The sequence below is a fragment of the Apus apus genome, chromosome 2 (genome assembly GCF_020740795.1).
Source record: "Apus apus isolate bApuApu2 chromosome 2, bApuApu2.pri.cur, whole genome shotgun sequence".
In the NCBI taxonomy this organism is placed as follows: Eukaryota; Metazoa; Chordata; class Aves; order Apodiformes; family Apodidae; genus Apus; species Apus apus.
In genome coordinates this window covers 124,637,304-124,709,392 of record NC_067283.1, presented here as the reverse complement: position 1 = coordinate 124,709,392, position 72,089 = coordinate 124,637,304, and the positions used below count along the sequence as shown (strand labels likewise).

The window sequence follows — 72,089 nt, the reverse complement described above, 5'->3', positions numbered from 1 at the left end:
CTCTTTTATGTTGAGATATAGGAATTAGTTATGTAGAGAATTCGATGATATATACTTAAGAATGTAGTTAACCTCTCTAGTATTTAGTATAAGGAAAAATAATAAGATTTGGCTAGTTTTTTTATTTTTGTGCCTGATCTGAATTTGATGTATTGTTGTATGCAGGAACTGATTCAACCACTATTGAAGCTAGTGGAAGCATTGTTTTCTTTCTCCATAACAGATGCTCTCAATGTGATGCATTGATACAAAATACCTTCTCTTCTGTTCATGAGCAAAGTCAAGAAAATTACCATCTGTAGAAACAAAATTCTTGAAACATATTAAAAAATTAAAATTAATTTAAAGTGTCCTTTCCAAGTCAATTAACATGCACAGTCTTCAAAAGATTATTAGTTTAAAACATTCAGATGGCTCAGAAGACATGATTCTGTTTGCGGGGTGTAATTTTTGGTGATGTGGTATTGAGAGTCGCTGTCTACAGAGTGTAATGATCTGTGACCACAGACAAACTGACCTCAGGATCATCAGCCAACCACAAACACAGCACTGGGATTTAAATGTGGCTTCCAAAACCACAAACCTCCACCCACTGAGCTAAAAGAGCAACTCTACCAGATCAGCTAATAGAGAGGACTGATGAACAAACACACGAGGAGGTGCATAATGTTTTTACTGCAGCACACATGTACTTCAGTGATCACATCATTAGTAGGTACCAGAAGGTTAGGCAAAATAAAAGCTTCTTACACACACAGACAGAGGCTATACAGAGGAAGATCTATATTTGACAGCAGCCTTGGGACACACTTGGTCCCTTTTTAAATAGACTAGCATTCTCCCTGGCTAACATCCCCTTTGGGGCCTCTTCTCAGCCCTGCATCATTCATAATGATTCAGTGTTTTCTTTCTTCACAACTAGAGGTGGAGTGCTGTGATCGAGCCAAATAAACAGGAAAGTGCTGGACATACTGGAGAAAATTAAAGGTTCAAAAGGCAAAGCAGCAAAGTTGCTAAACCCATGACCCTTATCTGTGGGGAAAAAAAAACAATAAAAGGAAAAAAGAACAAAACCTAAAGAGGAAGAAAGGGTATAATTTTCATAAACCAAGAGATGTCCCTCAGCATTATAATTTCCAAAAACTAATTCCTTCCTTGCCATGTTTCCATAAGAGAGTGCTAAAACTGCAGAAAACAAAATGCTTCATCTGGCTAGCCATCATCAGGAGCCTTTGTCACACTTCTCAGTTCACTTGTGCCACTAATCACAATAAACTTGACAGGGGACAATATTTACAAATGAAATTACTTGAAAAACAAGTCACTGGTAGAAACTGAAAGGTTGAAAGACTCACACCAGCTAAATGGGGCTTTGCAAACTGGCATTCAAGTACTTAGATGTTTCATTATATGAAACCCATATAGGATTTAAGATTTTCTGTCATAATTCCTTGCATTTGCAGACAATATATTGAAAAAAAAAAAAAAAAAAGGCAAATGAGACCATCATACTGCAGCAATGTGACTAGCTGGAAATAACTGGGTTAAAAAACACTGGAAGTAAAAACTATAAAAAAATGCACTCACATTCTCCCTGGATCTTTACATTGAAATCTCTAATCCCAAAGGATTTTAAGCAGTCACTTCGTCTTGTTCAATTAGCTCAATGATGGGTTAAGAGGGGTCTGTGTTCCTCAGAGACCTTTTTTTTCTAGAATGCTTTCAAGTAATTTTGATGAAAACCTCATTAAATTAACAACTAAAAACCAGATCTTCAATGGTTATAAAATATAAGAACTATCTATTGATCCTGTCAGTTTGGATCAGGACGAAATAGAGTTAGCTCAGGTGGGGCTACTTGGAAAATACAAAACCAACTCTAATGTTTGTTTTCATCTCCCATCCCAGTCTCTTGACTGCCTGTTAAACTGTATGTGACCATTAAAATTTCAATGGTTACTTAAGCCTCTAAATTCCAGAAAAACTTTGCTTCAGGTCAACACTGGCAGGCTCAAAACTTCCAGTTTAGCTCCTTCCGAGCCTCTGTTTCCATTACTGATGTTGCCATGGCACCAAAACCTTTTTATTAGGTATGTACATATCTGCCTGTAATCTGACAGCGGTAAACTGCAGAGTTCCTTTCTCATAGCTCAACTCCTTTGGGGCTCATAAAATGTGCATTCCTCCACTTTTCTCAAAATACAGTTTGATTTGGTAGATGATTATGCTTATCAACACCTCCTCATGTCCCCTCTTCCCACACATTCACAAGCTAGCTGAAAGACTAGTTCCTGTTTTACTTGACAGGCCAGTCATTAAAGCTCTGGGTGCTTTTAACATTTTTGATCCCTCCTTCACTAGGACTTTTTTCCTACTTCCAGAAGGCAAAATAAACTGCCAGGCTGTAATATATTCCAGGATGGTCTCTGTGTCACTTTCCCTTGTAGTTCACACTGAATATTTGACTTCATATTGAAGGAGAAAAGACATGAGAAATTGAGAAGCGTTGTCCAATGAGTTAAGAGACTCTCTGGAAAGGGCAAACTGGGACCCTTTACTTACTCAAATAAATTATTCCTGTAAAGTGGAGCAGCTTTATTAAAGCTATAGTAGAGCCTCACACCAGGTCATTGCATTACCACAGCATCTTAGAGCTGCTGTTCTAAGCTTCCTTCTGGCAAGGAAGGGGACTAGACTTTCAAGCCAGTCATCATACACGAAACAACGACACCTAGAAGTTACATAGATATCTATTACTAAAACCATATCCTGATCTGGTGTTTTGAAAAAGACTGATCTGTTTGTATTTTCCCTTCAGATTGAATATCAACCAGAAAAGTCTTGAGAGTTCATAATTTCGCCTCCACTTTATATTTAGCAGTCAAGTTATTTATTCCAATAATAATATTTTTTTCTGGCTATTTTTGCTGATTTGTATCTTTTTAAAAATAGTCAATATATTAATTTGTTTTCGATTTTGTTTTTTGAATAAAACACTAAATCAATGACTGAAAAATATGTACTACGTATGGTAATATAGTTAATGTGTGTATACTGTAATGAAATAGTCCCCCAAAACATTGGATACAGGAGAAAAGCAGGATTATTTTATGAAGAAATTTATAAGTTTCCCTACTGAAATATTTTGCTTCTGAGTTAGCGGAGGAAATAACAATGAAAACATTCCTTTGGAAGTTTGGAATGATACCTGAGAAGCTCCAGGAATTTGCTATCAAACCATTCAGTATCATCTGGAAAAAACTGGTAACATAAATCTGACATCAAAGGTATCTGTCACTCAGGGATGGTCATTGTCTATTCCTAAGACAATTGCCTCCCAAGAAGCAATTAATTGCACTAAATTCTCCTTTTCGACCTGGTAAGCCATAAAAACATGATGATACAGCTCTTCATGAATGCCTCTATAATGAGGTGCAGTTAGCTGAGCTCCATGGGAGGTTTGATTCCACTGATGGTTTCCTGTCTCTACATGAAGGACAGAGTTTTTTCAGTTGACAGAGGGAATTTCCCCCCCCCCCCCCTTTAATGAACAGTGTATTTATGAAGTTGTTCTGCCAGCTCCAGGGGAGTGTAGCAGCTACAGATCAATTGCACGATCTCAAACAGAAGTGCTGGAATATTATTAAAAGAGGCTGTCTTTTATTCAGCACTACCAATGGAGTCATATGGTGGAACTGCTGGGCCTTTTCCATCTCTTGACTGCCTGGAGTTCCCTCCAGTCTTGTGGTGAAGGGACAAGGCAATTGCCAAGGAGCTAATGATCTTGGAGACGAGGGGAGGAGCCATCAAAAAAAAAGAAAAAGGAAATGTTCAATTAACACTCATTTAGCTTTCATAATAATGCTCAGACATAATTATGCTGTCTGGTGTTAGAGGCATATGTCTCATTAACAGCACTATACATATTTATGTATATTTTGGCAAGGAAGACTGAATCCTAGAATTTTTCATAACGACAACTTTGCTATTGTTAACTTCACCCTACATTCTTGTGATTGCACTTCATTCCAACATTTTCAGACTCTTTTTCCTACAAATAACTCTGTTGGAAATACAAGACTGTTTTGAAACCTACTGTTATTTTCCTTTGAAAATAAACATCTTTTGCATTTCTCAGTAGGAGACTTGCTTTGAGCTTACTCATGGTTTTCAAACTTCAGAGCATTTCAGGTCCAAGCTTTCCCTGTTCCTGCAGCTGATACACAAAAAACTGAGCCCTTTAAGAGTTATACCAAAAATATGGAGCTTCAGACTCCTACTGTAGCCCTTATGGTACAGCATATATTCTCTATAAATCCAGATGTGCTGAGATGCAGCCATCTCTTGATGGAGCTGAGCAGATGTTTAAGTGTCCCTGGGATGCTCGTGCTGTGATTTCCTACTTCTGTCTCTTGTGAAGGGCACAAAATACTGATGTCCCAGATAGGAATATCCTTGCTTTTATTTTGTCCCAAAGATCATATAAATAAAATGACAAATGGGATGTGATCAGTAAGGATTCAGTTTACCCCAATTTCTAAAGATAGTTTGAACCCTGAATAAGCACTTCTGTTCCTGAATGTTTTCTGATGGCCCTCTTCCCTCAGCATTTCTCAATGGATACATCAGACAGTTTCTCACTCAGTATACTCCCCATGCACTCCCTCAACTGATTGAAACTCCTTCATACAGCTAAGACCTTATTTTGCTCAGCTGTTTTAGGGGGTCTTCAGCAAGTGGGAGTATGAGTTCCATAGGCCAAGGGCCTGAAGTATGCCAGCATCAATTCCTAAATTTTGTGAGAAGAGAGGAGAGAATCAACCAGGAAGTCCCTGACCATGCTAGCACATAGGCAGGTATAACAGCAGGCAGCAGCAAACCTCACAGTCCTCATGCTTATTGCTGACCTCAGTTTCCTCTCATGTTGCAGAAGGTAGATAGAGCCAAGACCCTGCTTCTTCAAGAAGGCCACACTGTCCTCCTGAGAAGACCACAAGTTTGTGTCTTCCATACCACATGGCCCCTGGCAGGTGATAGCCCACATGCCAGTTTAGCAGTGTCACAACTGTAGACAAGGGAAGCAACAGTTCCTATGTGGTGACAGGTTGCATCTGTTCTCTCTTCTGCAAGGTAGACATGGATCAGCTGACTGATGCAGACACAAATTATGCTGTCTGCAGCATGTCACAGATATTGATATGCAGCAGTTGTTCCTGTCATTTTTCATCCCAGTAAAAGTAGAATTATAGAATGGTTTAGTTTGGAAGGGGCCTTAAAGATGATCTAGTTCCAACCCTCCTGCCATGGGCTGGGACACCTTTCCCTAGACCAAGTTGCTCAAAGCCCTTTCCAAACTGGCCTTGAAGCCTTCTAGAGAGGGGGTCTGCACAATTTCCCCAAGCAACCTGTGCCAGTGTCTCACCACCCTCATCCTATCACTACAAGCCCTTGTAAAAAGCCCCTCCCCAGCTTTCCTGTAGGCCTCTTCAGCTACTGGAAGGCCACAATAAGGTCTCTGCAGAGCTTTCTCTTCTCCAGGCTGAACAATCCCAGCTCTCTCAGCCTGTGTTCATTACAGAGGTGCTCCAGCCCTCTGATCATCTTGATGGCCAGAGTGCTGTAGAAACAGAAGCTGAAAATAGTCCACCTTTTAACAAAATTATCTCCTACTAAGGATCTTAGAAAAGGCAATTTACATTAAAAGAAATTCAGTGTCATCCGGAATTTCAAACAGAATGACTATTTACACATGCTGAATCTAAGATTACAAAATGGGAATATTAGACTATTTCAAGGACATTTTTATGCTAATAAAGATACAACTAAAATGTAAATCTGATATTTGTAACTTTCAATGGAGTGAAACATTTTTTTTTAAATAAAAGATGTTTTTAAAATGGTAATTGTATTTCAACCAGTCAAAACACTTTCTTCTGATTTTGACTTCATATATTAGAAATAATTTCTTTACTAAAAGAGTGGTTGGACAGTGGAACAGGCTGCCCAGGGAGCTGGTGGAGTCACCATCTCTGGAAGTATTTAAAAGAAATGTAGATATACTGCTTAGCAACATGGTTTAAGCACTGAATGGGTAAATTAGGCCATGGTAGGGGGATTTAGGCTGTGGTTGGACTTGATGATCTTCAAAGTCCCTTCCATCCAGGATGATTCTATGATTCTATATATGACAATAAACTTCTTTTTCAATAAAACACCATAAGAAAAAACTTACTTTGGAATTACCAAAATGCCTTTTATTTTCCAAAAGAAAGAAAAAAGTAGACTAAAAAGCTCCAAAGGAAATATTTTTCAAGATTGCCAGATTTATGGATGAAAATTTTGCAAAAACAAACTCTAACTAGTTTTCTTTTATACCGTATGAAACCTACTATGCTCACTACACTCACTATGCCTGTTGTAAGGATCACCTGCACTTTCACAGAGGGCAATCAAATTGTTGTTACAAGGTATTGACAGGGAAGCTCAAGCTGGACTCCTAAAGCTGCTATCATTCCTCTTTACTCTCCCGTGTTCTGGGTTCCTTTTGTGAAAAATGGCATACTTACAGAATAGGTATTAGGTTTTGTACAGCCTGCTGTTTTATAGAATTTTGTAATATCTATTATAAATTAATAAATAATGAGAGGAAAAGTAAATTGATTAAATCTGAAAATTGCACAAGTAGAATGATGTAACTGGAAGAAACTCAGTCATTAACACTCCAGGAGCAGAGTCAAATTAGATGCATTGCAAAATCTCAGTGCTTTGTACTGTTAGTCCAATGCAAATTTCATACAATTAAGTGGCAATAAAAAACATATATATGTTGGTTAATGCAGCTTCTGAAAGATGATCCTTATATTGTCTGACTTGATGTGATGACAGCTGTAGTGCTGTATTCCATGGATTTGCACATAATTGTCTAGAACATTTTGTTTTGAGGAAGGAGTGGGTGGTGAAATTACCTTTGTTTATTCATATTGATTTTCCCATCATCTTCAAGATACTCACATCTCATTAAGTAGATAGAGAAAAAGGAGGCTCATTACATGCAGAAACCTCAGTTTACACACTTATTTTTTCTTCACGTTTTCAACTCATATGTCTGTGAGATAGTCTCTTCGCTAAAGGTGCAGCAATAGAGCTCCCACAGGTGGACTCATGTTAGTAACAGAGCATGACACCAAGCCAGAGCACACAAAATCAGGTGGCATAGCCTTTCAAAGTTAAGCCATTTAATAAATAGCTCTTTTGCTTAAAAGCAGCATATACATAAATGATATTAGCATAAGCCACACAGACCTCAATGACAGTTGTTTAGAATGTGTCTGTATTGCCTAGTCAAACATTACAGCTCTCACTTTCTCATCCCCATTAGCTCTCAAAAATATTTGAATCTGTTTGCTGTGTTTTGTTTGATTTTTAATTAGCTGATTTAATTCAGATTACAGTGGTCTGTAAGGACTAACTCTCACCTTTCTAAATATAACTTTTTCAGTCTCTACAAAATGTTTCATGTCCCTTTCCCTTTTCTCCACAGAAAAGCAGACAGTGGCAGGAAGGTTATTTGTGGCAGATCATGGGTAGATGTCACTTAATTATTGACAACAAAGCTGTCATCTTCTTCATTCTGCTTGACAAAAGTACATGAACACGACGTGTTTTATTTTAGCACAATATTGAATACAAGACAGAACTTGTTCCTGTTTGTCATTCTCAGTTTCTGAAGGCTGGCCATAAGGGGTCTTTTTGTTCCACCAAGGCGAGAGACAAAGCCCCTTTAGTCATATTTCCAGCCCTTGAATCTTGACTGAGATGATGAATATCCTCGGCCATCAAAGACAGATGTTGGCTCTGAATTCTACAACAGGGCAGCAAAATTATGAGTAAGCAGAGATAAATATCTAGGTCCTCTAGTGTTGCACTTCTACAGGTATGAAGTCAGGAGCCTCTGTGTTGAAAGGAATGGAGTAAACCTCAGTGGTACAAAACTGGTGTACAATGGTTAGGAAACCAGCTGGCCAACCTAACATATGTGCAACTGATATGAAAACCTGAAATGAAAATGCTAAAATTTCTTTTGGCAGGAGCTGGTTTTAGGGAAAGGAAGTAAGCCAGCTGCTCAGGAAAGAGGCAAGATGTCTTAAAGATGAAATTAGGTAGCAATGAATGTTGTCGAACATGCATATTGGAGGAAGGAGGAGCCATGTCTTCCTCTTGCATGTGGTAAAAATTTCAGTCTAATGTTGGCTCTGTATTTACAGTTTTTTTCTTTACTTGCCTACAATCAGAACATCTATCATACAGTAGATGTTAGAACTGGAGAAGACCCATTAGATAATTGTCTCCCAGCCAAGGCAGGGCCTGTATCAACAGGGAACCAGGAGACCCACGTGGTTAAACAAGGAACTGCTGGGCAAACACAAGTGGAAGAAGAGAATCTATGGATCATGGAAGGAGATGCTGGCCACTTGGAGGAATACAGGACTGTTTTCAGAGGATCTAGGGAGGCAATTAGGAAAGCTAAGGCCTCCTTGGAACTAAACCTTGCTAGTGAGGTCAAAGGCAATAGAAAGGGCTTCTTCAAATACATTGCAGATAGAACTAACTCTAGAGGCAATGTAGGCCCACTGCTGAATGAGGTGGGTGCCCTGGTGACAGAGCATGTAAAGAAGGCAGAGGTACTGTAAGCCTTCTTTGCCTCTGTCTTTACTGCTGCAGACTCTCCCCAGAAGCCCCAGATCCCTAAAAACCCAGAAGAAGTCAGGATGAAAGAGGAGTTTATTGTGGTAGATGAGGATTGGGCTAGGGATCAGTTAAGCAACCTGGACATCCATAAATCAATGGGTCCAGATGGAATACACCAGCGGGCACTGAGGGAACTGGCAGAGATCATTGCTAGGCCACTCTCTGTCATCTTTGGTAGTTCATGGGCAACAGGAGAGGTGCCTGAGGACTGGAGGATAGCAAATGTCACTCCAGTCTACAAGAAGGGCAAGAAGGAGGACCTGGGTAAGTATAGACGGGTCAGCCTCAGCCTCTATCCCGGGAAAGGTGATGGAACAACTTGTTCTTGGCACTATCTCTAGGCATATCAAGGTTGAGGGGGTCATTAAGAGCAGTCAGCATGGCTTTATCAAGGGGAAGTCATGTTTGAACAACCTTTTATCCTTCTATGAGGAAGTAACTAGGTGGATAGATGATGGTAGGGCGGTAGATGTGGTTTATCTTGATTTCAGTAAAGCATTTGACGCTGTCTCCCACAGCATCCTCATAGATAAACTGAGGAAGTGTGGTCTTGATCATCACGTAGTGAGGTGGATCATGAGCTGGTTGAAGTCAGAAAGTTGTGGTCAATGGGACAAAATCTAGTTGGAGGTCTGTGACTAGTGGAGTCCCTCAGGGGTTGGTACTGGGACCAGTACTATTAAATATTTTCTTAATTGACCTGGGTGAGGGAACAGAATGTACCCTCAGCAAGTTTGCTGATGACACTAAGCTAGGAGGAGTGGCTGACACACCAGAAGGCTGTGCTGCCATTCAGCAAGACCTAGACAGGCTGGAGAGTTGGGCGGGGAGAAACTTGATGAAATTCAACAAGGGCAAGTGTAGAGTCTTGCAAGTGGGGAAGAACAACCCCATGTACCAGTACAGGTTGGGGGCTCACCTGCTGGAGAGGAGTGTAGGAGAAAGGGACCTGGGGGTCCTGGTGGACAGGAGGATGACCATGAGCCAGCAATGTGCCCTTGTAGCCAAGAAGGCCAATGGCATCCTGGGGTGGATTAGAAAGGGTGTGGTTAGTAGGTCAAGGGAGGTTCTCCTCCCCCTCTATTCTGCCTTGGTGAGGCTGCATCTGGAGTATTGTGTCCAGTTCTGGGCCCCACAGCTCAAGGACAGGGAAGTGCTTGAAAGAGTCCAGCGCAGAGCCACAAAGATGATTAAGGGAGTGGAACATCTCCCTTATGAGGAAAGGCTGAGGGAGCTGGGTCTCTTTAGATTGGAGGAGACTGAGGGGCAAGCTCGTCAATGTTTACAAATATGTTAAGGGTGAGTGTCAGGAGGACGGAGCCAGGTTTTTTACAGTGATGTCTAGTGATAGGACTAGAGGCAATGGGTGCAAACCAGAACATAGGAGGTTCCATGTAAACATCAGAAAAAACTTCTTTATGTAAGTGTGACAGAGCACTGGAACAGGCTGCCCAGAGAGGTTGTGGAGTCTCCTTCACTGAAGACATTCAAAACTTGCCTGGACACGTTCCTGTGTGATGTGCTCTAGGTGATCCTGCTCTGGCAGGAGGGTTGGACTAGATCTTTCGAGGTCCCTTCCAGCCCCTAAGATTCTGTGACTCTGTGTGATTCCGTGATTATATCACTTTTTTCTTTTGTTCAGTACTGTCTTGTGTTTCATGTAACTGACTTACCTTGTACCTTCACTGCATTTGGAAAAAGCAGGGTCTATTTGAACTACTCTGCTGCTCTTTTATTCTGTAAACTTTGGCTTCTAAGACCATTTTATTTGAAAAAAAGGATAAAATAAATCTTCTGTCCACAACTGGCTATTAGAGGTCTAAATGTTTTTCAAAATGAAAAGTTGAAATAACAGTCCTAATGATAGAGTGATACAGAATGTGGGAGAGAGTTTATTTTGGTATGCAAAAGGGGGCCATAGAACTACAAGTTACAGGGATTAAAAATTATTTTACCAAAAAATGGCTTTGCCAGAAGATAATTTAAGCTAGAGGTTTCTTTTAACTGTCACTCTAGTCAAATCTAATGGGCCTTTTTGTATCATCTTTATGTTTATTCTGCCTCCTACCTTGTCTGCAATTCCTCATTCTCTCACTTTCTGATTTCTGCCTTCTTTTGGCTTCCAGGCTATATGTCTGCTTCATTCTCATCCTGCTTTGTTGTTCAAATCCTGCAGCAGTATCCTTACTTCTCCTTACTCTTACTGATCTACCAGATTATTTTTTAATTAAAATGTATCAGCAAATGTATCTACATTCAAACAGGTCTCAAACTGTACTTTTTAATTTTTTTTCCTCACGTTCTAAACCCTATATCTAGACAGATTTATGTCTTTCTTCCCTTTTTAACACCAACTTCTGGTTCAGGGAGAGAATGAGAGGTACCACAGAAAAAGTTTCAAATCTTGCTTTCATCAGTTTAGGTGCACAGGTCAGATATGTGCAAACCCTAAACTTCTGAAATATGAGGGGAAGCTACTTGCTGAAGGAAGTGACAGGTGGGTTTTCTAAAACATATCTGAGCCTGTGCATGTGGAGTTTCAGAACTGATTTTAAAATATGAATAACATGATTTTTAATAACTGAATTAGTACCTCTTCTCAAAAAATTTTCATCTCAAAAAGAAATTTCTACATTGCTGAAGGAGCAGGAAATTATTCAGGAAAAAAGGTATCTGAAGGTTATTTGGTATAGATTTGTCTATTTAATTTTCAGTGGACTGTGTCAAGAATGAGACTGGCCAGATGCTAGGATCTGTAATCTCTTTCCTCTTTATCTACATAAGCTATTTATCCAGCTGTATTTAAGCATGTTTTCTGACCCTTTCTTAATTAATGTCCATCTTTGCTAAGTATTTCAGTTGCTAATATTGACATGATGTCATTGACTATACTCACAGTCAGCTTGCCTCCTAATTCAAGTGAAATGGCTGCTACAGACTTGATTTTCAAGTGGAACAAATTTACTATCCCATGTCCATGTCTAGAGGGAACAGAGAGAGCACAAGACACAGAACTTAGTGTGGATCCCACTCTTCCAGCATGTCTCTGTCTCCCACAGTGCAGACAGAAAATGACTATTTCTGTCTTCATTACCTTCTTAATAAATTTTTTTCCTCAGGGTTTAGACTTCTGACCTTTTGTATAATAGAGTTTTTAAAAACTTTTATTCTGCCTAGTGAATAATTTTGATGGCCAACAGTCGGTTTTGTTGCTGGAGATGAACTGGTACATTTTTAATCTTCAGAAAAAGCCAGATTGGTGGTGGACTTAGACCTGAATGTTGGTCATTCCTGTAGGAATGTTTTAGGTCATGCCAAGCTGCAGCTTGCACAGAAAAATAAAAATACCATGTACCGGGAACAAAAGAGAACTGCAATCTTGCTAGTGGACCTTAAATCTAAAGAAGCAGAAGCCCTGAGGTGTTGCCTTGTGAGTTCCCTTTTCCACTAGGAAGGGGAGGAGAGGAGGGAAGAAGGGACAGAGGCTTAGAGTCTGAGAAAAAGCTTCTTTGTGATTACATAGCAGAAGCACTGTGGTCTTGCTCTGGACCTCTTCAGATATCACAAGTGTTTTGTAAATGAAGTGGTGGCATTCTCCATCTGTGTTCCTCTGATCAGCTCTCACAGACCCTAGCCATTGTGGCATGGCATGACCAGGAAAGGAGAAACCTGCAGTTCTGCTCCTACGACACACACATCTGGGCAGAGCTGAACCAGCTTTCACTGGAGTCACTGGCAAACTTTCATGTGTGGGCTAGTGCCAGATCAGATCAATAGAACTGCACCTAATTGAAAGCCTTTAATTTAAGGGATGGGATAGAACAAGAAATAACACCTCAGGTTATTAAAATATCTGCTCTAACAGGAGAAAGCGTAGCTTGTGTTATAAATCAAGTGAGAAACAATAAGGATTAGTGTTTTTAACTGCAGGAAAATTAAAATAATCTGGTTGCAATAGTTCCTTTAACAACAATAACGATAACACTTGCACTTAGGTTTTCTTCTGGCAGGTTTTTTTCACTCTAAAGTCTCTTCATGAACTTGCAGCTTTCATACACTTAGGTGTCAAGAGTAGCAGTGGAATGACCATTGGTGCTTTTGTGGCACAGCTTGTGATTGGGTAGAGACAGATAGAACAGTTTTATTTGGTTTTATCAGACCATACTTTTATTTGGCATCATTTACAGAAACAGATCTCAAAATGTAGCTTGCAGAACACTCATTGGTGGTCCATAAACAATTAGCTCATCACAAACTGCATATTTCACTGCCTTTCTTCTCTTCTCTAAAAAGGCATCTAAAACTTTATTGATTTTTTTTCCCTAGTGCTCCTTCTCAAGGCAAGCAAATGCTCTACTACTTGCAGGAATGTTATGTTTCTGAATGCATTGGTTAAAAAAGTCTATCAGTCCTTCCACTAGCATCTCCTGACAGCTAACAGCTGGCTCTCCTTAACTATCTGGCAAGCACCTGGTGCACAGCAATAAGAAATTATAATACTTGTATTCTTTTTTTTAAAACATGACAAGGAGTCAATACAAAAACAAATCACAGTAATGCATGATTATTCCAGCCTCAGTTTGTGCACAGTCAGCATGCTGAGATATTCCAAGCCAAGAGGATTTTTTCCTTGCTTTTAAAGAAAGATTTATTCATAAGGGTGAAGAGGGCAAATTCCCAACATTTCAGCCCTCAGCTGGCTTTTGTCAAGGGTTTCTAATGCACACACATGGTGAGGCTTGGCTACAGTGCAGGGGAAAAAAGTTATTAAGTAAATTCTATGAATTGATATATACTCTTTGTAGTAATGTTAAGATTTGCCAGACTTCTCATGGATAAGGAATGTGAAAGCTTAGGAATATATGCAGATCTGCATATACTTTTATACACATAGATAAATAGCACAGTCTTTGTTTTGCTACCATGTCTTTACCATTGTATTATCTTACTTATTTTACTTTGCCATTAATTCCATTAAATACAGTCATTAACCCTTCCAACTGCAGAGCTGGAATAAAAGTAACAAAATCTGGCCTTCTGTGACCCTACCATGAGAGATCTCACCTCCCTTCCTCCCCATCTTTTATGGAGGGTAAAACCTAGGCTTATCTGATGAGGCTTTCCTTCTTTTTCAAATTAAAAAACACCCAAGAGAGCACACATATTATAAAGTTAACAAGCACCTGGGTTTATTTCTATTTCCTTTTTGGATTTTTTCTGTATAAATTAATAAGATGAACACACATTTCACAGCTAGCTTCTACCTAGCTCTTTTGGGAGTCACTCAGCACACGCAAGGGTTAGAGAGAAAGTGATAATCAATTCCCTCAGGTAGGGCACATACTGTTCCATAGCAGGTGGTGGGTTCTTTTCTGTGTTCATGGAAATGTTGCATAAATCATTCTATGTTTAAAAACAAATGCATAATGTTATCCATTTTGCATGCCAAAATCACCATCTACAGCAGCCACAGTCCTGAGAAGAGGTGCTGAGATTTGTAACTCTTCTAATTAGGTGTCCAAACCACCACTTTTCTTTCCCTCAGGCCTCTTGCACAACTCTTGCATACTTGGCTGTGCCCCAGTGGCTTCTTGTTGCTCATCTACCTGCCTTTTAACAAAGCTGTTCTACACTGTTTCATTTAGGAGTCTACTAAAAGTGTGAGAGAGGGGCTGAATCCCTCAGGATGAAGAGGAAACTAACACTAAGGCTTCCACTTGGCATATGGGTTATCTAACAAATAAGCCGAATGGAAAAAATAAACTTCTACAGTTGCAGCACTTGATGTCACCATTTTAGCCTTTTTCCTTCTTCCCAGGGAGCAGAAGGAACAAACTCCATGGTCTGTAGATCTGTATCTTCCTGGGAAGACAGCTCCAGCTTTCCATGCTTGGGATGTCAAAACTGAGTATTGCTTTCACCACTGAGAAGAGGTGAACAGGCTCTGCTTCTACACTAGCATATGCAGACCTTGTTGATAGGAAGAATGGCTCATTTATAATTTTCTTGGATTTAGAAACTTCTATTCTTTCTAAGCAGCTCTTTAAATAAAGAAGTGACTTTTTGGGATCTTGCCTGTTTTGTTTTTTTTACCCAGGTGTTCTACCACGTGGTGCATGAACTACTATTTTAATATCTCTCACTCTCTGTGAGCAGGAATAAGATTTTAAGTTAAAATGTGCTTGGAGAAACACATTGAACAAATAAAATAAGACTGCACAGATTTAGAGTAGAAAGTCATTTCTGATACCACCCTCAGAGGCAAAAGATTTTCAGTACAGAAACAGCATTGTTTAGAAAATAAGGACAATTGATGCAGTTCATTTTTTACCTAAAGCACATATTTTACTTATTTTGTAGTCTTCAGGTTAAAGACTTTTACTGGCTCTGTTTCTTTGGTGAATGAGGCAATCAGAAACAAAAGCTTCCTATGTAGAGTGAGCTCCACATTATGATATCGTCTTTGCACACAAAGTTGAATAAACAGCATGTGCTAAAGTAGAAATTTCCAAAGACTCAAAATTATATTTTCCATTTGCTTAGTTTCATTCAGCTGGCATCTTGCTCCTTCCAGATGTATTTTCTGCTTGCTGTAATCCCTCTCTCTCTATTATATGCTTATACACCTTTTGGACAAGTGGATAGAGCTTGCAGCCATCTTGAAACTTCCCTCTCCATTTACCTGTGGCAAAGTGTTACTACTTTAAAAAGGTCTAGAAAAGCAGAACTCCTCATCTTAGTGGAGGAGAAATTACAGCTCCAATGGAATGAACAAAACTTTGATTGACTTCAAAGGGTTGCTGTTTGACTCCATAAATGTATGTCCATATAGCAGTATTTAAGAGGAGGATTTCCCAGAAAGTACCAATACACGGGACTCTGTGAAGTTCTGTGATCTCTTGTAAAGAGCAGGGATGAAGTTATCAAATATGAAGATGATCTAATGACCTCAGCATCCACAGAGCATGAGTGAAAGGCTGTAAAGATGAAACAGACAGATGTGATGTCTGAGGGCAAGAAGGTAACCCAGTTGGGAGAGAGGAGAATTACCTGCATCAAAAGCTGTACTAACCACCATAAGCCTCTGGGAAATACCCGGAAGAAAAAAGTGACTTAAAGGTAATTTAAAATATAATGTATGGAGGAATTAAAAAAAAAAAAAGGTTAAAAGATCCAGGAAAAGTGAAAATCTATGTATATATCAAATATTGCAGAAGGTAGTTTAAAAAGTTTTTTTTTACTTGGAAAGATAATAAATAGATACAAATAAATAGAAAAACAGTCAAAAAGTTATTTTAGTTTCTCCTGAAACATTCCTCACAATTTTGTCAGAGAAGCTACAAGTAATAGAAGATAAATCAATGTAATTCAGATGGAGCTTGTTCCCACAAAGGAGCAGGTGAATTACATGCCTGGGTGAATAAATAATGGAAATTTTAGAAACATTAATAGAGCTTTTTCTTTAAAAGCATGTTACTCCATTGGTCTTATGAAGAAAGTTCATGCTTTGGAAAGAAGAAAAGCAAAGCAAGTGAGGAGTTTGACACTGTTGTCAAGGAGTAGAGGATCTCCCACTGCTATGTATCATTTAGACAGGCTGTACCACAATCTGGGTTTCCATGACAAGTGCCTTTACCATAAACTCAGTTTCCAAAGGCACTAGATAGGGTTGCAGCATTGAAACAGATGGCTTTTGAGTTGTGGTACAGTTTGAAAGCTATTGCATTCAGAGTTTTTGCTGGAGCCTAATCATAGAACCATCAAAGCTACTTTGATGTGAAGATTTCATAATATGGCTGTGAAAGGAAATGAAACAGACTCTGGAGGTATAAATGTCACAACATCATCATGATGTCCAGCTACAGGACCCATATGGCCTTGTTCAACAAGGAAATAAAAGTATTCTGGTACTGCCAAAGACATCTTCTGGTTTTGAGCCACTCTGGAAGCATCCCTTGCCCACAGCTCACTGACATATACTCTTCCCAGGCATTACATTTTGGTATACATCGCTGGATGACTATACTGGGGTTAGAAGAATGGATAAAATAGACACAGACACATTCACCCAAAAATACTGTGCTTATTTTTGCTTACAGACATACCCAAAATAATCAAACAGATATGTAAAAGAGGAATATTTTCCACTACCTGTGAGGGGAAAAATCCTTCAGGAGGTGGCTAATGCCAGCTATTTTTCCATGTCTGATATATCAGCAGGATTCTGGCATTACCCATAGGAAAAAAGACTACATGTCTGTGTATATTGAACACACCCATAGGGAGACACTGTTTTTTTTCAGACTGCCATCTCAGTTATGTTTGGCACATATGTTTTTCACTGGAAAATAGAAAATGTTGGTGGTATACAGCATGGTAAGCAGAAAGTACACTTTCTACTTGGGAGGACTGAAGAAGTGGATGACTAGAAACTCATGCAGCTATGGAAAGAGCTGGAGAATTTGAAAAAAAAAAAAGCTAAAAAAGTAAAAAACCCCACAAAAAATCAATCAAACAAACAAACAAAAAAAAACAAACCCCAAAAAACCCAACCAACCAAAAAAACAAAAACAACCCAAATCAACCAACCAAAAAAACCCCCAAACCCAACAAAAAACAACTAAACAAAAAACCCCAAACCAAAAATCCGCCACAATTCTGTACAAAGAAAATAGCAAACATGTGGAGACGTTTATATGGCAAGATCTGTAGGTAGATCACAATAAGTATTAAGAATTTATCAGGACATTTGTCCCAGCAAACAAGGAGCAATGCAAAGAGTCTGAAGAATACTGCAGAAAAAAAATGGTGCCAAAACTAAATTCAACTTCAAGCAGCAAGCCAAGGGTTCTATAGAGCCTAAGCACACACAGAGATATAAAAGGTTTAGAGCAGACAAAATAGTACTTTAATAATGACAACACACTTCGCCTCCTACATGGATGTTAGCACAGCCCTCTCTGTGCTCTGTTCTACATTCTAGTCAACTGTAGACTCATCTGCTATGGCTCCCAATAAAAGTGAATTTCAATACATTCAGTTAGAGAGGAGACTTTGGATGTGATCTGGGTGTAAAAATTTTCCAAATTATGCAAGGTCCTTGTTGGTTGAAACTACTAGCACCTCACTGTTGCCAATGTCTACAAAAGACTGCAGAGCAGCACTCTAAGGCTGTAACTGCAGATGTATGGGCTGCAAATTGAGCAAGACCTCAAAGAGTTTTGGGCTTACAGACATACTTTCAAACTTTTTTGACAAAAAAATGCAGTGGAGTAAGTTCAGTGCTAGATTTCACAGACAAAATCAAATAAACCTGTCTTGCCTCAGATGAAAAGGGGATTCAAAATGATGGTGCTAGAGTTCAGGATGAAAACCCATAGAATGAAAAAAAAAAAAAAGCTATAGGCACTGCCAAGTTGATAAAATATATTCTCAATCTCTATTATCTGTGAAGGAGAACTCCTTATGATATTTTCCATTACATATTGTCATGATGTTTGTGTAAAGGCCTGTTACATGTGTACAGAATGCAACTACTACAGTGGTCCTGCAGTTACCATAAGGGATGATATAGACATAGCGAAAATTTGCCTGAATGACCAAGCAGTTTTCAGGTTATTGAGTTACTAATATGAAAGAAAACAAACAGAAATAAAATTTTAAAAAAATAAATCAAAGATTATCAAATTAATGCCTCTGATGTCAAAGTCACTGGGGACTTGGAAAATTAGAGATTGAGACAAACTCTAAAACTTGGTATAACTGGGCTCTCAGGCACTGTATGATTTCATAAGGAATCTGTCTGCCTCTCTCCCAGCTTGTAAATGGCTGCAAGACCACAATTACTACCTGTGGATATATGGGCTTGCCACCCTGTGGACACATACCCTGTCGGCACAGTAGATATTTTCTCAGAAAAATAAAGAAAACTGAATTTCCTAGTTCATATGACAGGTTCTGAGACTGATAATAACTGTTCTGCAAAAGCATAAAGGCACTCCAAACCATGGTACTGGGTTGGTACAGACTTGCTGTCTCTTGAAAACAGTTCCTCATGTTGAAGTCACAGTTTAGAACACCTCATGCCATGTGTGAACTGTGGACACTGTGACTGTTTTGAAGTTCCCATATCTGAGATCACAAACCCCAACTACCTCCACTCTCCATATCAGGGTGAGAGTTGCGTACAGATCAGCTTCTCCACATGCTTGGGTACCACCTTGGGAGGAAGAATAATTACTCATGTTTTGAAGAACTACTCTTTTCTTACTGCAGCATGGCTTCTTCCATGGAAGAGAATTTTGCCAGATTGACAGTGGTATTTCTCTGATTTTCTGTGGACATCTATCTCCTTTGGTCAGAATTCAGATTTTAAGTGTTTTACAAGAGTAGCCCCAGCTGTGATACATTGTACCTTGATGATCCCAGTTTGTGTGCCTCTGGGAGCCCCCTGTATTCCAGCTGGCTTTAGAGGCTTAGCCTGAGATGCCCATGCTTGGCCCATGGTCAAACTCCTACATGCCCTCATGGCAAAGCATTCAGGGACAAGTTGGAGAGAGAGTTGTGGTGGTTTTATCTGCTTGATATCACCACAAAGACAGATGGGATCATTCACAGGTGCATGAGAAATCAAGTCTATCCATAGGCATGCAAATATATCTGGAGGGCACATGGAAGGCTTCTTTTAGGAATGCCAGTTGCATTACCCTACAGCCAAGCCCAGTGCTATTCGTGCATCACCTGGCTGTTTGTGGCTGAAGGTGCTATTTGCATTTAGTAAAAAGGGTGTGATTTGTGGAGTTTTGTGGGGTTTTTTTTGTTTGTTTGGGGGTTGTTGTTGTTGTTGGGTTTTTTTGGGGGATGTTTGTTGGGTTGTGTGTGTGTGTTTGTTTGTATGTTTGGTTTGGGTTTTGTTTTTTTTTTTTTGTTTTGTTTTGGTTGGACTTGGTAACCTCAGAAGTCCTTTCCAACCATGACTATCCTTCGATTTTTCTCCTTGGACAGAGGCACATGAAAGACCATCCCCCGACTACTCATTCTGATGAAGAGTTCAGGCTCTCAATACCAAAAGATAGGTTCCTATCCATGTAGGATACATAAAGACAGTTTTCAAGTATACAATGAAGCTCAGGTGTAAAGTATACACACATAAATGCATTCAAACAGAATTTAAATTCAGTTTAGAAATGTCCTTTACTATCTCCCTGAAAACTTGTCTTCTTGAGGGAGCAAATCAACCACAACAAAACCAAAAGATGCCTCAAAATAACATAAAGTGTACATATTTATAATTTTAGTTTTTATTTAAATGCATAGATGTTACAAAATAGATCAAAATGATGTACATTTCTTTATTGTTTCATAGCATTAGAAGTTGAAACACGGATACAAATTTATATCTCAAGTATAACATGTATATAGCATCATATGACAATATGAAGGAAAAATTATATTGGTAAGTTCACTGCAAGATGTGTTACAAAACAAGCTTTCTTCTCTGAAAGAAACAAATAGAGCCCCACCCACAGAACTATAAAAAAATCTAAACAAGAAATTATGAAAATATGTAATGAAAGGGGAGAAAGGACATTCTACTGTATAAACACCGAGCTTTTTTCTTTTTGCTTGAGATCAGATAGAAAGCATAGAAAAGTCATCATTTGCCAATCTTCAGCATCTTCAGTCTTCAAACAAAACTTTTCTTATTGCATATGGAAAAAAGCAACTGCAGATAGTTTGCTTCTTAAAGGAACCCTGCCCTTAAGCACCATTTCAATTATGTAAGAGCACCTTACATGAAATAAAGATGTTTAACTCCCAGAGCTATTAGATTCCAATATTACCATTCACTCTTAAGGAACTATTTTATTACCTTGCATATTGTATCTAAGATACTTCCTGACTTACATGATGATATATCGAAGCTGTAGTGAGTTTGCAGCATGATGAACAGTCCAGTGATTTGAATAACTATTGATGTTGTGAGCTCAACATAGGACCTGATGTTCTCTCTTTTCTCCTGCTGGCCAAAAAAACCTCAAGCATAATTTATATGTATTGTCAGTATAAGGGATTCTTAAAGAATTTACAAGCTGATTGCCAAATGATAAGGTGCCAAAAGCTGAAGGAATCATAAAATCTTTTTCCAGTCTGAGTTTCATTTTTTTGGCAGAAGACAGGGAGATAATACTGAATTGCAACCATTTCAGTCTGGTTTTCTCTCACTTCATTCTCAGGGGAGCTCAGCAGAGTAGGGGTAACTAGCAAAAATTTATGTGTCTCCCATTAACTTGTAAATTTAAAAATGCATTGCCTTGTAATATAAACAAAAGTTTCTTCTCTAACAGAAAAATAACTATATCTTGAGGGGAACTCGAAGCTTTTGCAGTAGGAAAGTCTTGAAATTGTCATTAGTAATGATATTTTTCCTTTTCTTGAATTAACCAGATGAATTGTTGCTATCTTTTTTCTTGATTTTCAATTTATTCTCTGCTGCAAGAAAGCAGTTTGATGAAGTTGTGTTTATTTCAGGTTACTATTGACAGAAGTTTAATGTTCTCCTTACAAAATCAAATTGAAAGATTTGTGCACTTTGAGACCAAGTATGATCTGACAACCAGAGCACACAAATTTTCTACTTTGCAGTTTTAAAAAGCACCATAAAAATGCTGTGTGCTTGGATTCCATGAGATCATTTTGTTCTAGATGAGGAAAGCAACAGTTTTGTTTTGAAAACTCAGCAATAATGGGCAAATTTCAACAGCAATTTGGGCCTTTAAAACTCTTATTTTATTAGGGATCATTAGAATTTAGTACCTGAGTAATGAGACTTCCCATTCCCTGCTTTTTAAAAACTATATCTGATTTAATGCCGCTAAAGATTCTTCTGACATCTAAATAGCTCTGTTTTGCCTCATACTCATAAAACTTTGTATGATAAGTAACCAACAACTAATATAACTGTGATTGAGTTCTGTACTTACAAATCACATAAAACAGAAATGGTGGAGTTAGGGAATGTCATTTCTGAAAGACAATGGACAAAGTCATGAGTCTTTAAAATCAAGGCCAATTTTTTTAAAAAAATTTTTTCTTAAATCTTAAAACTTTTTGGAAGCCTATTAAATCAAACAAATCTATCGGTATTCTCAACCACAAGGGGGCATCCATGCTTGCAACTTGAAGATCATATATAAACAGATACATCCATCTACCTATCTATCCATCTACCTATAGACATAGATATGGATATAAACATACATTTATTTCTGTTATGTCCCAGCTGTGGTACAGAACACATTTGCTCTGAAAGGTTTCCTCTTTCAGAGTTCCAAGGTATTTCCCAGAGTTGGTGGGGATGGCACAGGTAATCTACTGTTCTTGTCCATAAAGATCTTGTGGGGTCCAACTTTCTCACTTCTGAAAAAGTTATGTTGAACCTCCCATGGTTTTCACTGAGGCCCGATCCAGCTCATCTAGAATTCTGAGGTAAGCAAACTGAAGAACTGTGAAGAGAAACACACAGCTTCCCAAGGACAGGTGTGCAATGTCAAGCCTAGATTTTCTGAAGTCATTTATTACACCAGAGAGAGGATTTGGGATCACTAAAACCTGCTCTGCATCAGTCTGAGGTCATGACTGTCTGAGACCTTACTTTCCCCATAATTTGTTCCATAGGCACTTCACTGTTGCAATGAGGGGAGGGTGCTGTTTGTTTTGGTTTTGAACAGGAATAAATTTTCCTCTCTGATGCATAAAACTCTAATTAGAGCCTGAAACAATCATAAAAAGGAATTTTGAAAGCAAATCCGGTTGAGTGGTAGTTAATTATATGCTTATCTGAAGAACATATCACAAACACTGGAGTGTATATGGTAATATTGGAAGTAAAACTCATCTTCCATGAAAATACTGTATAACTTCAGCACCAGAACCTATAGGTTAGCACCAAAAGGTATCAATTGCTACCCATCATCTTAGATGTTTAAATGAGGCAGAAAATCACAAGCAGATAGTATGAACAGCTGAATTCAATAATTAATCACATTAACTACTTCATTTTTAGTCTTATGCCTCTCACAGTATTTGACAAAAAATATTTTAGCCTTATTTTAGTGTGTGTATAATTTCATAATTTTATATTTAGAACAGAACAGAAGTCTGAGCTAATCTCTCTGTCTTTAAAGGCACAACACTCTGCTCAGAAGGAATTATTACAAACCTTCAAGGCTATCAGAATAGCAACTCAGGGTAGGTTGCCTCAGCATAACGTTCAACTCAACAAGTCATTTCCTCAATGTGCATCAGAGCAGATACACCATCAAAAACTTCTGAAGTCTTCTGCAAGTTTCAGTGCTTTAGTTCTAGCAGCACTTGGTGTCAGGCAGCACTGATAATCAAAGCAGAGCTTTACTGGCATTGTCATTGCCCAATCCAAGACAAAAATATTATAGAAATTGGGGAGATTCAAATAGGTAATTCAGAAATTCAGTAACTACCTAATAAATAAAGTGGAAGGGAAAATTTCATGTGGTAATCAAATATCTGATGAGCTCTAAGCTTCTCTGTTCAATGAAAAACATTCCACTAATGGTCAAGTGCTTGTGGCTGGTTTTATCAGGAGCTGCTCATATGAAATAGCTTATACCCAGATAATTTTTTGCTGCTGTCAATTACAGTGTGATTACAATAGTTAATCCCTAGCACCATTATGGGATGATGTGAAAAAACCTGCATACATGTTTGTTAGAAGCAGTTTTCTATATCGACAGAAAACAAAATATTCCACAAAATCAAGGTATTTGTAGCAACTTAAAGAGTAACAGATACAGTAACATATATACCCGTTATAATAATTTCAGCTGAATTACAGAATTATAAATTAATTTACAATATCTAGTCCTGTTTGGAAAGTGTACCATACAACATACTAGTTGCAGGTTCCAAAGTGCATAGTCATGTATTGTTAGACCTACTGTTGCACACTCCACAGCTTAACCTGAAGTTTTGCTTATGCTCTACTTCCTATCTTGTAGAGTTTAAAAAAAATTGAAAAATACTGAAAATGGCTAGATGCACTGTTTTAACTGCTGTCTCTAACTCTAGAGAAGATTGTTCTCTAGAGAATCTTCTAGAGAAGATTTCTTATGATGGACAAAAATGTGCTTGTCCCATGCATCTTTGCCACAAACTGGGCTGGTTGAGGGCGAGTGACCTACTTAGTAGCTTTTTCTCACTGAATATTTCAGTGTGTACATGGTGATGCAAAGAGATTGTGTTTCACTCCCAAAACAGGATGGGATTTTACTCAGCCAACACATTTGACTGATTTTTGAGTACTGTCCAAGTCCTAGCCAATTTTAAACCAAAAGGAAAATTGTTTATATTGTAACTGCTTAAACATAAGCTAGTAGAATATTACAAGTGTTCTTTTAAAACATGGACATATTCTAAGAAAATACACTTGCCTAGTTATTGTTCTGTAAGGTACAGAAGTGTCACTAACCAGAAATGTCTGAAGCACCACAGATCAATTGCTGACATTCTCTGAGGGATCAGATTGTGGGTAGATGAAGAGGATCTGTTATGTTTCATACATTGTAGAGCCCATCTGCCCCCCACTGTAACTTTCTTGCTGGAGAAAAAGAATAACTAAAGTAAGAATTCAAACTCTGATCTTTCTTTTACATCACCAATGTGATACTTCATATTCTGATGACAGACTGTCTCAAACACCCTCAAAAGAGTGGCATTAGTGACTTAAAGACACATACATATGTAGCACTAGTGAAATTATCCTCTGTTCTTCTGCTTGCTCTACTCAGTATTGCTTTTCAAAGTTCATAAACTTCAGAGGTCTAAATGTAGCAGTGCAAGCAGACTAAACACATATATTTAAAGTGGAGTACATTCTACCCTGTAATAAAAGCCAAAACTCAAGGCTATTTCAATGACATAGTAGTTGTTGCAGACATAATCGATTTCCTCTTTTTTAGAATCTGTTTTTTAGGAAAACTACTTGCATTACAATATAAAGTGTAGATCCTCTATAATTGTTATTATAGCACCCATAAGGCATTCCATTTTTGGCAGGAAAGACATGAATAACATATCTGGTTATTGTACATTCATACAGATATTTTCATGAAATAGCACACTGCCAATTGCTTTAGAAGTTTGAAAATGTCGTCACAAATATGTATGTTGCCTTTACAGTTGCCTGATGTCTTTTATTTGGAAGCCCTCTTATCTACTTTTAGGTCTTAGGTCTGATCTATCCTTGAAAGTTTCACTTAGCTGAGCTTTAGTCAGAAGGAATAGCACATATACTAGCAAACTTATAGTGTAAAAGACAGTATGGCTGTCATGTATTGATATATGTTGCTTTGTAGCAATATATTTCTTTACCTCTCTGTCCAAGAATAAATACACTGCTGCAAAGTACCATCATACCATTATGACTTGTGTTCAGAAACACAGGAAGGTAGAGTTAGGGAGTGTTTTTATACTAGCATATTTAAAGTGATGTAGCTTTCTGTCCAAATGAGACTTCAGGCATGTGAGTTACCAGCCACTGCATCTGGCCCAGTGTGGCTCTCCAATTTTCCTGTCTGCACACAGGCATCATTGATGATAGCAGCAGCCGTGTGCTGAACTCTTGAAATGCCATCAACAAACGGATGTTGTGCATGAGGTAGGTAATATCCTGCAGTTACTCTTGCACATTTTTTCTCTGCTCCAAGTCCCATTGACATTGGAGGTGAAAGCAGGGGTGTAATTGAGAGGAACCATTTGGGAGTGTGAGGACAATCTGTTGCTTTGCATATTGCATTTTTAAAGCACCATATTAAACCATGACCCTTCTCTTTCTGGAGCTATTATTTTTGAGAGGAACTAATATTCTACCCTTTAATGTGCTTTTAATGGAAGCTAATCTTCAGGAAGCTAAACTTGCTGAAGTGAAAATTAGTTTGCTCTCCGTTAACAAAATGTTAATCTAAAAGAGTTTACATGAGTCTTAAATCCCAAAGTGTTAAAACCAAATTATGCTATACTTTGAAAGCTAATTATACAAAAGCATACAAAAAGAAAACATCAGAGTATTATTACAATATCTCTCTATATATAATATGTGCAAAATTCAATATACAAGCTTCTTGTTACTCATCCTTTAAAAAAAAAAAAATGTAAACCTTAACTTATTTAAACCAGTATAAGTAGTTTGACGTTACTCCTGGGAAACAAAGATTGTCAGTACAAGAACCTCCATAGCTTGGAGGGCAAGCAGAACACGGGACTCCTACTTTATATGGTGCTTCTCCAATCCAGTTCCCCCTGAAAATAAAAACAGAAAAAGAATGCTTTTGAATTTCAGAGAGATTGAAAAAGAATCATTAAATCATACTTGGTTTGAGTTATTAAATTTAATGTATTCAGTGATATTCGATAAATGCTTTGTTACTGAAAACATAATTTAATGTATTTCTGCAGGTTACTGACAAACATTGATCTACCAATGCCCAAATACCAGCAGGAGAGTGACTACATCATCCCAGGCCAGTGGTCCATTCCATATCCTTTAGTGACTGTGATGAAGTTCCACTCTACTTGTTTTTGCTACAGCCAGGTGATTTTTGACCCGCCAAGCCTGGGGCAGATTATTTTTTACCAGGGGGCTGTATTTATCAGAAATTAACAACTTAAGCATTGATGTAAGGCTTTCCTTGAGCACTTTTCTGGCTGGCAGTTATCTTAAAATGCTTGGTTTTGTAGGGTGGAAAAGCAAACTGAGTAAAATCTTATTCTCGTGTTGCATTGCCCAAAGTCCATGTTGTGAAGCTCTGAGGCTGAATTCATAGTCGAAGAAAAGGGTAGATGAAAAGTATTCACTCCAGTAATGTATTAAAAAGAACTGGATTTGGGCATTTGTAGCGGTCTCATAGGTGTTAAAGGAAGGAGGAGGAGGGCTCCCATCTGGTGAACAAAGCTGTGTAATAGAGCCTGGGGAGAAAGGGGTACAAGTCTGGAGAGTGATCATGTGAAAAGAGGTAATTTTGAAAGATCTAGGAACATCTGAAAAACCCATCCAGACTTTTAGGTGCTCATATAAACCTCAAGCTTTTAGACAGTCATGTAATACTCATGATGTAGGCAGAAAGAAAGTTAAAATTAGATTTTTATTTAAATACTATGTCTCACTGAGCAGAGAACTTTCCTCTAGCTTGCATGTGATGTGATATAGCAGTGAGTAATGCAATTATTTATGAAACATTTTCTCATTCCTCACCTCCCAGCCAATAATATTGTCTCAAAAGCCTTGGTCTGGGTTTTGCCTTGGAAGAAAGTAGGAATCTCTCAAATAATTTGTTCATTCCTAGTTCTCTTCCAAATGGGTACAGCAGACTGAATGCTCAGGAAATATATTTAGTTTGATAACAGATACGGAACTCCAGAAAGAATTTGGTGAAAGCTGATTTCTGTGTTTTTTTCTATACAATGCATGGCTGGTTTGTGGAGTCCATTAGATAACCAGGGGCAGGGCCTTACTAAATTTTGCAGTTATCCTCCTTAATTTTTTTTCCCTTATTTTTCAGCATTATAGCATGGCAGCAGTGAAAATCATTGGAATTCTAAATTCTAAATCTGCTGAATTCCAGTCTTAATAATTGAGGTTGGGGCTGTAATATTCCCTGCCTTCTTCTTTGGAGGCTTTTCTCCTGTGCTGGTTCCTCAGAAGGACACAGCCTTTGTTGACTGGCAAGGAGACTTCTGCATGTGTGCCAAAGAACTATAAGCCAAACATCATTAACTCAATTTAATTAATTCTTAGGAATATAACACTAAGCCAGGTAAGACCACTCAATATCCTTTTTGGGGTTGTGCAAGAAGTAAATGTGAAAATCCTGATTCCAATACCTATGAATCAAAGCTCTGCTCAAAATCTCATACAGAGAAGAAGCCTGTAACTCCAGGCCTTGGTTTACTGTTTGAGAAACAATGGGATCTTTAGACTGCAAAAAGATAAAATGTCATAAATGCATTGCTAATTGATATGCAAACAATGCATCAGTTTTCAGTAATGGCTAATGTGTAAAACCATTATTTTCCTACATATGAACATGAGAGGTGTATTCTAGGAAGGCTGTAATTTTAAATTTATTTATCTTTTCAAATGGAGATATACAAAAATATTATTTGGATTTCTCTTATAAACTTTGATTTCACTTTGTCCTTATTGTGAAGCTAAAAGTCAGATACAGTTTTTGCTGCCTCATCTTTGTTCCTCACATTCACTTTTTACCACCCTTTTCTAGTAAATATTAAAGACAGAAGGGCAGAGCAAATCTCCTTGATTTACAAAGGCAGTTTTTTTCCAAGTCAGTTTTCTTACTAAACCCTATCTTTTTTTAAGTTGCAAAAACTTTAAAAATTCTTTTATCCCTGTAACAACTAGAATGACATATTCTTGCATATTCTTTACCACAAATGGACCTCTGCCACTGAGAATTTATGGGAAACATGCTCAATTAATTATACTTACATTCCTATATAGAGCCATGGCTTTGACTAATATTATACAGTCAGAGAAACCAGCCATTTACACTGTCCGTGCTGCTTTTGAAGCAGTCCAAACTGGCCCAAACCAGACCTCAAATCAAAGCTCTCCCAGAGTCACATTTTATTGATTAATTCTGCACCCAGATGGAAGTTTGGGAAATGCTGGGGGAAAAAAATAATTTCTTCATTTCAACCTAAAACAGATCTCTGCACAGCTACCAGTTGTAGGTCCACCTCTGGGTGTCTATGATCTATATTTTGAAGGACCCTAATATGAAAGGCAAGATGAGATTTGTAGACACTGAATTTAGGTAGATGGACTTGGTAGGAAAATTATGCTATGGACGTCATTATGTAGCATGGTCAGAAGCAAAGGCATCTTGTGGGCAACAACATGTTCAAGGGCCTGATCTACAATGGGATTGCTCACCTGAGGAAATCTAGCTCACAGTAAGTATACATAACAAAGTGAAGAAATAGGGAATAGAGAGTAAAGTGGAGTCAGCACAAAGGATTTCCTCCTTGTATATATCAAAGTCATGCATTTGTTGTATGTACAGATGTGAAGTTAGAAGGAAGAAGCAGCCCACAGAACAAAGCACAAATAGAGGTCAATATGCAGAAAAAAGGATTAAGCAGCCCTATGAGAGGACCAAAACATGTACAAAGTATAAAAATAAATGAAAAAAAAAATATTAAAAGAAAGGAACTCACTTTGGGGCATAGTTGCATACCAAGTAAACAGCTCGTCGCCATACAGATCCCCAGACGTTCATGTTGTGGCATGTGTGGATGGCGCAGCCTATACGATTGGAAGTGGCCCAAACCATCTGAATAAATATTTGTTATTGGTGAAGTCCAAATTGAAAAGAAATATATATATATATATACACATATACATTTATTTGAGAGAGAGCTATAAATAAATCACAGAAAAGTCCAGCTTTGGACAGTAGATTTTGAATAGAAGAATGTAATTCATATAACCTGTGTGTAATGGGTGCACATGGGTCCATAACATCGCATGGGGCACCTGGGGTTGCAATCCTGAGGGTAAGGGAAAGCATAATCCTTCACTTCATCATACCATGGTTTTACCAGCTGGAGAATAGATCGATACCTGGGTTTGTTTAAAATAGAGACAGAAAAACATGCCATTTTAGATTTAGATATTTAAAAATTTTCTGCTGCTTATCCCTCTGATGCAAGTCACCTACATAAGCAGTTCTCTATGCGACACTAGGGGCACAGCATTAAGCAATAATACTCTTAAGCCAAATGAACATAGATGGATATCAATAATAGCCAGAATACTGGATAACACTTGCATCAGTCTAAGATCTGGATCTTAAAGGCTGTTCAAAGGCTGAAAAATTAACTGTGTTGTACAGTATCTGCCTACCTTCCAGTTCTTACGGACAGGTTCTGGCCCAAGAATCTCAGTAAGTAGGAAGGCCCATGGTCCCAAATGCATGTAGCAGCCCAAGCCTCTGCAGATTTGGCAAGAGTTTCATCCCAAACCTGAAAAAATACAATTTCCTCAGCAGTAGAACAGAAAGAACAAATAGTGATCACAGTGCAAGAACACAAGAAACAAATATTTTAAGTCATAAATATGCTATCATAACACATCAGAGCTTTAACTAGGCAGAGAGCTCTTGAATTCAGAAAAGTGTGGTTCAGTATATACAGGACCTAGCAGGATTTGCCCTATATCTGGACAGAATTCCCGCCCACATCACCAAAGGATGCCAAGTATTCAGATCTCTCTTTCTTCTGGAGAAGCCCTTCACTGACCAGGCATCCTCCTACCATTTTCCTTTCTGTGTTGATGAGATCCATGTGTGGAGAGTGAATTGTTGGATGGGATTCAGATAAAAGGTCAAAGCAAAGGAGAGGCACATGGGGAATAACAATTCGGCACAGGTATTACATACCTTACAAAACCTGAATGCATTTGAAATAGGATCTCAGGAGTATCTACAGTGAGAGTGTGTGTGGCAGCTTTTCCTAGTTGAGGCCACAAGGTCAAGAAAAGGGATTTCACAAAGGCAAAGACTACGGATAGTTTCCAGGTGCAGTGTGAATTTCACTACTTTATTCTGCAGGGGGGCTAACACTGCTCCTTGCCTGGAATAAAACTGTAACAGCACTGTAAGACTGCTATTTTTTATTTCTTAAGTTCTCCTCCAATGATAGGAACATGACAAGTGAACTTAAACACTTCTGCTCGCTTACATGCTTGATTTGTAGTTCTGCTGTTTTCTTCACAGTAAATAGGCTGGTGTGAGCAATAACAGAGATATCAGCAATAGAAATTACTGCACTGCTGGAACTCCAGATAAATAATATCTTCACTGTTATATTACCAGTACACACAAATCCTAGTGTATCTTAGTGTTTACATGATACCCAAGTAGGCCGTAGATCCTGCATATTTTGAATACCCCAACTGGAGTGGTTTGATGCAGGACAGTTTTAGTGAATTGCAGGTTAAAAAGCAGGAATGGAATGTGGTAAAATTGCCTACCCAGCCCTTTGCAGCTTTTAAACACAACCCCAAACTCATAAATCTTGAGTGGCTATGAAATAAAGAGTATGCTCTCTGAGGTATGAAATAAGAGGCAAAGTCAGAAATAAACTTATCAAAGGATAAGGTGGACCACATCATAAATATTTTCTGTACTATGAGCTAATACTGATTTCTAACACTGAATGTACAAGTTTTCTTTTGCAAACATGCTGAATAAAAGGCTGACCACAGATTAGGGACAAGGACAGTAATTCATGCACTGACTGCTGGGTAGTTTGTGAAATTCTTTAAGTATACAGGACAAAAAATAGTAAATTTTATAAAATTGCTATATCATTGAACCAAGATTTTGCTAATATCGAGTGGGTGAGGTACCTCCCAGACTACAGCTGAGGAAATGCAACAGAGATCAATATGAACTACTAACACAAATTATCTTCCATTCAAGTGGTCTTCCATTTATCTTAGGAAAGTAAGATGGATGGTGCTTAAAGAAGATTTATTTTACACTTGTTCATAAAATGTCCTAGAAAGAAAGTCTAAGCAAATTGTCAGTAAAAGAACAAAACAGAGAAGTGTCAGAAAGAGGCATGCTAAGAAAGAATGGCCTTTAAGCCAGGGAATAGTTTGACTTCAGCTCTGAAAAATGAAGGGAGTTTCTTGGAGGAGTTAAGAGATAAGTCTATAACTTGGGAAGAGAAGGCTAAGCTGGGATACAAGAGAGGGAACCCAGGGCTGCTATCGCGCCATCCAAAATACAGAAAATGCTCCAGGTCCCAAGAGGAACAACACTGTGCATTTGTTCTGCTTTGTATTTTTGACATTAAGCTAATTAACTGCATGTGGCCAGTGTACAAATAACCCTTTATAATCGCTCTGGTACATCAGTGGTACCAAAAAGAGGTCTTACAGAGGAGACAACAGCAGGTTCAAGCACAAAAGTGTGCCTGGGAAGCGTGCCGGAGAGGCCAGGGCCACAGTGAATGCTGGGAGCCTGCCCAGGCCCAGGGGAATGGAGGAGCACATGGAACCAGTGTGTGGGTCCAAACACAGCTGTCTGGTGTGCATCCATGCGGGGCAGCTTCGCCAGGACTATGACACCCCATAAACACCCTCCTTTGCTGGGATTAATCATGCTTCTGGCACGAGTGCTCCCTGCCAGGAGGCTGAACATGAGGTTTGCGTGCTTGCTCCCAAGTGACCTGGCTGCAGTCCCACAATAATCTAAATGTGTACTGTATTTGCACAAATAGCACCGAGATCCTGATTTCCACCCAGCATATTTTTGCTTACTAAATTGCCTCACCAAATAGCATGTTAGGTGTTTGGAAGAAATGTGAAGACTGGATTAGGTTTTCACTATTAATGCCCTCTCTAAACTAGGCATTCCTCCTGCCTTGGACAGCGAGACCATTACTATTCCACTTTCCTTTTTCCTCAGCTTCATTTTCTGGTTCTCAGGAATCATCTGAGGCATCTGATTGGTAAAGTTTCAAAGGATTGATTCAAACTTAGTGAAAAGATAAGCATTACTGTGTTTTATAGTGCGCTTTGCTTTCCATTATCTAGTCACTCTTGACCACCCTATAGACACATGAAATTTTTGGCAAACACAAAGAGAGTGAGAAAATAATGACTGAATAAGAAATAAGGGGGAGGGGAGCATATGCAACATCTTCTAATTTCCTCCCTTCCTCCATTAGCAGGCTGGTGAAAAGCCCTTGCAGAGAGTTCCTCCTACCATGTAAATCATTTGTATATCATGGGATAAGACTAAGTGCTTTACCTTCCTTATTTATTTTATTTTATTTTTTTATTTTATTTTATTTTATTTTATTTCATTTTATTTTCCTAGAAGAAAAGGTGGTCTCAGGCTCTCTAGGACTAGCTTGAGATCATCTCCACTAGAAAAGGCAACTAATTAATATAGGCTGAAGCAGAAAAATTATCTTATAATGACCTAAAATCTTCTAAACTGTTAGAGACTGCACCAGTAGTTCACATCTTTCACAGGGTGTGATCCTCACATTTTTGAGATTTTTGAATCCACAAGGCTTCATTGGTGTACATAGATAAACAGAATACAAAGAAACAGAAAAATATCCTAAAAAGAGAAACTGAAGTAATTTGAAAGCCAGAGGGGCAGTTTCTGTATGAGGAAAAAACTAAAAACTTAAGGTAATTAGCAAAGAGTTTAAAATAACTTTGTGATAAACAAAATTATAAACTCTGAAATTATGGCCACCCCAGTGTTTCTATTAAACATGTTAGAGAAAGTTACCTGACATGAACACAAAATTGCAAAAGGAAAAAAAGAGGAAAGATTTGCATACACAGAAGGTCACGATTTGAAGAGGTGGCTCATCCTCAAATGCTAATCATGCAAACTCCCAGTGCCAAACTCTGTTCATTCTCTCCCTGGGGACAGCAAATCTTCATTTGCTATGTCATTAGTAGCTGGGGAAGCAGTCACCCTCCTTCCACCCAGTATAAAGACCCCCTCCCAAACTATCCAGGTAACTAATTTAATCTATCATGGAAACCCTCCCCACTTCTCAAGCAAGTCTGAGCAGCAGTACAGTTAAAGTGTCTCACTACACTTCCACTTGGCAACTTCAAGTGGACATCCTTTGGCCAATTTATTTTTCTTTCCTCAGTCAAAGATTATTTTCCTAGAAAGCTGTCTGACTGTCCTCTCTGCACTGCTCCCTGCAAAACAACGCTTTGCTTGAAAATTGTCCAGCAGACTGAATACAGGGAACAGGCCAGTGCTTATACACAGGGAGTTTCAACACCAGAGACCATTTTATGAGGCTTTATAAGGCAGCTCTGAGGTGTTCTCTGCACTCACACAGCACATGCTGGTTGAGAGTCAGGAATAAAATCTTATAATTAATAAAGTGACCAGGAATTTTGCCACTGATACCAGAATTTTGCACAACATTATTGTGTGGTTTTTTGTTTCACCCTGTGAACAAATACCAAAGTAAATTCTGTTATTCCCATAATGTATAATAAGCAATTGAGTGTACAACAAAGTATCTTTATTGTTGAATGAAATTTTTTGAAGCCCATAAAGTGAGCTCCTTTCCCAAGCTAAGTCTTTTAATGTTGTGGGTCACATTTCAGGTCAGCAGGGTGCCCTGGCAGCCAGGAGGGCCAACCATGTCCTGGGGTGCATCAAGCACAGCCTTGCCAGCCGGCCAAAGGAGGTGATTGTCCCAGTCTACTCTGCTCTGGTGCAGCCTCATCTTGAATACTGCATACAATTTTGGCACCACAATATAAAAAGGACATCAAGCTATTGGAGAGTGTCCAAAGGAGAGCCATGAGGATGGTGAAGGGTCTGGAAGGGATGACTTATGACAAGTGGCTGAGGTCACTTGGATTATTCAGCTTGGAGAAGAGAAGGCTGAGGGGTGACCTCATTGCAGTCTATGGCTTCCTCATGAGGGGAAAAGATGGGGCAGGTACTGATCTCTTCACTCCTGTGACCAGTGACAGGAGTCAGGGAAATGGCAGGAAGCTGAATCAGGGAAGGTTTAGGTTGGATATCAGGTAAAGATTTTTCACCCAGAGGGTGGTTGAGCACTGGAACAAGCTCCCCAGGGAAGTGGTCACAGCACCAAGCCTGCCTGAGTTCAAGAAGCACTTGGATGATGCTCTCAGGCACATGGTGTGACTCTTGGGGTGCCCTACACAGGGACAGGATTTAGATTCAATGATCCTGATGGGTCCCTTCCAACTCAGCATATTCTATGATTCTCTTGTATCCTCCCTTTCTATAACTAATAATAAAGACTATTACTTTTCTTTCTCAATCACATGTCTTAGGGTTTCCTATTCCTTTATAGAGAAATTTTTAAACATTTTGTAAAAAGAGAGGAGAAAGAAGGTTTCCTTACACTGTCAAGGCCTTCTCTCCTATTCTGAGTGACAAAAAAATGAGTTCTGGGATGTTATAGACCATCCAGAGAGTCACTAGCTAAGTCAAGAAAGGAAAAGACAAATGTCTTGGATCTTCCCATAGACCCTCAATAGATGCTTTTCTTAAAACAGCAAATTATGTGTACCAGAAAATATTAATTACATACTCCCATTTCTTCAAGAAGATATCTTCTCACTATTTGAAAAATAAGCAGAATTTCAAGTTTTCAGAATTTTAAAATGGAAAAAATATCTGGCTGCTCTATAAATATCCAAATGGGCATCTGTTTCTATTATATATCTTTAACACATTTTCAAAGAAAAAGAGAAAGACAATTCATATTTTTCACTTTCTATGTTGCTGATATTTAGCCTCAGATTTATGAACTGACAGATAAATTCTGCAAAACATGCTGTGATGTTTTGGGTTTTTTTCCCACATAAAGCAATTACTGGCTTCTCCCAAAGCCATCAGTAAGATCTGTCAACACTTTTACTGCATTTAGTTTCCTTTAGAGTGAATTTACATTGTCTTTTTCTGATGACTCACTACTTCAAAAGTAAAAATAAAGTACATGCAGATAAAATGTTTATTTCAGCTTTCTTACAGGTAGACAAAAAGGACTGATTCCAGTAGTAGAGTACTTCCCAAGCAAAATGCATACTTAAACCAGTAATATCGTTAGAGCTGAAAAGATTAATTGAAAACTAACCTTTCAGTGGCCTCCACTAAAGATGCCACACCTGAGAAAGAACTAGTGATACCCTCACCTGGACTTGTATCCCTTTATAAATTGTTCTTAAAGTTCAGAATGTGGAAGAAGAGAAAGTTAAGATCCGTTATTTCCAGCAAATATGGTGAAGAAGAAAAAAGATCAACCTACCCTTTGGTAGCTTGGTTCTTTATTATGCAACATGTGGGGATGGGGACTACCATTTAGCCAAGGATGACTTTTCATGAGGAAGCTGAAACATTTTTAATTTTTCCCCTAATTTCTTGATTTTCAGAGACAAAAATTAATTTCTTTATAGATGAATTGATACTTTCCCTGAAGTTCAGAATGCATATTTCCAGTGACAAAAGAAAATATCTGACATTATTGTTAAACCTTTACACATGTTTTGCTGTATGAGGTACATCACAACCAAAGCAAACTCTCTGTGGGTAAGGTTATTAGTGGTGACAGGTGGCAAGTATTTGTGATCTAAAAACAAAGTGAGCAGAATACACAATGATACACTGTATTGTTTCTCTCATTGTGTGGCTGTGTGTACACTGAATGCTTTTATAAGTGTTTAACTCTACAGACACCATTGTCACAAAGAAAACCTGAAAAAAAGGAGAAGCAGGAGCACTCCTTCCCTGAGACTATCTCCCGACAGACTGCATAGCTAGGAGAGTTGTGTTTTAAACCTGAGAACCTACAGAGACTTCATTCAAGCAATGGAGAACTGCACTTCCATTCTTCTTTTGACATAATAATGCTTAATCTTTCCCAGCTCAGTTCAATTGCCAGCAGCAAGGAAGCTCCCTTCACTTGCACAAGAGTAAAACAGAACTTCACCAGATCATTGCTTTGAACATGAAAGACCAGCAGCAGTTCTCAGTACTTTATAGTTTGGTTTTGGTGGTTGTTTTTGTTTGCTTGCTTGATTGTTTTTTTGATACGACATACCAGCTAGGATAATATTCTGCATATTTCTCAGTGGCAAAGCAAGTACATTAAGATAAACCTACACATCCCAGTCACTCCCTACCCTCCTACGAATTCCCTGTGTCCATCAGGTGATGTAACACCATGCTGCCTGTAACACCATGACAGCCATGGTGTGAGTGAGCCCGTCAGCTGGCTGCCACCAACAGTGCAGCAGGAATGACAAGCACCAGGTTAAGGTCTGAACACAAATTCAGAGCAAAAAGGTGCAGTATGCTGTTTTAGTCACTCTCTTCTTCAACAGCTTCTTTGTACAACTGAAGTTATGTGATAAGATTGTGCAGGAAATGTTGGGATATGCAATTTGAATACAGTCGCATGGCAACACTGTCACATTTTGCAGTAAGAGAAAGGCCCTTTTTTTGCCAGTTTTGGCATCTCGTTTGTGGTCTCATACTAAAATCTTCAGAATGTTATTTGGCACAAAAAAATCCACAGTGGCTCCTACACAACTCACAAAGGTGGCCAATAGGACCTTCTTTTAGCAGTGATCAATCAAAAAATTAACCTTTCTACCTCCAACTTCCAGATTTTTTCTCCATTAGCCTTGTGCTTTCACTTGTCAGCTCAGCTGAAGATCAGAAGTTCTTACTTCCAGAATGGCAGCAAGTGGCAATGACGGAAACCTCAATTCAATCGATTTCTTCCTGTGAGAAAAACGTTGGGAATGAAATCCAAGGGATGAAATCCGACATCTCTGGCCCATCTGTGCAGCTGCACTCCACAGCTGCTAGTGCAAGTCCCGGAGAGGATTAGCAGATGTAGGCTGCTACCCTCCAAGGTGCAGATCTTGTCCTCATGGTCATTCAGCCGTGCAGCCTTGCACCGGCCATACCACCAGCACATGCAGGGGCTGTTTCTCAGAAATCCCACAGCAGCCTGAAGGGGTCCCTTGCACAACTTCTCCCCTTCTCTTCTATTCAGTGGAACCTGTAGCATTTTCAGGTGCAGAGAGTTTTTGTAGGACCTCCCACCACGTCCACTACCCCAAATCTGGCACAAAGCTTAACCAAACAACCCACCAGCCCCTCTGCCTGCATGCTTTTTCAGCAGAGCGACTGAAAGAGTCTCGTCTCTTGGTCTTCACTTTTTCAATACATACTGTGTGATGAAAACATGAGCTCATTGGAATTTATAGACAGATTTGGCAAACTTTATATATTTATTTGGGCTCTGAGATCATTTGGATTCTAGGCGCTCTCTCTCTCTAAGAATATGAATACATTTTGCTCTCAACTGCCACCTGTTAGAAATCTTACTGTGCATACTGTAATTGGTGCCTACCACATGTACAAGTCCTTTCCCAAATACATTAGGTACTCATTAGAAAGTTCACACAGAAAATTGCCAAAGTCTACCCTCCAGAGAAAAAAAAATCTTGATGGGAGTTGCAGTTCTGTACTTCATTCTTTTGCAAATAAATAGAGGGTTAATACATCAAGCTGCTTGTCAAATACTCCACTGCAACTCAAAGCAAAATTGCGCAATGTTTTCTAGTCAATTTACTCTCATATATCCAAACCTCCAAGCATCTGATTCACACTTCTGAAGGGCTCTGTATTAGAAGGTCTGTCTTATAGTAATCGGGACACCGCCAGACAGATGTCCAAGAAACCTCATTGCCAGAAATTCTTTTCTTATGAAAATTCAAGCCTACCTTTTATACAGAAGTTTATATTCCTGGGTGTCTATTTGGTCCAAATTCAAACTCCTGTCGTTTGAAGCTTGACCACTATTAATAGTCAATTTGTTTCTTCTAAAGTTTGTCTGCATTTCTCTTCATGTTTGGCACCAGGCTTTTAAACAATAAGAAACAAAGAAAACTGGTAGGCTGTCAGATTTAATAATAACAAGCTTCCCTGATGCGCTATTATTTGTTTAGCTTTTGGAAAAGTCAAATATCAGAACTACATATCTTAAAATATTCAGTGCTTTCCTAACCTACTGCAAGATGTATTTTAGTTGGCGAGAGCTTATCTCAGAAGTGGTAACAAAATGGACCAAACTTTGTCTAGCTCCATGTCACCCTGACCACTGGTCATGAGCCTGAAGAGGAAGGTGTCTGACCTCTACCATTTATATGTGATCACAGCAAACCGTCCTTTGTCAAAACCAGGAAATTTGAATGAAAAATGTATTTCTTTTGTAGCATTTTGTTTGCATTCTACGTGGAAAAAAAAAAACAAACACACAAAAAAAACCCCAAACAAACCTGCTTTCTCTTTTTGCTGATAAACACTGACGTTTTTCATTAAAACAAAAATATCCTTAATTTCTTTAAAATTTTTCAAAGAAAATACTTATTATTTTCTAAGTAGCTCTAACTGAAAGATATGGCAGCATGACGAAAGAAAAAAATAACCACTTCTTCCTGCAGGATAAAGAACCATAGTTCTTTACTCTCAGAAGAAGAAAGCTGAATTTAAGATTATTTCTCTTATACAGATTAACAGATATCAGTGTACATATAGAGATGCAAAACCAGTTAATTGTTAGTTGAGTTAAAAAAGACCTCAAACCCCATCCTAGGGCAACTGCAGATGCATTCACAGCTGTAGGCGCCTATGCTGAAGACTGTATTCTGTGTACGAAAAGCAAACAAGTGGTTATCCTGGGGTTTCCATCTTTTGCTGTCTTCAGGATGCACATTCCCACAGACCTGAAAAGACTATTCTTCTTTTCAGACTTTCTTTTCAGGTACAGAAAGAGGATAAAAATGTTGAGAGGTTTAAGGTTACTATCATTTCCATTCATGTATGAAATGAATTACTGTGTACTTTGGATCAAGATTCTTGTGAAAAAATGCCCTGTCTCTGTTTTTAGCCAAGAAGTTCAAGAGGTGCTACATTTAATAATAAAGGAATGTCTAATTCTAAGGGCTCTGGGCAGGCTGCTTTTCTCTCTGAGACTTTAATAGGTTGTTTTTTGTTTGCTTAAACTCCTAGAAGGCTTTCTGCTAATATGAAATCTAAATAATGTAAATCTCTTCTAAAACACCAGTAAGATCAATGTTTTAAAATTCTTATGCATAAAACACTGGAAAGGAGCTTTAATACCAAAGCAAGTTTAACATAGTCACTCTTTATCACAATATTTATCAACAACAGTATTTTTGGGGAAGTTCTTCAGATTTTTCAAGGAGCACTTTCCAGGAAAGGTCGTTTCTGTTCAACCCCTTAACAGGTCTTCTGTCATTCACTCGGAACATAAATGATGTCTTTTGTACTTCATAGAGCTAGTATCCACTTTGATTTGACCCTAGATGAACTTCAGTTTAGTTAATGAGACTGAATGGGGATTCCTAGCCTTTTGTAGATTAAACTCTGCTAGAAAAATGAGCAGCATCCTGCATCTCACTGATAGCCACTAAGTAGGACAGTGGTGCAGAAAGAAGTAGATAAGTGCATGAACTCATCTGTGGGGCAAAAGAAAGCTAGGTAACCCTATTGTGCCAAAACTAGCAGAATAAGCTCCATCCACTCTTGCTTTCTTTCAGCTTGCTGGCAGTTGCTGTGTATTGACTCTGCTGCAGAAAAAGGCTGAATATGCTGTAAAATTACTTTGTCCTTTCAAAGGTGTCATGCAGACAGACACCCTTAACTGTAACCATGTAAGCCACATAAGTTCCTTCTGTTTTGTTTTGGGGTTTTTTTCTAGTTTTCTGAGAGGACTTACACTCCAGAATTCATTAGCCCATGATCTTCAGACATTCCTGGTGCTAGTTCATGGCACCAGGGAGAAGGGACATACTCAGCGGGCTAAAAAGAAGCAGAACTGGTAGAAGGAAGAAACTGGAACCAGTGAACACATTTCACCAGTACACCCCTTCACATTTCTTCTCACCTCCCTTGTGAATTCCCAGCACAGAACAAGCTAAAAGTCATGGAAAACTAGGATAGGCATATTACACTGGCTAAGATCCAAGCTTCTGGATATCTCTCCTCCCAGAAGACTGGAGTGGACTATACTTACATCTACTTTGTGCTCTGCCATGATGAAATGCAGGTTAAGATCTTTGTACCCTTTCACCACCTGATTACTTTTTTCAACTTTGACCAGGTATATAGGGTTTAAGAGAACAAGGCTATTCGAAGGAAAGTGTAGACTGCCAGTAACTCCTAGAGTAAATTGTCCATTGCATTATGGCACTTGTGTCTTTAAACATGCAGAGTTAGAATGATGGGTCTAATCTGCTTTGACATTTAAGGGTGCTGTCACTGATTTAACAAAAGAGCTGTAAATGGAGATCAAATGTAATTTATTCCAATATGCAGAAGTATTGTAAGACACGCACAAAGAAATTAAGGAAACATACGCATGTATGCATCTTATTGCCAAGAAAACTGTCAGTAAATACATAAAGGGCAATGTTTGAAATTAAAAGGGAGAGAAATTCTATTGGGGAGTTAAAAAGTGCATATAAAGATTAATTATCTAAGTTTTAGAGTCAAATATTTAACTTAGACATTTGGAAATAATTTATATTCCTAAGGCATAATATTTGCCAAGAGATGTGACTGAGACAGCATCACTATATGTGTTTAGGAGAAGACAAGATGAAAACCATATGTATTTAATGTAGAAGGAAGTCCTGCAACACGGAAGGGACAAACTATATGAATTAAGAGATCCAATCCAACCCATTAGATATAAATCTTGAAGGAACCAGCCCTTCAATCCTTACTTGCAGACATGGATGATTTCAGTGGGACCATGTATATGAGCCAGGGCAAACAATTCAAGAACAAAATGTCCTCTAAGATTTAGAATGATGTTTAAGAAACCGCATTGACAACAGTAAAAAATAGGTAAACAAGTTGAGAATCTTATTATCATCAGTGCTTTAAAATTGGAAAGAAAACCAAATTAACTCCCTTTTTCCATGTCCATATAAATAGCTTTAGGTATTAAATAAGACTTTGAAAAACTTGAAGTAGGTTGTGGTTTTTTATGTTACCCACCAACTATTGCAGGTCCACAGAGCATTGTTAAGATCACCTTGACAGCAAGAAAATGTCATGAAGACTTTAAAATTTACAAGTGAAATAATAAGGCAGTTATTTACATTTGTGACCATTAAGTGGACTATTTTCTTGCTTCTCAGATCTGACTTCGTAAGTTGCCTGCAGATCTTCATGGATAGGAAGCAAAGTCTCTAAATTCATCACCCCAGCAAAGGGGGTCACTCCTGGGCCAGAGATTGGACACATTTCCCCCATGACTCACATGGGCTCCCTCATAGAACTACAGTAGCTTCTTTTGGAAAATGATTACTTTTCTTTTAGAACAACAGTTCATTTCCTTTGTCCATTGTATCGTGGTGTTTAAAGTGGATTTACTACAAATTAATAGGCTCAGATTCTCCATTCCCTTCCAGATCCTCTGCCACCAGCTCATGAGAAACTATGTCACCACGAAATAATTCCTGAGTATCCAAACTAACTTGCTTCAGGATAGTCTGGGAAACTTTTACAACTTTGTGTCCTACAAAGTGACATGTTTAACAAGGGGCACATTTTCTCAAATACTAAAGTGCACTCATGCAATCACTGAACCAAAAGAATTGAAACCGTGTCAGAATATCTTAGAATCATAGAATGGTTTGGGCTGGGAGGGACCTTAAAGATCATCCATTTCCAATCCCCCTGAACAGGCAAGAACACCTTCCACTAGATCAGGTTGCTCAAAGCCCCGTCCAACCTGATGTTGAACACTTCCAAGGAAGGGGCACCCCAACTTCTCTGGGCAACCTGTTCCAGTGTCTCACCACCCTCACAGGAAATAGTTTATTCTTAATATGCAGTCAAAATCTACCGTCTTCCAGTCTGAAACCATTACCCCCCAACCTATCGCTACATGCCCTCGTCACAAGTCTCTCTCCAGGCTTTCTTCTGTACATAAGCAGACTCAAGTTTATATACAGCATTTTTCTGGTCTTAAAACCTTCAGACAACATTCCACAAATATTCAGTTTCATGTTTGTGAATACGCAATCCTGCTCCATCCATTATTCTTTGGACATATTATTGCCAGTCTATTAATGACCATATTGATCAGTACAGGGCTCAGGACTCATCATTGCAGAACCCCACTCTTCAAGCCAGTAATAAACTACTCTCACAGCTTGTCTTTTGGTATGGGTCTTAGGAAGTCAATGAGATCATTTTAGAGCCTCTTAACTAGAACAGATTTACCCACTTTGCCTATGGAAATGCCATGGAGAACAGTGTTCAATGCCCATTAAGGCTCAGCTATATCAGCTACTGCTTCTGGTTGGTGCATGTGAAACCTGCATACAGGAGCATGTCTGTATGTAAGCACCTGCTTAACCAGGTTTTGCATGCACACAGTGAAGTGGTTTACAACAAAGACAACATGAACTTCTTAAAAACTGGCCTCAAATAGGGATGATTATAGAGAAGGAAAAAATAATTATTCTCATAGGAACAGATATTTCATTAATCAATGTTTTGGGAGCTCAATGATTGTACCAATGCATAATAAACTACATGTTTTATGAGACTCAAATTTCAGCTGACAATATATTGCAAATCTTTACTGGCCTACCAAGTAGCTGAGTTGTTTCAGAATGGCAAAACAGGCCTCTGTAGTACAGAATTAGCATTCAGAAAAAGGGATCTGCTTTGTCACAGACTTTCCTGTATTTGCAGATTTACATACCTTCACACTAGGATGCTGCAAGCAATTCTACACCTCACTTCTTCTGAATCATGATTTTTATGGAACCTTTCTGCTTTGTCCAGAAAAAGCACACAAAGCCAACTTGATTATTTTAGCCCTCTGCCAGGTAAAAAGGATGGTGTGATATTTCTTTCTGCAGGTGTAGAATCAGTTTTTAGAGCACAAAAGAAGACTGAAGAATGAGTGTTAGGATGTAGAATGAAGGATATCATAAGAAGACACAAACTGAAAGAGGTCATTACTTCTACATTATAGGCCTGAAAGTTGTCTCCTTTCTCTTTCACTTTCCTTCACACAATGCACTGGCTCTGTATTTGTACTTGCAGAAAAACTTAACAATTGAAGGCATCAGCAACACCAGAACTAGAACCAAAAGGAGGACCTGATGCATAGGGGGTGTTAGTGTCCCAAGAGAAAGATTTCCCAAAGTCTAACTGACATAAGACACACCAGTTTCTTTCACAGGCAACTGATAGTAGAATGTCTCCCATTCTTGCTTTTGACTCCCCAGTTCTCCGCTTTCATTAGGAACTGCACACTACAAGATGTTGGAGCAGCACTTAGACCCACCTCTCCCAAAGAGAAATAAAACAGTCCCGCAGCTCTGTCACTGCAGTGTTCATCTGAACCTTCTTTACCTAACACATGTACATTCAGAGTGATTCTTTGAGACCCCTCATCTGAAGTCCTACAGCATACAAACTTTCCAGACAGCAGGTGCAGACACAGTCATGTCCAAGGAGTTCCAAGTACCTACAAACGCACTGAAGGTGTGAGAAGCAGACTGCAACAGGGGAAGGAACAGAATGTGTCAAGGAGAAAGGCCCAGAAACAGGTTGGGTGTGAAGAACTAGAATCACAAGAACCAACCTGTACAGCTAAAGCCCAGTTCTTACCAGTGGAGAAGAAAAAGCAAATGGAACTGTAGCAAACTGAGGATGTGATAGAGCAATTCACGAGAAGAACAGAGTTCCTAACACAATTAGGAAAAAAGAACCAAACACAATTGGACTGTCAACAGAGAAAAGATGAGAAAACATTTTCTGCTTCCAAACTGCTTAGTCCTTCTCTGCTTCAAAACACTCAATATTTCCACAATCTACTGCATCTGTAAATAATTCCAGCTCTTTAGTATGTGACATCCTTTCAAGTAATTGTTAGGGGAAATGGGAAAGGTCACTCTCATCACTGCCACTGCACATTTCCATAGTATTTAGGAGAGGAATACACACTCTGTAAGGTTCTTTCAAGCAGAGTACACCTCGTCTGCTGGTAATGACAATATGTTTGTCGTCTTATTTATGAAAATTAGTATTGAGTGACACAATATCTTTAATATATAACATCAGCAACCTCATGTCCCCATAAGACACAACATACACTGTGCCATATGATGAAACTGTAGAGACACCAACGAATGGACTAAGCAAATTCAGAAGGGCATTACTAATACCATGGTCCCCAGATGTGGTATGGCTTACAGCACCATGTCAACTTCAAGACTTTCTTAACAAAAGTTTTGTGTAGCCTCAGAGGTAAAAAGTTAAATAAGATGCTGCCATGGCTACAAAGCAGATGGCAGAGCAAGCTATGTGTGATGTTGCTCACTGGGCTTTTTTTGCTCTGTGAAGATACATGGGACACTCACAGACTAAATTCTGAAAAAGAACTGATGGCAAAAGGATTGGCTGTCACTCAGAGACCCCAGTTCAAGTTGCACTCTGGATCATCAGCTACACAGCTTGAGGTGCTGCTCTGAATTCTGAAGTATGAAGTCACTTTCAGACTGGGAAATCATAAGTAAAAGAAAGCTTTAGACCTTTCCCTTGAGAATACTGATGGAGCTGATGCTGATGGGAACACAGGTACATCCTGTGGCTGGTTGGTACTGGTAAAAGCACTCACTAGTCAGACAGGCAAGGTAAAGAACAGTATGTAAATAGCTGTAGAGCATGGCTTCAGTCTTGATTTTGTACCAAGCCTTGCACACTACCACTCGAGAGCAAAGATGCAGCAGAATACCCAATCAATACAGGTTAAATCTTGGCCATTTAAACATTGAGTGCATTAAAATAGATTCATCAAGGATGATTGCTTTCCCTTTTGAAGTTTTTTTGTTGTTGTTTTATTTTGGTTTGGGTTTTTTTTTTCTGAGCAGGCTAAGAACAATGCACTTACAGAACTCTTGGGAATATGACAGGGTGCTGGCTTCACTTAAGCAAACTGCAGGAGCACATTTCTAAAACACACAAGCCAAGGAAGGGCATGGTAGGCTGCCATTCCCTCAGACATTACAACAAAGTTTATTTATGCAGAATCAAAGGAAACATCAGCGGAGAGCACAGCAATGAAAATGATGACTGAGCTTGACTTCTGACCTTTCTGTTTTTATTATTTCTGACCTTTCCACTTAACCAAACTTCAAACTCAGCCTATGGTGTGGCAACAGGCCTTATCCTGCAACATTTTGAGTACACTCAGCATTTTGAGGTGCTGCTGGGATGCACTAAGCGGATTGTATGATCAAATCCAGATCTAGGTAACATCTGTGATAGAAAGATGTCCAAATTGTTAGTCACTAGCTGCTAAAAAGGAGTTGTTATTACTGCTGTCCCCCTTTTATGTCAAGCTGATGGGGTCTTGTTTCTCAAACCTGTTAACTGTCTGTTGTCATATAAGAAACTGTGTGACTTTAAGCAAATATTATGGTGCTGACACGACTTGTCTGTGCTTTCAAAACAGTGTCAATACCTTATTGAGAAGGTAAAAAAATGTTGCTTGGCCAACCTATGTTTAACATTAGAGGTCCACAGTAGGCATGAATTCAAAGTTGGAACACAAAATAGCTATGCTTTAGCTAGCAGTGCCAAGTATGAAATCACAGTGAATGAATAGCTTCTATCATACCTGCAGGAACAGATAATTCACATAATGAGTATTTGCCAATTGGGAGAAAAGGTGCCTGCCACAAATATAACATTGAAATCCTGTATACTAGAGAAACATTTAAAAGGGTCATTGCATTTGATGGAAAAATAAAAGTATTAGGGGCACACAAACAGTTTGTCATAAGTGAAATGCATAAGCATGAGACAAACAGTGCATCAGATTAATTACTTTGCAAGCACAGTTTTACCATATTGTCTATGTCTGAGAGAAAATTAGAAATGGTCATTGTCTGCCTTTTTGCATACATCAGGGCAAGGACTTTCAGGGTACTCCATAAAAGCTATGGGGCTACTAATGATTAGCACTTTAAACACATGCAATCACATGTTGTGATCACATGCTATTCTTCAGGCCAACAAGCAGTTAACTTACAAATTCATTTACTTGAGTCCCAGAATTTTCCTTGGGACTAGTCATCGAAATGAAAACTCAACAGAGCAAAGAGGTTCAGAGTTCAGTAGTTAGTTTCACTTGCTGAAGTTAATGCTGCTTAAAAAATTTAAGGAAAGAACATTTTAGCAAGAAGTAATAGTTAAAAATAATTTATCTACTTAAGTAAACCTTCACTCTTTGTTTAATAAAATGATATCAATGACTTACAGTTCGCTTTACTCTGAAATAAACAAAACTCACTTACCATATATTCCATGTTGGAAGCAGGTGGGAAGACTTTGCCTCTGACTTGATTATGATAATCAAGAATGGCAATCATGTCATTCTGTGAAATGTAGCGCTTCCGCCTGGCTTTGGGAATTTTTGCAGAGTCCAGATGAGCTGCCAAAGCTGTCTCAATGTCAGTGAAATTATTGTCTGACAGGAGTAGGTCAGTGGAGTTGGGTAACACTAATGCACTTGTTTCACAGAGAATGGAAAATAAGAAAGCACAACTGATTGCAGTGATTACTGTCATTTTGGGGCCAAAGAAGAAAGATAGGCCACAGACGTACTGTCCTTTAAGTCAGGGCAGCAGAAAACAGATCTGTAGAAGAAAAGATGTCAAAGATGTGATTCTGTACAACTGGGTAGCAAGACAAAGTGAACTGGCAGGCTGTGATCAGAAAAATTATTCTGTCTGTCAGCTCAATCATAAAAACAATCCAGATAGAATATGTGTTGATTAGAAATTTTCAAAAGCCATATGAAATGATAATAAATTGTTTCTACAAATACACCAAATGAAGTATCATTATACCATGAACTACACAACCAGAGCCAGCAGTATTCCTGAAATAGTGACAGTGTTATCACACACAATCATCCCAAAAAACACTATAAATCTTAAATGGGGAGACTGCAATAAACCTCACAGTATGTTTTCCACTGAAAATAAAAATTTATCCTAAGCTTTGCCTATTCATATGCATGGATTGTTTTGACACAATGTGGCACAGATTAACTAGTAGGCAAAAGACATCATAAAAAGCATGAAAGCATCTTAGAAACAGCATTCAAATCTTAACTTCAGCAAAATGTGATATGCATAGGTAAAACTGCATGCAAAGCAAACTTACTGAGCTGAAGGGCTTACCTCTGGTAATACCAAGAGAAAAAAAAAAGAATACAGTCTACTGTTCTCCCAGTATATATAGCACTCTCCTATATGATGATATGAACCTTTGTGAAAGGAGTGTCTCTTATTACAAACCCCCAAAGAACAGAAGTCTGCTGGTTTTGAAGCTTCTGGCCACAGGAGCTGCTAACAGCTTTTATATGTTACAGGCTGTTTGAGCCAGAACAGGCAGTTTCTCTAAAGGGCTCTGCGGAGCCAAAACGAGCGGGGAGGAGTTCTGCAGAGCACACAGACACTGATTGGGTGGCATCCCTGGACTGTAGGTGGTTTGGAGATCAGTCACACCCCCAGTTTCTATAGTACAAAGGGGCAACGTGCAAGACTCTCCTATTTTCGGTAATTCCTACCGGTTTTTTTTCTTTTTTTCTTTTTTTTTTTCCTTTTTTTTTTTTTTCTTTTCTTATTTTTCTTCCCCCTCCGTGTTTGGTTTTCCCCTCATTTCACGAGCATCATGCGGGCTTGGCAAACGTTATTTTACGCAGCTCCTCGAGCACCCAAGGAGCAGCATGAAGCGCAGAGACTCTGCAAACCCCCCGTTGCCCCAGGTCACAGGAGGCGGAACCCATGCAACACCGTCCCGTCCCGTCCCGTCCCGTCGCGGCCCTTCCCGCGGGGCAGGGGGAGGCGGCGGGCGACCCCCGGGCCGGGGCTGGCAGAGGGAGGCGGGGGCTCCTGGTCCTGCTCCTCCCTCCGCACCCTTCGGCCGCCCGCTTCGATCCCCCTTCCTCCTCCTCCCTCGCCTGCTCACCCTCGGCGGCACGGACACACAGGGCAGAAGCTGAAGGCAGGTTGTGGCTAGCCAGGATCAGTTACCTGAACGTCTGCCATGAGAAACTACGGGAGCAGCAGGACCGAGAGCTTTCGCCAGTGGCTGGGAGACATCTGTTTCACATTAACTGGTATATAGCTGGGATTCTTTAGGCACAGAATGGTCCAGCCACTCACACAGCAGAGCTCAGGGCATAACACTGAGGCCATGACGAAAGCTAGCAGAGAGAAGCAGCGGCAGCAGCAGCCAGCAATTGTGTGCTGGGGACAGGAGATGGGAGCAACACAATGTCAGGCTGATCCCCCACCAGGGCTACGCGACCTGGGGCAACCCGTAAAATGAAGCCCTTAAAAATGTAACGGCAACATTTTGCGACGTCATAAAGGAATGAGGAGAGAGAAATGCAACTGGTTTGAGGTTACACCAAAATGTATCGAGCGCTCAAAAGTTTCAGTAGCTCTATTAGAGGAGCAATATGGGAATTAAGTACTAAGGAAGTGAAGTCCAGTAGTCGGAGCACAGGGCTGGAAGCCAACACTCACGCTCTGCTTTTGGCTCTGCTACTCACTCGTTGTGTGGCCTAACCCAAGCCGTTTAATCTCTGTGTGCAATCTCTACAATGGTATAATAGTCTTTTGCAGACATGTTGCAAGGCTCAAATAACTAATGTTTGGTAATGTACTTTCTGATGAAAGGTGCTAAGTAAGTACAAAGCATCATCACTAGTTGTATTCCTGTGTGTGTACCCAGCCTGTGCAAAACTTCTGCTTGCAGTGCAGCTGCAGGTATTCCTTTATGTGATTATACAAGAAACTTTAACACATCATTTGTCTTTGCAGGACTAGATGTTTGATGGTTCATTTCATCCAATTTTCTCTCTTGAAACTGAAACACATACTTATTTGTGTTCATGTCAAAAACTATCCTCCCATTGTTTGAATACAACGGGAAGAATTCCCAGCACCTTTGAATTGCCGCAGGTCCCTTGATTTCATCTGAGCTGCAATAAGTTACCAAAGGGAAGACACCAGCTTAACATCTCAGGAAGTTCAGAGGGTAGATTTTACTAGTTAGTCACATTTTAGATTGCTATAATCATTTCCTCATACTCACCCTGTGGCAGTAGCTGGAGGCTGTTATGACACAGGACTCTACACAGAACAGCCAGGATATAAAAGCAAATGTTGTAAAATAGGCGTAACTTTCACAACTGTAAAATTGAGCTGTACTTCCCTAAGAAGAGGCCAGATTATATGATTTCTTATATTTCCATTGCTTGTGGTTATTGCCTAATTACTTGTTTCCATGTCTAACAGACAGTGAGTGTCACTACGCAACTGAATGTAGAAAAAAAGGCAATGAGCAATACTAACAAGCACAACAGCAAAAAGTATAGTGTGAACATGAAAGGCCTTAGGGCATGAGAGTGCCTTGACCCAGGAAAATTGTACTGGTAAATTCTCAAATAAGAAGCAGTGGCAAATAATGGAAGAGTAATAATAACTCTCAAGTTTGACAATTAAGATGACTTAGACAATCACATGCAGTTTTCTTCTGAAAGAAATGAGTCAATGACCTGACGTGGTGAAAATTAATAAGCAAGACGAGTGAAGCCACACTAATGTCCTCATGAAGGTCCACATCAAGAAGAGGAATGGATATAATGAGAATGAATTAAGAAAAGAGGCATCAAAGATGTCTGCAAGCTGGTAAGGAGAAAAATGGGAAGTGCATGGAACCATCTGCAATATACACAAAAAGAACTATTTCCTGACTTTTCAGCCCACTCAGAAAAGCCAGAGAGAGAACAATCAGACCAGTGACAAAAGACAATTACAGGCCAGAGAGAGACATTAGTGAGACCATGGAATGCGTCAAAATATCTGTAAACCTAATTAAGAACAGAATATGGTTACTGAGCAGCCTGGAAAAAAAAAAAAAAAAGAAAAAAAAAAGAGAAAAATAAAAAGCAATAATTCTTGACTTAATGTCGGCAAATGTTACCAATGAAGAAAGTTATACAATCAAGAATCAGAAAGAATGTAGAAGAAACTAAGAAAGAAAAACATCTCAGTTTTTCTTCTGAAAGACTCTCTCATTTCTAGGAAATGGACTAGATTTTAAGGTTTGACTAGAAAAATACCTAATTTTTCACAGAAACAGTGTTCACACATAGGAAAAAAGCAGCAACAATATATTAGCATAAGATCTAGATGTTATCTGGAGAGATAGGCTGTGCAGAGGTATAGCACAAAGAGAACAGGGTATATAATGTATGAAATGCACCCTCTTTATCTTCGTTGCACAATAAAAGCAATGACTCACAACACTCATGGTTCTGCAGTGCATTCCTTGGATTAAGAATATAAATTCTGATATTCTAATCATCCATTACTCAACAAAGTAGCATGAACTTTGTAATTTTGACTGATATTTATTTTAGTAAATGAATTATGACTGTATTTAGCTCAATGATCATCATTTAAGAACAGTGTATTTATGCCAAATTAATTAGACAGTTAAGCTTGAAACATTTAGTATAATTTATTTTATTTCTAACTACCTTACAAATACCCGTCTGAGACAGATATTTTTGCTATTATGACTTTCATGCCAGACAATTCATTCAAAAAATTAAAAACCAAAGTGCGTATTTTTTTCTGTTCTCTATCTCCAGACCTAGTAAAGATCAAAAAGTCTCATACATTCAAATTTCTGCCTTGTACTTTTGATATTTCATCATCTTGATAGCCATCATACAGAGACAATGAAGCACTGAGAAGCTAAGCATCATACCTATACTTATTCAAGAATCATGCAATGAGCAGTGCCTTGACATGTGCCTTCCAGGTCCTCAACTACAAATCTACTTTTAGGCTGGGATGATCCTGGGCAAGAAGGTAAGTGTCCTACTGTATCTCAAGGAAAAAATGAAACAACAAAAAAATAATCAAGAAAGAAATGAATTCAAGAATGTTTGGCGGTATTTAGCTTCTTCTGGCAGTATGGTGACAGAAATGTCATGAACTACAGCAGTGTCATCGAGGAAGCCTGAAATCACACCCCAATGAGACCTATAGTGGTGGTTTTCAGTTTAAGATGGTAACAACTAACCATAAGGGTCCAAAGATCTAAGTTTCTGAAAAAAATAATGGCAGCTGAGGAATTTTGGAGGCTGGAAATTATTTCAACTTACCAAGGTAGATTTTGTGTTGCTCAGATATGGACTTCTGGTTTCATTTAAGATATTCAAACATTTGAGATGTCTGCTTCACAGATATGACATGGGTCTTAAGAAGATCTGTGCCTTTTTGAAGTACAGTGGGTGACCAGACGAGAACATCTCAAGTTGCATCCAACACCCTGGCAGGTTGCTTGAATAACTCTTTCAACTTAATTGTCTGCATTGACTAAATTTTTGCTGACTACACTGCGAGCTTAAGCATTTGGCTCATATATAGACACTACTTTTGGTGTCTTCATCTTGAACTGAATCCTATCAAATGTATCAACATGTACTGGATCCAAATTCCACATATAAATCAAACTTTATACAAAGAAGATAGAACAAGTATAATACGGACAACCATATTCTCAGTATTAAAAAATGTCTTGAATTTCCAAACAAATTTAAAATAAAACTTCATCAACATATATACAGGCATTAATATTTTTAATATATTGTAGAGACAATGGCACAGGATTGGGTGGCAACAGTAAAAAAACTGACATATGGAAGAGTCATGTAATAATTTGCTCAGGTTTGTCTATTGTTACTGAAAATGTATCAACATCCTAGAAAAGAATTAGTAAAAAATGAGGAACAATTATTTACAATGGGAGGAAATGCTAATTACACATAACAAGGACTCTACTTTGCCAAGAAGTTACTGCTGAGTAGTGTGAATGCTAAAGTGCTATGCCAGGCAATAATACAAGATTTCTTAGAAATTAGGTAATTATCACACTTTGAGGCACCGATAAAATCAATATTCTTCTCACTAATACGTCAGCAGAAAGCACTGGCCACAGAGAAGCAGAAGGGTTAAGAACTTACCAGGCTAAATGTTCTTGTCATATTAAGCCACACATTTTTCAGAATTTCTTTTGTTTATTGTGTCACTTTTCACTACTCCGGGCACCTCTAGAGTGTTCTTTTAGGAATCTTACCATAACCAGCATAATGAAAACAAATGAATGCATCAGTGCTTAACTTCTTTGGACAGTCAAATTATGAAACAAAATGTCCCTAACCATGAGGGTAGGGTCTGCAGTACTTGTCTTGCAGATTTATTATGAACAAATCTAAATTTTTTTTGTGTTCTTTCATAGATTCTTGATAATGTAATCCCTTTATATGGTGCTTTAAGCATCTTTAGAATTGAAAACGCATTTGAAAAATCAAATGTCCACCAGTACTAAAAAAAGTAACATTTCTCATTCCAAGTGCAGAAGTTCATGTTTAATTTCTGCTGGACTGAAGCATCATTTTCAGAACTTTGAAGAATACTGAAGTAAAAAAGAATAATATTTGGGTGGGTGTTCAACATCTGTCAGCTGCAAATCGGGTTCTGATTCTAGCATTGTGTCATTTTCAACACTTCTAATATTTCTTATTTTAATGGAAAGATACATGGTGTCTTGGCACCAGTTTTGAAGAATGGGTGTGTATATTCTGCAGTATTTTTCCTGACCTTTAGACAATTAATCTTCCTTCATATGCAACTTCTGTGAGCAAAAGAAACTTCTAAGTGATGTTTGACCTGAATATGCCCAAATAAACTTTGCTTAAGGAAATTAAATTTAACCCTGAAAAAGTTTCTAAATATTTACTTTGAGGGCACTATGGTTTAGTGACCAGTTCACTGTCTTGGAAGAAGAAAATGTAACATAAATTTCTGGATGAGTTACTGATCTTTGTGACTCTGGACAATGTAATTAACTGTTTACAACTTCCAGAAAGTGTCTAAATCTCTCTTTCTGAGTTTCTTCCTGTCTTTCTTCTCTCTCTTCTATTTGTACTAAACAGATAACCTTTTAAGGCCCAGGGCAGAATACAATATTGTGTGAGTACTGCAATTTTTAACAATTTTTTTCTTGTGATAGAGGTCTGCTTAGATCTCTCTCAGCTTCACAACATTTTGTTTGCATTGCTAACTTGCTCAACATTATAAGGAAGACATTCTGACATGAATTTCCCACAGACTACCATTTAAGGAAATGAAGGAAAAAGCAGTTTCTTGAAAGAAGGTGAAATGGTGAATTATTAAACGCCTATTAGCTAATAAGCTATACATCTCAATGCAGTAAAAATTCCCCAGAAATGAAGTAGAAAACTTAAGCATGGGTTTATTTTCTTCATAAGGATGAATAAACTAACTTAAACCAACTTAAAAATAAAAGTCAGCAGAAGGCATTTGTGAGTGTGTGTGTGTGTGTGTGTGTATGCACAAGCACTGTGGAGCCAGAAGTGTGAGGAGCATTTATTATTTGAGAAAATAAAATTACATAAGGCAGATATCAGACTATACTACAGCCATTTCAGGATAGAGAGAAATAGCCTTTTGAAAGGTCTCAGCTTCCTGTGAAAGGATGAAACTTTTCAAACATTTACAACAGATTTGAGACTGTTGAGTTAAACATGTAATTTTGAGGTTTTATGGAATCCCTAATTCAAGACTAAATTGTAAGAAGAATCACAGACTCAAAATGGAGAATGATACTGCTAGGAGAATGTGACTTGAACATAAATATGCCAAAATGAAGCTAACAGACACAATAGTTTGCAGAGTGGTTTCCAAGTTCTTCTGGATCTTCTGATAGCTTCTTCTATCATCTTTGGCGACTTCTAGGAATGCTGGAGTGAGTGGTATTGCTGGGAAAGGGAAGCTACTCCACACCTTTTCTTCTACCAAATCTAGCAGTTTCTAAATACTTCTGTCAGCTCTTTATGGCTAAAAGTTGCATACATCTTTTCAGGGACCTCCTGACTTTGGAGTGTCAAGCAGCCAGCTAGTGCTAGGAAGAGACCTACATAACTATCAGGCCCTGCCTGCAGCTTCCAGAACAAAAATTTGTGCAGCTGGGTGAGTGAAGGAAGGCTGGTAACTGCAGACAGTATGGCAGGGGTAAGAGCCGTAAGGCACTGTCCCCAGCCCTTTCTGGAGCAGCTGCCCCTGGCACCTCAGAGGCCTTGACACAGCCAGAGCTCTGGAGGGAGGAAGTGGCCATCCACATCCTAGCCTACAGACTGACATGGTGGGAGACTGTGTGCTCCCTCACAGGAGTCATGCACTGGCTGTCAGGTCACCACATTAAGGAACAAAGAGCAGAATACACAGTATCTGGAAAGAAGACAGAGACCAAGCAGAGATGCTGAAACTCAGCTGAACATAACAAGGGGAAGCCCTACCGTGTTTGACTGATTGCAAGTGAAAAGGTGGAGAAGGTTGGAAAAATGATAGATGGGCTGGAGGAATGGACCAACAGGAATTTAGCAAGGATGAATGCCAAATCCTTCCACTGGGAAGAAACCCTTGATACAAGCTGGGCCTAGTGGGACACTGGCAGAGAGGAGCTCTGTGGAAAAGGACTGCAGTTTTGGTAGACAAAATGAATATGAGCCATCAGTGTGTCCTTGCATCAAAGGCTGACAGCTTCCTAGGATGTATTAACGGAAGCTACTATTCACTTTTACTTGACAGTTTTTAGACAACATCCAGAATACAGTAGTGCATCCAGTTTCCCCACACACCCCCCACCCAATACAGGAAAGATACCGAAATAACAGAGTGACTTTGGCAGAGGGCCAGCAACATTATCAGGGGCTAAACCATTTGCTGAGAAGAGGCTAAGAGTAGGCCTTGTTCAGCCTGGAGGAGAAATGGCTTTGGGGGAGACCTGAAAGAATTTGGCAGACCTATGAGGAGGTAACCGAGCAGATGGAGCCAGTACCTTCACAGTGGTGCACAGCAGAAGAACAAAAGAAGATGGATATAAACTCTCCCAAGTAACAAGTGATATAACAACAGAAAAAGGCATCATGTTGTACCAGAGCAGCTGTAGGTTGTTTACTAAGAAAAACTTAATTACTGAAAGGTTTGTCAGCCACAGGAACAGGCTGCTCAGGGAAGTGGTTGAGTCCCCATCCCTGGAAGAATATAAAAGATTTGTAGATGCAGTACTTAGGGACATGGCATAGTGGTTGAGTTGGCAGTGTGCTATCTTAACAGTTGGACTCAATGATCTTAAAGGTCTTTTTCAACACTAGCAATTCTATGATTCTATGAAGCAAGAGGTTAAGTTGGAGTATATTAAGAAGCTTTTGTCTCATATTGACAGTCCAGCAACAGAAGTTGCCCAAGGATTTTGGACAATCCCCATTATTGTGGACTTCTAAGACTTAGCTGGGCAAGTAAGCAACCTGGTCTGAGCTCAAAGCTGACCCTGCTTCGAGACTGCTTCCAAACTGAGATATTCTATGATTGCAGAACAAATCCAGATCGATTTCTTGCAAGAAAAGCAATGCAATACTACTGTGGAGTGGACTTGTAAAGCATAACCCCACAGGAATATACAGCTGCAAGGCAAAAGGGACAGCTTCAAAGAGACTGTAAGACAAAGTGAAGCAGGAAACAACTCTTCTCTTCAAGAAACAACAAAGTTTGTATATAGTATGGAAGCAAGTATAGACCTAAACTGTGTCCTGCTTTTGGGCAGAGGTTTTATTTTGAAAAGGTCTGAACTGCAGCTGTAAAGAAATAAGATTAGAAAGGCTCTAAAAATGAAGACAGTATTTGCAATACTGGACAGAACTAGATGCAGCAGCAACCAACTTCATTTTTTCTGCCACAGTCAAGAATACTGGAGAGAAAGTTACCTCCTGAGATTGGAACAACTGTTTAATATAGCCTTTTTTTTGTTATGTGTTAGATGCACAGGCAGAGATCACTGCCATATATGAAATGTCTTTTTAAAAAGGTTGGAAAAAATCCCAAATCCTGGAACACCAGTAAAATGTCCTCATTTATGAGGAAGATTATTCCTACTTGCTAAATGTAGAGGTAAATAAAAATTGTACAAAGACAAGGCTTTGAGTTGTTTCAGAAGATCTACCTGTCAGGTTTATAATAAATAGTCAAAAAGACAGGGAGCAACAAGTGTGGTTAAAGGCAAGTGAGAATGATTTAAGGTAGTAAGTGAAAAGCAAAAACAACAGATGCCATAGAAGAAATTCTGCAAAAATGTCAACGTTAAACTTTTGTACAAACTCAGAAAAAAAATCACAATTAAGAAATATTTGTTTAAGCACATGATGAAGGAAGAGTAGACTGGGAAGCAGTGTGAAATATCTTCTTGGAAGATTCTCCTCCTTCAGAATGTATGGTCATAAGGCAAGAACTTGGCTTACGTGTTCAGTAACTGCAAGACTGTTGTACTTACTGTTTACAAACCCTTCCTTCTTCACCTTCCATGTCTACAGAGCTACTTTCACCACACTTACACATTGACATCCTTCAGTTTCTGAGCTGACTTGAAGTGCAGTGTTCCTGCAGTGGAACAAACTCACCCTCAGAAAGGAAGGGAGAGCAGGGTCCCTGACTCTACCCTCTAAGAAAAACATTCATTGCTAGAGCTGTCACTGACACTCACCATTAATGTTTGTTTTGCTAAGAGAAGGTCAAAGATACTGACTTTGTCTGACTTTGAACTTCATCTCAACCCTTATGATATATGACACTAGAACCCTGGGGAAAGAACCTTGTATCTACAGAAGGCATCTTCCCATTTTAGGAAGAACTTGTTAACTCCCTTTGTACTTAGATCAAGTTACTCTGATTTCTAACATTATTTTATGTTTTGGTTCCCAAACTTTTGAAGTGCCTGCTATGCTGTGCTTTCAGTTCTATGCTTTATACTTAGCAAAATTATTTGTTCACAATATAGTTCAGCATTGTACATAGGCAAAGTAGCCAAATTACATTAAAAACTATTCATTTGAACCACTCTAAATTTAAAACATCAGTCCCATTTACTAGTCAGTAAGAAAACACAGACTACTCATCCAGCTACAATTACATTCTGAGAAGCTGCCATCAAAAGACTTTTTAAATAGAGAAAAAAGCAACTCTGCAGGTTTTGTTTGAGTCCTGTGACTATAATTTAGCCTGTTGTGCACGCAACAAAGATTGTGAGAAATGTGAACACTCATGTATTTACAGAATACCCTATATTCTGTGATAAAGAGAAGATTCATGCACATTTGGTAATTTTTCTTCACTCAGAAGATAATTAGGTAGTTTTTCTTTGCTCTTCCTCCTTCAGAGGAAGGATTAGTAATCAAAAAGTTTTTGATTTTTTATATACTTCTGAGGTGATATTGTCCCTGCTTCAGTCATTCTTGCAGAAGGTTAAGATAAGCGATCACAGGCCTTTCAGATTAGGAATCCCCCTTTGTAGAAGTGTGAAGGATAGCTTTCTACACCTTGGGGTTTCTGCACATTTCGTCTTTCGTTTCATCTGTTTCCCTGCAGTTCAACAGTCATTCTGAAGTGAAAAATATAACAATTTCCCACAAGATATCAGATTTAGGTGAGAAGAAACATGAGTCTCATATTCTCCTTTTCCAGCTTCTGGTTGTATGTTGTCTTCTGTTAAGAAATGCTGTTATAAGCATTTCAAGCAAGTCCAACCCTAATGACATGGAGAGAAAGATAAAACCGTTAGCATCAGGCATATGTTTGATCTTGGCTACCTCTGGAATTTTTGCCGGACATGAATTAGTTCCTGAGTGTTGACATTTTTGGTGCAGAAATGCCAATCACTTTGGATCCTGGGTAAATTAACTTTTTTCATTTGTTTCATATTTTCTGTATAAACTGAAGCATGCAACCCAGAGACCAAGTGTGCCTTACAAAATGTTTTCTTAAACAATATATAAAAGCCCTTACTTTCAACAGAGGTAGAAAATACTCAATGTAAAAAGCAAACAACGTGCAATGCTGCATTTGAACTAAGACTCCTTTCATATTAAAGAACCTTCACATCTGTTACTTTGTTTCTTATTAAAATTGATAGAAAAAACCTGAAGCTTAGTCCTGTGATCTGCTTGGAAAACTGAAATGAACTAGCTCTATTTCAGGCAAGACACGTCGAACACACTGGCTCTTTGAAACTTTGAAGCATCATGATGTGAACATTCATTAAAGAAGCAGGATAAAGGGAACTTTTTAGTTGTCAGTGAGCCACTGACTGGAACAACACTGGGGACACTGTACCTTATAAAGGAGACAGGATGGGTAGAAGGCCCTTCCTACTACAGAACAGAAGTGGTGCCAACAGTTTTATCAAGCCTGATCCTAAATTAAAATCTTGGACTTGGGCAAAGGTCTATTTTTAATTGTTGATTTGTTACAATTAATTTGCAGCACTTATTCCTTGGGGCTACAAGATTTGAGCGGAAATGCATTTCAATTATTTATATCACCTGAATTAAAAATATTGTCACTGTAAGGGTAAGTCTTTTACTGCTTCATTTTGAGATCACTCCTGTCATTAGTAGTTTTCCCCTAAACACATCTGCATTCAATTTGGAAAAAACTGGCAAAGACTAAAGGAGACACCTTCAACTCATGTCAATCTTCTATGTCCTGTTAGATTATTTACACTTTTATGAATACAGGCAATACAATGGCTGCTTTGACCTCAAGCAAAGATCTCTGACAAAGATCTCTGGTAATGCAACTAGACAAAATATTTTAAAAAAGGGGAACGGTGGTGTTGAGTTTGTTTTTACAGCAGGTTTGCCAAGTGATGCAAATGCAAATTGGAATTCCACATTCTGTATTAACAAGAGACAGAGCACAATATTATTCTTTGATGCCCTTCAGAATGTTTTTTTCCAGCTGTATACAACAATGCTGATCTTTTGGTAAGAAAACTGCATTCTTTTCTTGATCAAAGTTCAAGTTCATAAAATCTAATCAATTCTGATGTTAAAATACTTTAATATAGTAAAACAAAGCCATTGTTTTGTCAGACATTTTGATATAGTGCTAATCAGAGTGATTTCACAAGATTATTTTAAGCACTGGCATAGACAACCAAGTTCAAATAAAGTGGAGGTAGGAACAGATCATATGAAATCAATTAAGTTCCACTGATTACACCAGGGTTTCATTTGGCCTCTCTGCATAGTTACTGCGTGTGTTCTTTTTATTAATTTGCTAATAACTATTTTATACTGAGTAATGACCCTAATCTAGGAAGATTATAAAGTATTTTACAAGCTAAATATAGGAATAGTTTCGCTCAGTGCAGAAAAGCTGCCACTCTTTCAGTCATCCTTCTGTTGGGATTTTTGGCTCATGAGGCCAGGCACTGCTGACTGCAAAGACCTAGACTTTTGATAACCAACACTGTATGTGTTAAAGAACACAATAACGTAAAGAAACATGGGAGGGCACATCTGGCCTACCCAAATAAGGCTGAAAGTTATGTTGGTATATTAAATAACTGGAGTAGTTTAATTCATATGATAAGAGCTTTGATTTATGCCTGGCATTACACCTTGAATGTCCTTGATTATGACAGTTATAACCCTCTAATAAGCTACTCTTTTACACTTGTTATGTCTTATAGAACATGTTTTCTCCTCTGAAAGAAGAATTAGAGCAAGTATTTCTTGAATGCTAGAAAAAATAACTGATAATTGCTGATGCAGAAATCAATTGTTGATGTAGAAGAGATTTGTTCTTGTACTTACGGAGGAAGCTAAAGCCATAGGTACCATTCATCATCTCAAAATGTTCTAACACATCTCCAAGAGTAGCTGAAATTGTAACTCGGTTTGTATGTATTTAAAACATGTTATTGGCTTTTCATCTAATTTGACTCTCACAAGATGTTTAAGACTGGGAAGGAACACTGAAGTGTTGAAGGATGTGATCTAGTCCAATGTATGTAAAAATTGTGATCTGTATTTCAAAAGAACTCTTTGGGAAGGAGAGCCATAGATCAGAAAATTTCAGCTTAAAAATGTTTTACAACTTGACTTTACCAGTTCTTCAAAATGTACAAAAGTGATGGAACACAGTCAATCCCAATACATTAAAGAGAAGACAGAGGCTTTATTTAAGCAAATTTCATACCCTACATCAACTGAGAAGGAATTTCTGAACTATGTTGCCTTACCCTAATACAAAACAGTTCTGGCCAATAGGAATGAACAAAAGTTTTCAGAGGAATAGAGATCATGCATCTTGTTCAGTCTTAAAGCATCATCTCAATTAGTATATTCCAAATGTTTTAATCACATAATCACAGAATCATCATGGTTGGAAAGATCACCAAGTCCAACCATCAATACAAAAAAACAGACCAAACCAAACAAAAAAATCCCAACACACATATCCCACTGAAAAACACCCACCAAAAAAAGAAAATAATAAAGCCCACAACCTCAGTCACTAGAGCATGCCCTGAAGTGCCACATCTACACATTTCTTGAATCAGGCTATTCCAGTGCCTGACCACTCTTTCAGTATAGAAATTCTTCCTAAATCCTTCAGACAAATAATTTTGCCTGCAATTTTATTTGCAATTTTAGTTAACTGACCATCAAAGGTATCTACCTCACCCAATCACACTGAAAATCAGGAAATCTAGAACTCCTAAGTCAGATATCAGTATAAATCTTAGCAGCTAAATCTGCCAGGCAGTCAGCAATTGTTCAACAGTTTCTTGCAGGTGCAAACTCCAGATACAAATAGGAAGGTGAGCATCCTATTTTCATTAGACATCTAAACTCAAATGCAAAGGTGACAATCCACCACCATTATCTTGAACTGATTTTTCATCTTCTGTGCCAAAGTCAGCTGTGCCCCCATCAGCAAAAAATACTTTTACCAGAACACAGCAGGAAAAAAAAAAAAAAAAAAAAAGCCAAAACCAGATAAATAACCCAAATGGATACAAGTATCCAAGTTAGAATACAGCTAAAACATCCAGGAAAATACCCTTACTGCTCTGCAAAGCTCAGTGTGATCTTTAATGACCATACTTAGTCAAGTACTCAGTTTTAAATTTTTCAGGAAAATCTGATCCTCCAAAGTGATGCTGGGTCAGTGATTTATTACTGACTTACAAGAACAAACGCAACTAGCTAAATCACAATGTCATGTTCTAATTAATCTTGCTTTGAACCTTTCTTCATGCCTGTGCACTTTCTCTAGTAATCAAAAATCATTATACCAGGAGTTATATGGTGACCATGCATCCAGTTTTTTTAATTCCACAGTTACAAGTTGCTGAGAAGCCTCTTTTAGAGTCAGGGGCCTTATTTCTCAACGAATAGGCACATCACTGGCAGATTGTGCTGTGTCAGCTCAAAGATGGTACATGTAAGGACATCTGAGGATGAGTGAAATCACTGCTGATGGGAATGATTAAGCTCTGACTGCTCTGTTTATAATCGCTGCACTGTGCCATCAGTGAATTGTGGTGCCATAAATATAGTGACATAGAAAACGAGATTTTATGGATATTTTTCTTACAACCTTTTCTATTCCGTATTTAAAAACAAACAAACAAACAATAAAAAAAGCATTTTTTAATTTCCAGCATGATTCTGTAATGCCATAAAAATAAACATTATGTGACATAGGCACAGATCAGGATGGACTGGCAACTAGGGAAAACTGAAATAAAATGCAGAAATATTTTTTTGCATTGTCTTTCTTTGCAGTTTTAAGGTTCTCCATTAAGAAAAGAATATTAAAAACAAACACAGACTACTCTAATATATGCTGTAACATCTTAACTTCCAAGTCATGTAAAAAGGTCCAATTTTCACAGGATATTCTTCAATCAACTCAAAGATTAAAAGGAGTGAAAACTTGATACTCCAACCCACATACAAATACTGTCTTCCCAATACAGGCCTCAGTCTCTATCAGTCAGGAACTGATTTTGCATCCGCCTCCACCCTCTGAAGCATATCATCAGGTAGGTTCCAAAAGATTTCCCACAAAAAATAGTACTGTCCCACAGCCAAACTCACATGACATTGGTTAGTATCCCAGTGTAACCAGTGGTAGCTGGATTTTACTCTAAGAATGGAGAAGACCATATGTTAATGTTGTTGTCTGGAATACATGGAAGTCAAAGAAGGTCTGCCATTAAATGTCACAGAATCACAGAATCTTAGGGGTTGGAAGGGACCTCGAAAGATCATCTAGTCCAACCCCCCTGCCAGAGCAGGGTCACCTAGAGCACATCACACAGGAACGTGTCCAGGAGGGTTTTGAATGTCTCCAGCGAAGGAGACTCCACAGCCTCTCTGGGCAACCTGTCCCAGTGCTCTGTCACTCTCACAGTAAAGAAGTTTTTTCTGATGTTTACATGGAACTTCCTATGTTCCAGTTTGCACCCATTGCCCCTTGTCCTATCACTGAACACCACTGAACTCTCACCATAGTTTCATTCTAGATATTTTTCATAAGTCTAGATATGGTACAGGGTAAAGAAGATGGAGGCCATTCATTCCTTTGTTGATTCAGAAAAGGCCTTAATTTCTCCGTCTCAAAATTTTTAAAGGCCACAATCACTTGAAGTCTTAGACCCCTGCAACAAAAGGTTTGTTTGTTAAATCTATCAGAAGATCACTCTATGTTTGCAAGACTTTTAATGCAGTGCAGTGAGTGCTGGTACACAGAATGATGTACTTCTTCATAAAAGTAAATGCACGCAACTGTCCAGCTATCCTTGCCAGCTTTATATATTGCCAAGAAAGATGCTCTTCAACAGATCATCATTTATATTAGCAGCTGGACAAATGAAAGCAGTATGACGCATGAACTGGCTTAAGCAGAAGCACCAACCTTTTACTAAGATTAACTGGAAATACCCTTTGTCATTTCATCCTAAAATGTTTCTAAATGGGTAATTTAAAATAATAAAAGGTTATTAACAAGCTGAAAAAGAGAGAAACAGCATTTATGTCACACCAAATTTTGCACTGAAAATTTTTTCTTCTGTACTTTCCTGTTTTTACCTCTCTTTGAACTAGATGAAACCTGAAACCTTCACCACGCTCATCAGCTGTCACTCTCACACCTGGGTTAGCATTAGGAAGAAACAGGTCTTTTCACTCTTTTTTTGGCACTTAATTGCAACTTTGCTGCTTCGAAAGCTGAAAAACACTAAAGAATATAGTTCAAACACACTCTGTAATGAGCTTAGCAAGTGTGTTTACTAAAATCCGTAAAAACAACTATTCCAAACTAATACCAACACTCAGGCCAATATTCAGATGTTAGTTACACTAGCATTAAGTAGAGCAAATAGTCTAAAAACAATTGTACTACACTAACACTGCCAAGTGACAACTGGAAGAAGGTTTGGTATGTTCAAACTCCACCCATAGGGAGAAACTGAGTGGCAAAGGCACTCTGAAGTGAAGATTTCCAAAGCTGAGTATCACTGTGACACAAATGACATGCAATTTTCTGCTGAATGATATTTTAAATGACTGCTAAAATCTCTTATTTAAAGTTATGTACTGAAACCCAAGGATTTATTATGGAACAAGCATTTCCCATCAACATCTGGGTATTTATAACTTGTCCATCCTTTTGGCTGTTTATTTACTGTAGTGAGCTCATTACAAAATTGCCACATGCTACTGAAGTAATGTAAGCTTCATACAAAAGAAACTACTGGATGGTGCTGAACTGCCAAAGTTCATATCTCAAGTGAATTTTGTCAGTAATCTACAGCTTAGAGTGTGTAGGTAGCAGGCAATAAGAACCAGAGCTGTGAAAAGCCACCATTGCACAATCTTTAACCTCTGGGAAATGCATCCTTAAACTGAGATTGCATTTATAATTTATCAAACAGTTCATTAATTTTCTGAGTGATCTTGAAACCTATTTCTAAGGATTCTTTCTGAAATTCATGTTTTCATTTCCAGTATGCTTTCCTCTCCTCTTCACAGTGATTTTCATTGAAGATGTTTTGACATTGTTCACAGAATCACAGAATCCTAGGGGTTGGAAGGGACCTTGAAAGATCATCTAGTCCAACCCCCCTGCCAGAGCAGGATCACCTAGAGCACATCACACAGGAACGTGTCCAGGCGGGTTTTGAATGTCTCCAGTGAAGGAGACTCCACAACCTCTCTGGGCAGCCTGTTCCAGTGCTCTGTCACTCTCACAGTAAATAAGTTTTTTCTGATGTTTACATGGAACCTCCTATGCTCCAGTTTGCACCCATTGCCCCTTGTCCTATCACTGGTCATCACTGAAAAAAGCCTGGCTCTGTCCTCCTGGCACTCGCCCTTAACATATTTGTACACATTGATGAGGTTGCCCCTAAGTCTCCTCCAAGCTAAAGAGACCCAGCTCCCTTAGCCTTTCCTCATAAGGGAGATGTTCCACTTCCTTAATCATCTTTGTCGCCCTGCGCTGGACTCTTTCAAGCAGTTCCCTGTCCTTCTTGAACTGAGGGGCCCAGAACTGGACTCAATACTCCAGATGCAGCCTCACCAGGGCAGAATAGAGGGGGAGGAGAACCTCTCTTGACCAACTAACCACACCCTTTCTAATGCACCCCAGGATGCCATTGGCCTTCTTGGCCACAAGGGCACATTGCTGGCTCATGGTCATCCTCCTTCCTGTTCACCAGCACCCCCAGGTCCCTTTCTCCTACACTGCTCTCCAGCAGGTCAGCCCCCAACCTGTACTGGTACGAAGGGTTGTTCTTCCCCACGTGTAAGACTCTACAACTCTATTGTTGCTTTCTGAAATTGTAAGGAAAATACAAACTTTGAGAAGTTTTTTGAACAACAGTTAAAAGAAGGTTCACAGATCCGTAGGATTTATACTACTCAGGTTCATTTCTTAAAACTTCTCTTTAGGGAAAAATCTATTTATATGAGGCCTAAAGAAAATTAGGAAATGTTGAGCTTCTACAGCCCAGCAAGAACTACAACAGTAAAAATTAAACCATCCCCAATGTTCAAGTTAAAACTTCGCTGTGAAAGACAGTGTGGGATTCCATGCTTATTAAATATCAATGGCTGCTGATGCAAGGATTCTACTTTCCTAAGCAGAAATACTATCTCTGATTGGAACTCTAGACTCTCTGGAGTCCATCTGGACTCTTCAATATATGCTAGTTTTCTTCCAGCATCATAATTGGTAATGAAAATTTTAACTTGAAATTAAGTGGTCAGAGGCACTTTCGTACCACTTCAGTTTTATTGTAGGAAAGCAAAGGGTAAAGATTTTCTTTTAAAAGTGCCCAAACTGCTGCTTATTATAAGGACACAAAATAGGATCCTCAAGTTCTGAAATTTGGGAAAGAAAAGACAGAACCAAATGTGCAGCTCTATCTTTCATATTTTTCTGGCTCTGGAAAACAGAAAATGTAGCACAATGTTATTTTTGTCAATAAACCAAGTAGAAATAGAATCAGACCTATGAGTAAGGCACCATTTTTAAACTCAAAGAAAGATAGTATTTTTAATTGAAACTTTATTATTTTATTGCTATTTGTCATCTGCACTGCATGCAGTGTTTTCCTAGGGACTGATCCAAAGACATGGGAGTGAAAAACTCTTGAGAACCAACCTATCTCTCACACACCTTAGTAAACTCTCCCAGAAGAAGATACATGTCTTTAACCTTAAAAACATGGTACTCTAAATATAATTTTACCATGAGGGAACAAGGAATGAAAAAGAATATAATCTATCATATCCACACGGGGTAGTTCTATCACCCAAAATCAGTGTTTACTTTATACATCTATACTAGGAGAAGAGAGAGATTTACATATGGTAAGAGCCTGGTGAGACCCTGCCCTGGCTTGCCTTGCTAGGTAATGGAGGGACAATAACTTTTCAGAAAAGGAATCCAGTTTGTCATCAGTGATTTGAAAGGGAACCCTTGTGAAATTCCCCTATCTCCTCAGTCTGCTAAGGCTCCCATTATATTCAGTAGAAAAGATACACTTTTGTAGCTGCAGCAAATGTGCCTTCCATCAGTAGTCTTGTTCCCTCCTTCTGCTGATCCCAGGTAAGGGTGAGACTCGAAAGCCCACCAGCCCTCCCTAACCCTATCCTTTGCTTTTCTGTTTCCACAAGACTGCTAGGCAAGTGGCCTGGAAGCAACTTGCAGCACACTGTGCCCAAGTCTCCAATGGGGGTGACTCAGGAGCTCAGACCCCAGCCTGAACTGTGGCATATACTCACAGTCCTTCTGATCATGATGAATGAAGATGATCTGAGGACATCTGAGTTAAATCCTGCTAAGACCTCTTTGCATTGACAGATCTCTTCCTAGTCTGCTACTTTACTTTTCTACATTATTTTTATTATAGATTAATCCAATAATGTCTTTTTTCAAGAACGGTTGTTACTGAGCTCTTACTGGAGGGCTTATTTCCACCAGTACTAAAAGATGAGGTATATTTGTATACAAATAAAATTTAGCTTCAAAACTTTTTCTTTTGTATTGCCTAACTGTACCCAAGGGATCTTACATTTTTTGTATGAGAATATAGGCACAAGTATTTTGATATATCACATTACATTAAAAGATTACTGTTGTTTAATATCTTTCTGGGACCTAACATGTTAAATAATATAAAATGTGGTGACCCTAGAGGCCATGCAACACTTGAATGACCAAGGACAGAGAAAAACTTGTAAATAAGTATAAGAATTCAGTAGCATTTTTTTGTCCTCTGGATAATGTTGTGGAAAGATTATGTCCACATGGAAGACATACGGGTTTTTATTAACATTTTTGCCTTCACGGTTCATAGATGGGGTTGTTACTTAAATCCTGAGTGCTAGAAGTCTGAAAAACCTCCTCTACCATACCCTAGGTTATGAGACACATGTGACACAGAGTTCAAATTGCAAATTCTACCCTCTCTCATTCTTGAGAGCACTTTGGAAAACTGTGTCCAGAGAGCACTTGGATGTTTTAGCCATCTGGTGGCAATCTTATGGAATTATAGACTAAGAAGGGGAAAGCAGAAACCAAAATGGGCCTAAACATTTTGCCATTTAAAATCACCAACTTCCCTGACAAATCCTGGTTTAAAAACAACAACAAAAAAAAAATCAGTTCTGTTGCAAACTGCAGACCAGCACAAGCTGGAAAGATAATTTTTCCAAGGTTGTCATCTCCTGCCAAACAAGAAAGGCAACTGAAAATATTTGGAATATATTTCTTGGTCTTCAAAAGTAGAGTTTGGTTTTTGATCTGTATTTATATGATCTAGACTTGTGGATAAAGAAGATAAAGGAATCAGATCTGTAGTCCAAGATTGTCTCAAGGACTGACTGATTTCCAAACATCAAGCTAAGGGATCATGCAACATTTTCTCTCCACTTATGATTTTCCCGTCTCTTCTAAACAGTTCATTCAATTAAAAAAAAAAAAAAAAAAAAAAAAAAAAAAAAAAAAAAAGGAAGTTGTAATATTTTGAGTTTTATTTGGAGGTGTGGTAACAAGAAAACTCTAGGGTGTCCCAGGCTTATGTATGTTTAGTTTGGCTCCATACTGGCAGGGGCACAGGCATTTTCATCATGCACTGCACTAGCCACTCCAGAAACATTATTAAACTATTTACTTAGAGTCCAGGGTAGCTGTCACTGTATGATGTGACCCACTGAGGGATTTGGCAGCAGCTAGAGAATTAACCTAGGACCTGCCTCCAGACCTGTTCTTCAAGTCAACCTCTACAAAAGCTCCCTGCAGAGCTCTAAGAAATGTCTGACTTCATAAAAGAAAGCTAAGAAATATTCTCATTTGCTTCTATGCAGGCCATTTCTTTTTTCTTTCTAGGCCCTTGTAGTTCCAACCCTCACATCAAACGCTGAGTTCATATGGAGACAGTCCATATATACCATATGGCAGGGGCTTCCAAAATAAAATTAAATTATAGATATTTACATGATTACACTTGATTTATTAATGCTCTAATGACCAATTGTAAGATGGGGTTTTATAGATTGCCCCTTACTGTAACTCTCTTTGGGGGAATTTAACCTCTCTTCTATTCCTCTGCACTATGGGCCTGTCTAAACAATTCTTCCAAATCCTGTATCAGGTTTAGTCAGTAGTCTATCCCAAATCTGAGCATCATGCTTGCTGCCTGGAATAAGGTTTTCTGCACATTGACTGGCAGCGTTACAGACAGGAGCCAGTGAGGAAATGGCATGTCCCTCTATTTAGCATGGCTGGCTGGGGCACATTTTCTTTTTAACAGAAGACCCACAGGAACCTTCTACCTTCCTTCTAAAATTCCTTACAATTCCTGTGTCCACCTGCACTTCTGTTCTCTTTGAGAAAAACTTTTCTCATGCTCACAATGTCCCCCATCACTGATTCACTGCTCCACGAGATGTTCCCCAATGCTGATTTTCCATCTGGCAGGTTCTCATTCTTCTCTTTGAGCAATCAAAGAATGCTTTTAGCAGGCAAAGTCATCTCTATTTGGAGAGCAGCTTCAGCAGTTAGCAAAGTGGGGAGAGTTTTAGAAGCTGACGTAAAATTTGATCTGACGACGTGCACCGTGCTCTTAGCTCCCAGGGGATCTGTTGGATCAGGTTCTTTGAATGGCAGCTTAGGAGTCAAACTCAAAGGAATTTAATATGGAGCTCTCTAAGACACCTTTGAAATTCCTAATCTTAAAGCCAGACTAGTTACTAAAAGTACATATTTTATTACAAAAGTTTGAGAGTAGTTGTTTGTACAAGCTGTAGTCAACAAGCCCATTGCAATTCATTGAACTGCATCTTAAAGCTAACTCTGTAAGGTGTCTTTCAACCTTCATGCTTTTCTCTCTGCAAATCTTCTGTGCTGCTTCAAATGAGAACCCACATTGGATATTTTCTCTGTAACATTTGGCTGTCTGTCAGAGGGAGAGCAAGGTTAGGTGTAAATCACAAGAGCACTTGTTCCAATTTAAATATTATTTTTGTACTGGGTCTGAGACTATTCCCTCATATATCAGCTGTTCCCATGCAGACCAGCACAAGAACATCTGTTTAAAAACAATCTGTTTATTTTATTACATCTACCAAAGTTGTGCTTGTGAAAGCATACAACAATACTGGGAAAGGGAGAAGCCGCCTTATTTCTTTGAGTTCACATGTATGACTTCTTGGTTTGATGAAACAAAGCCTGCCTAATCAGCTCTGCTGCCATTTTGTTCATGGTTAATTCAAAGCAAAGCAAATGAAAGAGAATCTAAGGACAAGAACATGTCATTTCTTAGTATTACCAGGCCCATAAAAATGTGCAGTTAACTAAAAGCTCTGTTTAATGAAGTACTTTGCAATTATTTTTACATGATGAAGCAGGTTAGTTGTCTTTCTTTTTGGTTGTTTTGATGTTGTGGGTTTTTGTGTTTGGTTGGGGTTTTTTAAGTAGAAACATTTAGATTGTATTGGAATAGTTAAATACAATTCTACTTAGGTTGTATGATAAAAAGTATCTCCTTCAATGTTCTATTTATTGCTGCTACTTTCCCAGTTAAATAACAGATAAACTGTGGGACTAGTCAGTTACCGATATAATTCTCTAACTTATTATTGCTGCTCAGTAAAAATATTTAACATATGCATTAATTTTCTTATGGAACAATTTCAAAATTCCTTCTTCATTGAGTTGTACAGTAATCCTGAGAATTGATCAAGTGAATCTCTTTTCACTTTGCAGGAAGAGGAGCTAAGCAATAGGCAAGTTAGTACCCACATACCAGACATGTAGAGCCCTCCATATCTGAGACTGTTCATGTCTCAGTTACAGAGAAAATGACCTGTCCTGCTGTTGTTCAGCAACTTAGACCTGAACAGTAACAGCTCATGTTGTTTTCTGTGGCTTGGATTTAGATTTCTGATTTCTTGGTCAAAAGAAACATTGCATCAAATCAAGTATCACCCATTGCATGAGCCTATAAAGTGTTTCCAAAAGGCTCAGGCTGAGTCAATAGAGCAGGGAATGTTAGACAGCTTTGCTGTTTCTCCAGTGTCTACACTGATAAAAATAGATTACAGAAATATGCCATAACAGAGCCTAATTTTATTTTCAGGAAATGCTTTGGAAAAAAATACATTCCCTTATAATTTAAGAGCAAACCTCTTGTTTTCTCTATACATTTATTTGCTATTCCAGTCACTTTCTTACTTCCTCACAGTGCCACTGGCATTACTGAATCCAGAGCAGTTAATATAGATGTGCTTCCAGACCAGGGGTTCCCAAGGTATGGCACATGTGCCACAGAAGAAGCAAACATCTCAAAGCCCAAGGCATGTGCTGCAGCAGCAAGTCTTGTTACTCCTGTTTAAGGTTTCAAATGTGCTGCATTTCTTACACTTGCTGCTGAATGTGCTGGTGACGCTCCCTGCCCTCCAGGGCCTGCAGGAAGGTGGCTACTGCCTGACTGACACTTTGGCTTAGGACTAGTGGAGACGGCCAGCCTGGGATGAGAAGAGAACAAGAGGCAGGGAGTGAATGGATTGGCCATCACATAGACTCAGGGTCTCTTGGTTTGGGAAGAAGGAAGAAATAGGAATTGTGAGTGTGAATAAGGGCACTGAGCTGACTTTTTCTCACATCAAGGTCACTTAAATGTCTTTTTTAATGGTCGTATCTTAATACATCCTCTGCAACAGAAGAAAAATAACAACAGATGAATGCTCAAGGACTCAAAAATACTAGATCACTTTGTTAATATGCTAAAAAACATGAACACTGTATCAGTCCAAAATAAACCTTTTTTATTGAAAATGTATTTTCAGAACACGTCTTTTGGTTAAAGTTTATAAAAATACATATCACCCCCCTTTGTGGAAGAAATATTTTTCAAGAAGGAATACTCCCTAAACAAACAAGGATTATTTGAGACAGTTCCTGCAACTCAGGGCATGTGTTACATGCCAGCTTTTGGGATGGGGAGTTACATGCGTTCTTTTGGAAGACACCTGCAAAATCAGCCCAAAGGCACAAAACATGACTTGAGAGTTTTTACTGGTAAGGCACAGACTTCTGTTGATGCCACTAGATGATCCTTAAGTTGCTTCCCTCTCCCAATTTAGATCCATTACATTTTGTCCTCTCACTACAAGCCCTTGTATAAAGTCCCTCCCCAGTAGTCCCCCTTTAGGCATGGGAAGGCCGCTCTTAAGGTGCCCCCAGAGCCTTCTCTTCAAGGTCCATCAAAGCAATACAGGTCAGAAAACCAGTAAGCAGGGATACAGCAGACAGGAGAGATGTTTAGCTGAAGGGAACAAAGAAAATAAATGAAAGCTAGAGGAAGGAAAACAAATATATGGATCAAGCCTAATTTAAATGGAAGTTGTGGCAACCAAAAGATCTTTATGAGAGGAATTTAGAAGCCAACACTAACTGTGGCAATGCAGAGTGCTCTCTAAGCTGTAATAGTGTGGGGAACTTCGCTTTCACAGACAGATTGGAAGACTAATGTTATTACTCATTGTGAGATCTTAAAAATGTGATAGTTTGAACATAATTACTGCAACAACTAAGAATCATGTTGAATACTTAGTCTGAAGACATTGTACAATAGTGGAATAAGAAA

The 72,089-nt window shown here is 38.7% G+C and overlaps 1 protein-coding gene across 1 annotated transcript; it reads right to left on the bottom strand.

Annotated features, from left to right (window-relative positions):
• Positions 1-25,650: 25,650 nt before the first annotated feature.
• Positions 25,651-47,890, bottom strand: PI15 (peptidase inhibitor 15). Its single transcript, XM_051612046.1, has 6 exons — positions 47,660-47,890; positions 46,769-47,110; positions 29,708-29,826; positions 29,293-29,425; positions 29,020-29,135; positions 25,651-26,082 (listed from the first exon to the last, which is right to left on the bottom strand). Exons 2-6 carry the CDS (start codon positions 47,039-47,041, stop codon positions 25,947-25,949), a joined length of 777 nt encoding a protein of 258 aa, XP_051468006.1. The 5' UTR covers positions 47,042-47,110; positions 47,660-47,890; the 3' UTR covers positions 25,651-25,946.
• Between the last annotated feature and the right edge of the window lie 24,199 nt (positions 47,891-72,089).

Coding starts and splice junctions, on each gene's coding strand:
- PI15 (XM_051612046.1), bottom strand. CDS start 47,041: ATGACAGTAATCACTGCAATCAGTTGTGCTTTCTTATTTTCCATTCTC. Junction 29,827..46,768: donor CTTCCAACATGGAATATATG/GTAAGTGAGTTT, acceptor GTATTTTTTCAG/GTTTGGGATGAAACTCTTGC. Junction 29,426..29,707: donor CTGTCCGTAAGAACTGGAAG/GTAGGCAGATAC, acceptor AAACAAACCCAG/GTATCGATCTATTCTCCAGC.